This window comes from Psammomys obesus, unplaced genomic scaffold (genome assembly GCF_907164565.1).
Source record: "Psammomys obesus unplaced genomic scaffold, mPsaObe1.curated_primary_1811, whole genome shotgun sequence".
NCBI classification, from domain to species: Eukaryota; Metazoa; Chordata; class Mammalia; order Rodentia; family Muridae; genus Psammomys; species Psammomys obesus.
The window spans coordinates 11132068-11202201 of record NW_026591598.1 but is presented as its reverse complement, the minus strand read 5'-3'; the positions used below and the strand labels follow the sequence as shown (position 1 = coordinate 11202201).

The 70134-nt window shown below is 53.2% G+C and overlaps 2 protein-coding genes across 2 annotated transcripts in view; both read right to left on the bottom strand.

Annotated features, from left to right (window-relative positions):
* Positions 1-25055, bottom strand: part of Ahdc1 (AT-hook DNA binding motif containing 1) — a 69589-nt gene extending 44534 nt beyond the window's left edge. Inside the window, exons 1-2 of the mRNA XM_055610910.1 lie at positions 24864-25055; positions 24533-24627 (exon numbers count right to left, since the gene is read on the bottom strand). The gene's annotated coding sequence lies outside the window, so the exon portion shown is untranslated. The remainder of the gene's footprint in view (positions 1-24532; positions 24628-24863) is intronic.
* An 8608-nt stretch (positions 25056-33663) lies between these two features.
* On the bottom strand, positions 33664-58655 carry Fgr (FGR proto-oncogene, Src family tyrosine kinase). Its single transcript, XM_055611486.1, has 13 exons — positions 58557-58655; positions 49480-49542; positions 47449-47651; positions 46784-46886; positions 45178-45276; positions 39316-39419; positions 39015-39164; positions 37543-37698; positions 37272-37451; positions 36863-36939; positions 36400-36553; positions 35433-35564; positions 33664-35342 (listed from the first exon to the last, which is right to left on the bottom strand). The coding sequence occupies exons 3-13, from the start codon at positions 47636-47638 to the stop codon at positions 35134-35136; spliced, it is 1554 nt and encodes a 517-aa protein (XP_055467461.1). The 5' UTR covers positions 47639-47651; positions 49480-49542; positions 58557-58655; the 3' UTR covers positions 33664-35133.
* Positions 58656-70134: the final 11479 nt, after the last annotated feature.

Here is a 70134-nt window from a genome sequence, read left to right as displayed (position 1 = left end):
ACCAGTGCAAATTGGTTAAGGGTGTAAGCCAGCGCTTCAACCCTATTGATTCCAGACTATTCTGGCTCATGGCTCCTGCATCTACTCCCGAAGAAACGGCTGCCACTTGCCACACGTGGCTTCTGAGTACTGACAATGCTGTTAGTCTGAAGTGCAGAATGGCTCTTACGTGTAAAATACACAGCAGATGCTGAAGTCTTACTATTAAAAAAAAAAAGGGGGGGGTTATCTCAGTAATCTTACAGTGATTATATGCTGAGATGATCCTATCTTTGATAGGCTGGGTTAGATAAGATACGTCTTTCAGTGGATTTTTGCTTCTTTTTTTCTTTGCTAGAAGCCCCAGCCTGGTGACACACGCCTGTTAATTCCAGCATGTGGGAGTCTAAGAAAGGGTCTTGAGTTTGAGATTAGGCAAGCTTGGGCTACATAATGTGTTCCAAGCCCCCTTTGCTACAGAAACACCTTGTCTTAAAAAAAAAAAAAAAAAAGAAGTGAGTATTAGGCTAGGCATGGTGGTGCATGCCATGCCTTTAATCCCAGCACCAGGGAGGCAGAGGCAGGTGGATCTCTGTGAGTTCCAGGCCAGCCAGAGCTGTGCAGTAAGACCCTGTTTCAAAGAAGGAAAACAGTAGGTATTAGAAAAATCTTTAATTACGTGTGTTCCTTCCGTTGAGCTTTGTTACACCATGCTGTTGTAGATCAGATGCCGCGCTGGCTTACAGCCAAAATGCTGCCAGTCCAGATCAATATCTGTGGCTGTCGCTCACCCACTTCCCCATATCCAGACCACAGCCTTACCCATGGGTCTACATCTCAAAGTCCCATACTCCCCCACCCCAGCTTTCTGTGAATTTAGGCAAAGCCAGAGATTTTTAAACTATTTTCAGCCACTCACTAGTTTTTGTTTGTTTGTTTTTATTGCTGTTGCTTTTTGAGACATGACTATATTCTGTAGCCCAGGCTGGTATGGAACTCAATATGTAGCCCAGGCTGACCTTCAAACTCAATGTCTTCCTGCTTCAACTTCCCCAGTGCTGGGATTACAATCAGGTGCTCCCACTTGGTTGTCATCCATTTTACATTCACTGATCCCAAATGGTTAGATCAAAACTTACTTGCTTAGAGATCACGAATATTAGCTTAAAGTCTGCATAGCCTTCAGAAAGACTAAGGCTCTTCACCAAGAGTTTGGCAAATTACAGCCCATGGGTCAAATCCAGCCTGCTGTCTATTTCATAATCGAAGTTTGACTGGAACACAGCCAGATCTTCTATGTATCGTCTAAGACTACTTTCAAGGTATCACGACAGAGAATGAATGACCTACAAGGCCTTAAAACTTTTCCTATCTGACCCTTTACAAAAAGACCTATTCTAGACAACCAAGTCCAACTGCCATAAATTTAGATTCCAGCCTGAGCCAGTGGCCTAGCGGAATCCGTCACTTCTTGCATGCTTCTAGATGGAGCTTAAAGGGAACCCAACATGGATCCCAAGCAGCTTGGGTTCCAGCGTCTCCTGTCTCTTATCAGACGGACCCCAGGCCTCTTCTCTGGAATGGAAAGAGTCTCTCTACTTCGACATTTCCCAGGAGAATTCAAGGCCCACTGGATCTTCTCAGTGGCCTTGGGACAGTTAGGGAGGGTAGATTCCAGAGACTAAACTGAAGGCTGAGTCAAAGGGTCAGGGATAAGGACTTCTCTGCCAGCCAACTGAGCTTAAGCAGGTCATGGAGTTAGAGTAGCCTGCACACCACCCTTGCCCGGCAGACTCCATCTGCTGTGGGATCCTGTAAGGCAGACTGGAAGCCAGGCCAGGGAGCTCTGGGTGAAATCATCATTCTCAACCCTCACCTTGGATCACCTGATGCCTCTCACACCTCAGGGCCTAAAGCTGGCATCAATACTGCCCTTTTCCCTACCTCTGGCTTTGACTTCTCCAAGGCTTTCTGCTCCTACCATTCTTCCCCGCCTTGATCCTAGAATGCTAACCTTAAGTGTCCAGGCAAAAAACTTGGTGTTACCTTCCGGCTGTGACTCTGAGGCCAGTCACTCGGCCTTTCTAGGCCTCCCCAGCTTCCTCATCTGCAAATCATGTGGATGTGCGCAGCATTCGCAGGACTGTGGGGCAGAATGCCTCACCGGCAGCACCTGGCCCAGAACAAGCGCTCAGCGCTAGGGGCTGCTGTTTCTTCCACTGACCCTCCAGCTTAATTTGTGAATGAATTTTGTTAGGTTTATAGGCTCACAAAATGCTAAGCATATATATTTATATATAACATATATATATATATATATATATAATTTATTTTTATTTTATGTGCTGTTGATGTTTTGCCTGTGTGTGTGTCTATGTGAGGGTGTTGGATCCTGGAGTTACAGACAGCTGTGAGCATCTATGTGGGTGCTGGAATTAAACCTAGGTCCTCTGGAAGAGCAGTCATTGCTCTTCACTGCTGAGCCATCTCTCCAGCCCCTAACCAAATTATTCTCATATTTATCTAGAGAGAAGGCCCTAGCTCTGTCATCTTCTCAAAATGGGTTCTAAGCCCCCAAAGTAAAAAAAATCTAAATGAGAAAACAAAGGTACACAGAAGAAGGGATGAGCACTTAGAGGACCCCAGGCCAGTGTCCAAGAGTACGAATCTCAGGTCTCATTCCTTCCTCCAATCTCAAAGTCTCTCTGGCCTGACTTCATCACTCCTCACCTGCTCAGCTGTGGAGGTTCCTCTGTGGACTTCTCACCCCCATCACCTCCAAGGAATCTCCTCGTGACTCTGTGTCTTGGCCTTACAGCTGATGACATCAAGGCCAAGGTCTCTGGCTTGACATTCGGTGGCCCTCACAGCCAGCGTGGGCCCTGTTGGTCACCTCACCCTTCCCTCTCATCTGGTCAGTGGGCTGATTTCTTCCTCTCCACCCATCTGAATACCACCCACAGAGCTACTCAGTTCTGGACAGATGAGATCCATCACCCTGTACCTCAAGCCTAGCTGGTTGCCCCTGCTCTGCCCTTGGGGTTATTCCTTGGTCCAGCTGCTCTCAGCTTACCCTGAACAGAGCAGGTGTACCGACCATACTTCTGGCTCCAGGAAGTAGGCCAGTGCCCTAACTGTCCAGCTTGGCTCCATGTGTGGACAGTGGTTTACTATTCCACCCGTCCTCTGAACTCCACTCTCATTCTATCCCCTTGCCACAGGGACTCTCAGGGAGTCAAGGGCATAGCACTACCCTCAAAGTCCTGACTAAGTCTGTTTCCCTTTGAGCTTCAGTGTCCCCATCTTATAGATGGGAACAGCAATACCCACACCTCACATTATCTTCATGAAGGATAAATTGCTTGAAAACTGTGTGTGTGTGTGGGGGGGGGGGTGCTCTACTAAAATTTGCCTCTGTAAGTTTATTCTGAATTATCCTTACCAAGAGTGGTGCTGTGCACCTGGGCTTCCTGAGACTCAGAAGGCTGAGGCAGCAGAGTGGCCAGGAGTTCCACAGCAGCCTGGCCAACATGGCAAGGTCTTCATTTCAGAAAACAAAAATCCAACTGGGCTGTGGGCCTCATGCCTTTAATCCCAGCACTCGGGGAGGCAGAGGCAGATGTATCTCTGTGAGTTGGAGGTTAGCCTGGTCCTATACTGTTCCAGGTCAGCCAAGGCTATACAGAGAGAAACCCTATCTCCAACAACCTCCCCCCCAAAACTCCTACATCCAGGGCATGCTTGCAATCTCGTCTTCTCCAGGCTCCACACTGCTTCATTTTCTTTCTTGGAACTTCTAATAATCATCTAATAAACTACACACACACAGTCTTGTTTGTTTTGGAGACAGGGTCTCACTATGTAGCTCAGGCTGTCCTTGCCTTATAGCCTTCCAAGGGCTAGGATTTTAGATATATGCCATCATGGGTAGCCATCTAACAAGTCACGAATTCTACCTTGCCTTTGTGCGAAATATTTTACCCTCTGTGAATTCACCAAAGGTAGAGATTTAAAAACAAACAAAAACATCAATTCTGTTCACTGCTTTGTGCCCTAGAAGAGCCTAACCCCAAATACACATTCGTTAGCTGAGGACTGAGAGAGTCACTTCTGGCCTGTGTTCCCAGCACTCTACTGCTCAGGTCGTCTCCTAGGGTCAGGTTTAGCTTAAACACAGTGGGCAGGAAGCAGCTTGGTTTGGGCTACCTCCAGAGCCTACCCTGTTAATGACTGTGCTGTATTTCCTTTCCTGAAGATGAGCTAAGCCTCCTATTGTCGCCCGTCAAATGCCCCTGAGGCCACCAGCCCTTCAGCAGGACATTTCCTCCCATAGCTCAGCCTACACTATTCGTCCTCTCCTTGAGGCTAGTGCTTGGGCCCTGCCTAGAAAGTTCTGGGGCCCCTTCTCTTTCAACTCACCTGTATCTCAAGACCTACCTGTCCCGCCGGGCACATCCCTGCCAGACTCCACTTCCCTTTACTTGAGCTCACATGGGGGGGGGGGGGGAGCCTACCCAGACTCTGTCCCATCCGGCTTCCCAGATTTGAAGGCTTTAAGGCCTTTGGAGTGGTTCAAACTGAAGACTGCACAGCAAGTTCAAAATTAAAGCCAGCCTGGACTATCCAGGTTAGTCTGTCTCTTTCCCTTCTCCCCTCCCTTTTTCTCTTAGATGTTTGAGCATGAGTACACATGCACGCACACACACACATATGCATATGACATATACACACGCACACACACATTCCTCTGTCCCTTCTTTGCTGTTCCTGTGTCTCTCCTGACCAGGGCTTCCTCCTTCCTCTGGTGGATCAGTCTCCACCCAGCCCCCAACTAGTCTGAATCTTTGTGATTAAGAAATGTAGCTCCAGCCAGGCAGCGGTGGTGCACACCCTTTAATGCCAGCAGAGGCAGGCTGCTCTGAGGCCAGCCTGGTCTACAGAAAGAGTTCTAGGATGGCCAGGGCTATGTAGAGAGACTCCCCTGACCCACAGATGGATAGATAGACAGATAGACAGATAGACAGACAGACAGACAGACAGACAGACAGATAGATAGATAGATAGATAGATAGATAGATAGATAGACAGAAAGAAAGAAGAAAGGGAAGGTAGCCCCATAGGTAGCTTTCTCTCTTTCCTTTACTTTTGTCATGTGTATGTGCACGTGTGTGATTTCCTGATTAGCTGTGTTTCTTGGGGATGTCACTGTGCCTCTCGGAACCCACTTCCTACCTGCAGAACGAGGCTGCTCCAAGCTCTGCCTCCTGAGCGCGGTGCCTGGCACCGAGCGCGCAGTGAGCATCAGCCCACATCGTGACATTTCTGGTGTTGCTCATCTCCATCCAAGCCGCAGCCTGCTCAATTCTTCCTTTCTCAACAGCCCCCTACACACACTTCTTTCCAGATTGTGATGGAAAGAAGACAGCTAAAATGTTCAGCCCCTTACTATCTGTAGTGGTTAGAAACTTATCTGGTACCAGGCTCTCTATATTACTTGTTAAATTAATTAATTAACTAAATCCTCAGCATACCCCAAAAAGGTAGAGAGAGCTACTACCATGTTCATCTTACTGATAGTCAAGGCCATGCACCATGAGTAGGACTTAAAGATTCTGTGTGTGTGTGTCCATATGGGTGGATGCCTTCAGAGGCCAGAAGATGGCATTGGATCCTCTGGAGGACTATGAGCTGTGTCCAGTATGGGGAGCAGTAACCGAACCTGGGTCCTCCAGAAGAGCAATAAGTGCTCTTAACCCCTGAGACATCTCTCTAGCCACATGAATATGATTTAAAACCAGGCTCTCTGACCCCAGCACTGGGCCTGCCACAGCCCTCCGTCTGCCCTCGCTGTTCATACCTACTGTGCTCTGGGATTCTCTTTCTTCAAGGTGTTTGATCTGAACATTGGACACTCGCTGGCCTCTGCTTTGGAGCTCAAACACTTCATATTTTACCTCATTGAGCATAATAAAACCCTAAAGCATCCCTCCTATAATCTTCCTCTTGGCAGACCAGGAAACTGAGGCTCAAACAGAAGCAACCGTAGGTAACACAGGATCTAGATCAAAACTCTCAAACTCATCATGACACTTGAGATTTTTTTTTTCTCTCCATCTGACACAACCCTTGAGAACCATTCACACATGTAACTTGATTCTTCCAGTGGGACAACGAACTTTGTGAGGGCAATCCATGCTCTGCTGTCCACTTCCGGTAGTCAACACTACATTGGGGTAACCATGCTCCACAAAGGATTGCCAGCCAGGGACACCTGGTGTTATCTGTACCTGGGTCCTCCTGCCAGGCCTTGATGTGTGGGCTATCTCTGCCCTTTCAAATATTTGAGTTGGTGAAGTCTGCCTTTTAGCCTAGATGGGAGGTTTCCCAAAGACATCTTTTTTCTCTCTTTGAGTTCCATCCCATAGTAAAGCACCGTGTGTTGGGAGGATAGGGAGTGGATAACATGGTGGTTCAAAATAAGGACCTTGATCCCAGCATCCCAAGTTTATGAGTATTGGCTTTGGAGGACTTTGAGCATGTCTTGCAGCTCTTACAAGCCTTGCTTCTGATATAGGAGGTGTTGTCCCTGTCTTGTCCTGTGTCCCGTACCTCCCCCAACTCAGATCTGGGAGATAAGTTAACAAGACTTGCCCAGGTGAATGCCTGAGACTGTGAGCAATACCAACCCTACAGATACTGTGTTTTCAGGTTTAGTTTACAAATTACTGCATCCTAAGAGACTAACAAGAGTATAGCAGAATGCTTACAATGTAGTAACTGTAGCAAAAGTACCTGTAACTTATAAATTGCTTATTTCTAGAATCTTCCAGTTAATAGTTTGGGACTCCAAGTGACCACGGTTGAGTGAAAGAAGTAAAACAGAGGCCGTGGGGGCCAGTATATAAAATGAGAACAACAGAGGCGATGGCTAGGTGAACCTCCACTTGTAAAATGCTAAGTGTTTGCTAAGTAAAGTCAGGGTGTGGGAGCAGCTCAGTGGGTCAGAATGTGCTCAGTGTGCTTGAGGCTCTGGGTTCGATGCTCAGCACCAGAGGGGGAAAAAAAAAGGACTTAATGAAAGTAGGGCTCCACCCTGCCTTGGAAGATGAAAGGCCTCCTGAGCTAGGCCACAGAGCGCTTCAGTCAAGTGAAGACGCTCAGGGAAATGGAGAGGAGGCGGAAACCTTATCCTCGGGGAAGCCACTGTGACGCTGTGACTCCCAAGCCAGTGGTCCTGGCCTCCTGAGTCCAGGCCTTTCGTCTCTTAGCTGTTGGGTGACCTCAGGCAAGTCCCTTGTCCTCTGGGAGGCCTCACTTTCTCCATCCTGTCCCGTATCAGTAACAATTGAGACCATGTCCATGAATGTGTCACACGTGCTTGGTCGGGCTGGTAACCTGACCACTCAATGATCATGTTATCTGAGCACTAGTACAGCAGATAGCTGTCAAAAACTGACATCCTCCTGCCTCAAAACTTCTCCAACGGCCTCGAAGTATTACCCAGAGCAAGCTCCCTCTCACAACCCCATGACACTGAAACCATTTATTGAAGAACAGGCAGGGTTCAAGTTAGGCTTCTCAAGGGCACACCACTCTAGCTGAAGCCCCGAAGCTAACCTGGGAGAGGAAGTGGGGGTAGGAGGAGGACAGGGGCACACTTGGGGAAGAATCAGGGGCCATGGAGAAAACTCTGTGATAGGAAAGGTGAAGTCCTTCTCCCCAGAGGCCTTTTTTTCTCCCTTTTTTCACCTGCCCAGGCCTTTACCCCTCTGAAAGGCAAGAGGAACCAGTGGCAGCAAGTTAGGATGAGAGATTAACTCTGTTAATTAATTAAAATAAACAGCAAATTAAATACAGCAAAATTAAAATAGCCCAGGAAATTAATTCTCCCGGCCCACCTCACAGGTGGGTGCTTTAATGGGCCCCTCACAGCCTGGATCTGGGGCAGCTGAGAAGGGGGTGCCTCACGCTATAACCTCTGGCAATCCTGAAGATCATGCAGAGCACACCTCCCCAAAGACATTCACCTGGCTCTGATACCCCAACTGGCCTCATGGCCCTTCATGAATTATATTCCCGAACCTTGCTCCTCCATCAATGGGAGGAAGGGCACTCACCCAGCCCAGGTCAGAGATTAGACACCATGTCCTGCTGGGCACATGGCCCATAACCACTGCTACACAAGTTAGGGCAGGATGGAGGACAGACAGAGGCCCTCTCTCTTGGGTCCTTTCTAGAAGAACTTTGTCTTCTGTGCTGGGCTCTGTCCTCTCTTCAGGGTGCCTTAAATCCCTCTCTGGAGACCCCTCACTCTCATTCTCACAGTCCACCCATGAAGAAAGCTCTACCAAGGCCCATGATCCAAGCCAAAGATGTTCACTCCAGTTGGCTATCCTAACCCTCACATGATGCCAGAGTTTACTCTCACACAAGACAACAGCTTATTTCACAGATGGGGAAACTGAGGCAAGCATGTGGTGGGCCTGAAACTGAATCTCAAGAGTCACATTTCATGTCACCATCAAACATTTAGAGTTTTGAGTGAAACCTGGCTCCACACTGACCCCTCTCTTCAACCCCAACCTACAACTCCATCGTCTTGTGGCCTACTCAACAGTGGATGAACAGATAATGAATGGCCCTCCCTAAAGCTCCTTCCCCAACCTTGGCCTGCCCAGATTAACCACCAGTTTACCCCAAGCTCCACAGGCCACACAGGATCCTGACACTTGCCTCCTTTAAGCACTCAGGATGCTCCACCTGCTAGGGCACTTTCTCCTGTCTGCCTGATGATGTCATCAAATGGTACTATGAGTCGCACCGCCTGGCATGGTACCCAACACTCAGTAGCTGCTGAGTGGATCCCCTCGGATGTCCTCCCCCATGTCCAACTGATGCCTGACCACAGAGGCCACTGTTTACCGGCTATCTACAAGCCCAGCACCGCCTGCACTGTCCCATTCTCACATGATGGCACTCGCTCATAGAGACCTCACGGCGCTGGGCCCGGAACCACACTGCTCCCCGTCGTGCTGCATGCTTCTTCCAGGTGAGACCAAAGCACCTCCTGCCTGTCCTACTCAAACCTCCCAAATAAGCCACCTGTGTGCCCAGGGAGCTGCAGCAGGACAGCAAGCTTCTGAGCTACACCGTGAATTCCAGGCTAGCCCAAACTACAGGGGGAGACCCTGTGTCAAAACAGGAGGGCCTTTAATCCTAGCACTCCAGAGGCAGAGGTTGGAGGAGGTCTGTGAGTTCCAGACCAGCCAGGACTGTACAGCGAGGCCCTGTCTACAAATCAAACCAACCCAAACTTCTCCAACTACTGGTCTCCATTCTGTCCTAATCCAAATTCTGAGGGTAAAGACTCCCTGTGTCTTCTTGTGGCTCACTGGACCAAATTCCACCCTCCAAGCAGGGCAACCATTCTGTGGCCCCTGGCTTCTGCCCACTTCGGAAGTCTCCTCTGCTCTCTGAGCTCCACCTCATTCTCTCAGCACACCAAGTTTTGATTCCCTTCAGGCTTTGTACATGCTGTTCCCTCTGGCTAGAACACCCTTCCCACAGTTTTCCAGTTAGGACTTCATACATATCCCGCAATAGCCCAAGATCAAGGCTTACCTTCCAATCTAGTAGAAAGAGAGAAGCAACAGATAGCCAGGTTGGTCATAAAACTTGGATTGAGGAGAGAGCCTATGCCTGTCTTTGTTATCAGTCTCCCTGGGACTTCTTCACCCACAAACAATGCTCAAGCAATACGTGTTAAAACGAATGAGTGTTCCGTATACACTTGTTGACTAGACAGAAAAAAAAAAAAAAAAAAAAAAAAGACAAAAGAATACAAGGCCACAATATGCAGGGCCGGAGGTGGAGGAGAGGCTGAGGCTAGGAAGGCCAAGGACATAGTGAAGAGCAGTGACAAATGCCATGAGGGCCTAATCTGAAGCTCAGCTCCACTCCTGGCAGCGGGAGTGTTTGTGAGAGACAGAGGAAGGAAAGTGATGGGAGGCTCAGGAAGCGTGTGTGCGTGCATGCATGCGTGGATGAGAGGTGAGGATACATGTGTGTTGTATTTGTGAATTAACCCGTTGTCTTACATGGCAAGGGGATTGGGGGGGGGGGGGCTGCTCTGTGCAAGAGAGCCATGACAGCTGTGGGCATGCATAGGTGTCTAAGTGAGGAAAACTATGCATGTGTGCATATAACACACACACACACACGCACACACACGATGATGTTATGTACCTGGCTGAAGTTGCACATATCTGCAGAAAGAAGGAGAAAGACTGAGAAAGACAAGGGGAGGGGGCGCAAGACTGAGGGGGAGAAACTACACAGGGGGAGATGGTGTCCTTGTAAGCGTCACCAAGTTATGAGGTGTCAGGGCTGTGTTGAGGGTATAGCTGGTGTGGCCTCTGCCATAGGCTTGGTGCCAGAGGTGGGCGGCCCAGGGCTGGGGGCTCTCATGGAGCAGAGATTCCTCAGAGCCTCTCAGGTGCCAGATCTCTCCGTTCCTAGGCAGGGAGGCTGGGAAAGAGGCCCAGATGTGCATGTGCCTCCACATCTGTCCACAGCAAAACCTCTGGGCATTTTATTTGTCTTTGTCTATGTCCGGGTGTGCACGCCTGTGCTTGTGTGAGCCCTGCCAGCCGTGTGTCTGTGCCTGTCTTTGTCTGTACATATCTAGGGCCTTTGTCTAAGAGTATGGCTGTTGGTCTATGCCTGTCTGGGTGGCAGTGTCTGGTTTTGTGCGTCTAAGTTTATCTGTGTCTATGGGGTACCGTGTGCCCTTGACTGTGCGTGTTTAAGGGGTGGATACAAGAGACCTCTTGGCCTGCTTGTCTGCACCTGCAGATCCGGGTGGCCTTACCCTGAGGACACACTATTTTAAAGCTGTGGGTCTGGGGCTCTGGTGAATCTGAGTGTGTGCCAGTGTGTCTCTGTGTGAGCCATGCTGTGTACCGTATGTAGCACAGCAATGCTATCTGCGTTTGTGACACTGTGGATGTGTGTGTCTCTGTACCTCTGCATGTGTGTGTCTGTGTGTGTGTTGGGTGTGAGGGGTTTGTCACAGACTGGTGAGCAAGTTAATCTCAGACTCCGTGACACGTGGAATAAAATCTCGCTCCCATAATGGGATCATTCGTCTTCCTGTCCAAGGAGAGAACCAACTCTTCACCCTCCACCCTGGGGGAGCCAGTAGGGCCAGGGCTAGCCCCCAGCCCCCACTCAGGCCCCTTCTGGCCCTTGGCACCCTACCCCCACCCCTCCTCTGCTGCAACAGGCTCATTCGGCCTCCAGAGTGCCCTGGTGCCCACTGTGGACTGGGCAAGACTCCAGGACATGTGACTGGGCCTTAGAGGCCTGTCCTGGGCCCCCCAGCCCCACCCACTGCCAAGGAGGGCTCTGCCCCAGATGGGAGAGGGGGGTGCAGGAAGGAATCTTTGGGCCCCTCCTCCTCCCGGAGGGGAGGGATGAGCTGCAGGCCCAGCCGGGATTTTCCATCTCTCAGCAACAAGATTCCTGGTGAGCAGGCTTCGGGGTTTGGCAGGGCGCCTGCTGGAGACCCGCCCTCACCCGCCAGGACGCCTGGGTCCCCAAGGCCCAGCAGCAGTGGGTTCCCTGGGGAGCTGGGAGGGCCCTAGCACTCCAGCCTACAGTTGCCTGGGCCTGTGGGAAAGAAAGCCAGACCCCTGCCTTCCAACCAAAGATGGCTCCCCAGTCCCTACCCCCCCCCCCCCCCCACCCCAGGCAAACCACCACCCTTCCTCTGGCCTCCTTGAAGCCTGCTTTCCCAGGCCAGCTACCAAGCACCGCCTTAGCCTGACCTCAGCACACACCCTGCTTGGGTCCTAAGGCTCACCTCCAGGTCTTAGGGCGTACGGGACAGGGTTGTGTGTGCTTCCCTTCTCCAGCCTGGGGGGAAGGGGTGGAGGGGGGAGTCCTCAGGCCAAGCCTATTTAAGAGTCTTGCATCTGTGAAATCCTCTTGGTGGCAGCTCTCCTTCTGGTCTGAGTTGAGAGGTAGCAGCTGGGGAAACTGAGGAAAATGAAGCCCTCTACTACGCTTACCCGTCACGAGGCATCCAGAGGCCTCTTGGCCTCTTAATTCTGCCCATCGATGGTGCTGCACCTCTGCCTTTCTCACGGCTGCAGGGTCAGAGGGTGCGCCTCCATCAGAGGGAGAAGAGAATGGGCAGGTGGGCTCTCTCAGTTCCCAGCACCATGGGATGAGCAGCTGGAGAGCAGGTCTGGTAAGAGAATATGGTCTAAGAGGAACCAAAGGCTCCAAGATTTATGAGCCTCATTCTTCTCCCTCAAATTCCCCTCCAAGTCCCCCAGTCCCAGCCTGGTCCCTCCAGGGATGTGCTGTGGCCCCAGGCCAATGTCAAGGCCCCAACCCATCCATCAGCTGTTGCCAGGGAGTTTCCAACCCAGTGGGTACCAAAAGGAGGGGCTTAACTGACACTAGGGACTCAGATGGATGGGAGGGGGCATGGCCCTAAAGAGTCAGCCAACAACCCCCTGTACCCTCCCAAGAGCTGGGGGGCTCCAAACCTCTTGGGAAGAAACTAGGCTGCTGGGTGGGGCCCAAGAGGAGGTGCCTCCCGGGCCCATTGCCACTTTAAGCCCCACCCTTTCAACAGCCCCGAAGGCCTGGGATCCTGAGAGGCCCTACCCGCTCACTGGGGTGTGTGACCTTGGGTGGCTTCTATTCCTCTCTGGGCCCCACCACACACTACAGGAAGTGGTTCTGACAGACCAGGTATTCTCCATTCAGCTCAGCCCCTTCAACACTAAGCCCTGCCTGCCCCTCTCCTCCCAGTACAAGGGAGTCAACAGAATCTGGGCCACATGGGGTGAGGTGGCTCAGGCAACTGCTGAAAGAAACCGAAGTCACCCAAGTCAGTGCTAAAAAATCCTATGATTATTTCCCCTCCTATATCCATCCTGTGGATCAATGAAACTGGGACTCCGGGAGGCAGGCAGAGTCCGCTCGCAGAAGGCTTGAATTTTACAGAGTAGTGTGGTTACGAGGACAAGCTCTGGGGACCTGAGTTAAGGCCCCAGCTCTACCACTAACTTGCTGTGTGAACTCCCATACCTTCTCTCAGTCTCAGACTCTGCATCTGTAAAATGGGCTTGCAGAGCCTCCCTCATTGGGCGGCCGAGTCCAGCCGAGTAAATGCAGGCAAACGGCTTGGCACTGTGCCTGACACACTGCGCTCGTGCTGCTCTCCTAACTGTATTTAATACTGTAGTAGCATAAATCCAAGGGGCAGAGGTGAGGGTGAGGAGGGATCCACATGTGGCTGGAGGATGAAACCAACCTTCTCCTTGAGCCAGGTTGGGACCCCCCAGTGTCTCAGCCCAGGAGGGCCAGCCAAATTCCTGGAAGCCCCCCAGCTGTCTCCCCTGTTCGTTAAAGGCCTCTCATTAGTGAGCCCGGGCACCTGCCTCTCCATGCGTAATAAGCCTCATTAGTATCTTAGCCCCAAGCTCTGAGCCCAGAGTCTGTATGTGTGCACACGCATGAGGGTAGGGGCTGCAACAGGCCACCAGCCAGGAGACAGCATCCCCGCCAACCACACCCCCTGCCTGTCATCCACAGGGCCCGTCACCACCCAGCCTGTCACCTGCCTGCCTCACACCCGCACCACCTGTCACCCACCCAGGCTTGTCACCCACCTAGCCCATCACCTGCACCACCTGTCACCCACCCAGCCTGTCACTGAAGCCGCCTGACAGGCATCTGGGTGGGGGACAGGAGATGGGAAGAGAAGCCCACAGAGGTGTAGAGCTGGGGGCCCCAGAGACCCTGTGGGACCCCCACTTCTGCTCGGCATCCTGCAGTATCGCCATGGCAACCTCTCAGCCGCAACCACTTTCCCAAACATCCCCCGCCTAGCCCCCCCCCCCAGGCCCTGCTCTTAGCTGAGCTGAGGCTGAGAAGAGCCTGAGTGACAGCAGAATGGGGCAGGAAGGAGGGGGTTCATCTGCTGGCTGGCCTTGACCATCCTTTCTGCCTTTGGACTCGGTTACTCCATCTGCAAAATGGAGGGGCCAGAAGGTGAGGCCTTTGGAGAGCAGGCCATCCCTTCTCCGGCCTGGATTGGCTGAGCTGACTGCCAGTTAGCCTGTGAAAGCTGGGAGGTGGGACAAAGGGATGGGGGGGAGGGGGGTTCTGGGCTATTCCACACTCCCTTGCCAAGGTCTCAGCCCAGAGTGGCTAGGCCTCTGACTCAGGCTCACACAGCAGGAAAGAAGCAGTCAGGAAGGGAGAGGGGCTCCGCCACAGGACCGCCAGCTAGAGGTACCACACTGTGCGGCCCAAGGTGACTAAGGGGCAGGCTTGGCTCCCACCACTGAGCTGCATTATTTATGGGAGTGGAGCAGCAGCTGTGACACTGGCCCTCTAGGGGCTCATGCCATGGTGGGGTGGTGAGGACAAGGTGCCTCCTCAGGAGAGGACTTGGGAGGCCCTGATTCCCTTCAGGGCTGGCTGGGGCACGGGCTGCAGTGGCAGAGGGGCAATAGCCTGCCCACCCTCCCAACCTCACCTCACCGCCACCCCACCCAACTCCTCTCCACTCCTCCAGGCAGGCGGCGATAGGATTACTTCTGCATGACTGCCCACTCCACAGGGTTCCGAGACCCTCCTGCCTGCAGCAATCTTTAAAATTCCTCCAGCCCAACCTCTCTCCCTTTCTCCCCGCAGTGAATGCTCTGGAGTCTACCGCAGTGTACCTACGGCTGCTGCCGCGCTGCTGCCGCCACCAGCACCACCACCAAGCTGCCGGGGGGGGGGGGGGGGGGCACCCGCCCCCCCCCCCCGGGGCATTCGGGGGGGGGGGGGGGGGGGAGGCCTCGCCTGTGCCCAGGTCCCTTGTGTCCAAAGACCAAGATGGGCCCATCCTCATGGTGCAGCCCCACAGCCCTCCCTCAGCCCCTCCCCGCCTGGTACTGACCCAATCCCACAGACCACAGTTCCTGCTGGGGTCAGGCATGCCAGCTGTACCAAGGTGTATGGGCACTATGTACAGAACACACCTGATGGCACTTGGAGAGCCACAACCTGGCTGCTCCATCTCAGCTACGACTCCCTTTCCTCGCTCACCAGTCCCTGATACCCACAGGGTGGCCAGGTGGCTAGGTCGAGTTAGTGTCTGTGACTCCCAAGGGCACAAAAGCGAGCGGTGGATCCTCTGAAGATTCTAAGGCCCCAATGTAGCCAGCAATCCATGGACTTGTTAACTAAGACCTGGGTGATGTTTTGGGGATCCCTCCCACAGCAATACAGCTGCTTCCTTTTAGGACTTGGGGGTCAGGGAAGTCCTCTATGAGCCTTCTCTCAGCAAGAGCTACCAGGGACCCTCAGGAGAGAAGTGAGTTGGGGGGTGGCTGTAATACTCATACTCGGTCCCCCCACCCCCAGTCTCCCCTTCCCTAAAGCAGGCAGAAGCAGCTCTGGCTCTAAATCACTCCCCTCACGCTGCCCTCTGAGGCGGATTCTGTGCATCTGTAATTAGGGGGTGGAACAGATGGTGGAGATCCCTGTTTAAAATCATGCATCCAGTAAAGTAACCTTCACTGTCGGAACTGACTCCCAGGGAGACCAAGCCCCACAGCCTAGATCTGTGAGGGCTCACCACTCTCCCCATCCCTTTTCCCAAAGCCCTGACCCTCTCAGGTATGGAGGGGAGCCTGGCAGGGTTCAGATTCGGGAGTAACTTCTCCGACCCCCCACCCCCACCCGGACTTGCATGCCAGAGCCCAGGCAAAGCTAGGTACTCAAAGAGTTCTTGGCTGAGAGTCCAGGGTGACCAGGTGCCAAGTGGGCTCTGCCTAGTCCCCAAAGAGGCTCAACACCCCAACGCTTAGGCCAGAGTGTCCACAGCCCAGGACCTGGGGGGCAGCCTCACTGTCCAGGAATGAAAAGGCCTGGGGCAGTGAGGGCTGGAGATGGCTCCCCAAGCAGGGGAGGCTCTGGGAAGTGGAGGAGGCTTAGGGCAGTAGACAGGGAGCAGTGCGTGTGAAAAGGCGAGGCTGTCTGTGGTTAAGGAGCTGAGTGGGGGAGGGCGTGCTGGAATGTGTGGCTGGTGGGAGTGAGGGCTGCAGAAGAAACGAGGCTGAGGTGGGGTGTGTGACAGGGTGTCATGGGGTGCTGGGGAAGCTGAAAAGCTCCATGTGAGCGCGAAGGGGCAAATGGGTCAGGGCGGTGACTAGGCAAGGCTGTGCATGTTGTAGGCAAGCGGAGTGTGTTTGGAGAAGGGTGTAGGAGTGTCCCTGCGCCTTTCCAGGGTTGAGGCTAGAACCAGAGCTGGGCTAAGTCTAGGAGGCTGCCAGGGCAAAAGCAGGCTTGCTTGTGGGAGTGTGAGCCTAGGAGGAGTGTGAATACACGCACACGCACGCTGGGGAGGGGATCAGAAGCTGTGAGGACCTCTGGAGGTCCACAGAGCTGAAGCTTTGTCTGTGAATCTGAGATAAATGTGGACACAAGGAGCCTTGACTGCGTGTGTGCGTTGCGTGTGCTCGTGAAAAGGTGAAGGGGTCCCTGCCTGTCTGTAGGCTGCCAGGCTTTAGCTGGGGGTAAACGTCTGTTTGAGGGGAGATGCTGGCTGTGAAATCTGTGCACGTGTGCAGGTATGCGGGCTATAAGCAGGTCTTGGGTGTAGCTGGTGAGGTGTTGGGCTTAGAGAAGGTTCCGACGCGCTTGAGAGCATGGTAGAGGCTGTGTGTGTTGGGGTGTCTAGGAGTCTTAAGAATTAAGGTTTGGTTGTGTGCTGGAAGTTTACTGTGCTTGGAAAGAAGACACAGCAGTGTCTCTGGACAGGTTGCGGTGAATGGAATGGGAAATGGATGAAGAGGCAGGTGTAGGGGCTAAAGAGGGGCAGTGGGTTGGGGGGTGGTTGTGGCAGGTGCTACTGTATTGGGGTAAGGAAAGTTGTATCTGGGGTGGTGCCAATAGCCTTAGAACTATCTCGGGGAGGGCAAGCACGGGTCCCTGGGATCAGAGGTGCTGGGTCTACAGAGCACCGGAGTGGGAGGGCCCCAGGAGCATCACCAGGCTGGCAGCATTTGGGGAGGTGTTGCAACTTCAAGCGTAGCTGTGTGGTGTCTGTATTGGGGGTGTGCTGGCTGTGGACATGTGAGACATTTGGCTATCAAGGAGGTGTTGGCGTTGAGTGGCTGTGTGTAGTTTTGGGGACGCGTTTGTAGGTATGTTCAGCAGTTATATGGTGCTGTCAGAGCTCTGAGCATACAAGTGGGGCACTTGCATATTTTGGAGGTACTGGGGGCTTCAGTTAGGGGCGCTGTGCTCAGAGAGCTATTTGGGAACTGCATGGTAGGAGGAAGGGAGAGTCCTAGCCTCAGGGGACTGGCCCCCACATCCTCTGCTTTGGGTACCCTTACTGGGACCGCACTGTTGAGCTAGGCAGGTCCATCTGTCTCCACTTCCACCTAGGCTCCAGAGGCACAGCTACCTCCTCCATCCCAGGGGGCCAGCAATGAATCTCAGCCCACCCGTCTGCCTTCAGATAGTCCAAGCAGAAGCCTCCACAAAGCTGCCTGGAGGGCGTCACTCTGTTTGAAGAGGCGCTGGCTGGGGGTGGGGAGAGCCACAAGCTACACAGAAGCAGTCCTTATGGAGGCCTCTTTGAAAACCACTGCCGCCAGGCAAGAGGAAGAAGGAAGCCAGGGGCAGGCATGTCTGTTCCTGGGCTGTCTGTGTGGGTCAGTGCCCAGCTGCAAGCTCCCTGGTGGCTCCTCTCATGTCTTTTATGCTGAGGGTCCCTATCCAGGTAGCACCAAAGGCCTTGAAAACACCCATCCGAGCCAGGAAGGCAGGCACAGCCTGGTACCTGCAGCTATAATCTCACCTATGCACACCCCCAAAGTTCAGACAAACACCCACACAGTTCCACTGCACACTCATACCATGTAGCTCATCCTCAGGCCCCTGAACCTTTACAGATAGGCACACCGCATCGAGCTACTTGACTCCGTAAAACCCAGTCCAGCCACACACCATCTTGGGAAGACAACCTGAAGTCAGGTTATTTCTTCTTCCTCTGGTACTATTATTACCAGAGGAATATTAGAACTGGTACTATTAGAAACTGAACCTGAGGTCTCGTGCATGCCAGGACAATGTCCCACCACAGCCCCAGCCCCTCTTTATACACCCTCCCTCATAAACATGCATCCACATTGATACCTACCAAGCCGTTATCACACACACACACACACACACACACACTCTCTGTCACACCCATACCCCATCATCTCACACGTGCCCAGTCTTTCTCACCTACTCCATGACAGACAGACTCATGCGTGTTCATGTTTGTATACACACACCCCGTTCACCAGGTAGCTCTTTCCCACTCCCCAGTCCTCTAGACCATCTTGGTGTTCAGGCTATCTCCTGCCTTCCCCTTACCAGCCGGGTCAGGGTGGGGGCCCTCTCTGCTCAGGTAGGACTCTCGCCATATGTGTCACGAGTTTGAGTTGTGACAGCACATCCTGAGACCTCACCGTAGGCCTGTGTGTCACCACCTGGAGAGCTAAGGAGGTACAAGTGTGTGACCTGTTACACGGTAAGAAAAAGAATGGCTGTAAGGCTCAAAGCACCAAGTTGCAAAGTATGTCTGTGCGTACAGGTGGCAGTCTAAGGGTACATTTACACACAGGAGACATCCTCCAGTGAGTGACAAGCAGGAAGGGACCTTTCCTGAGAGACAAGAGAGCCATACATTTCTCTGTAGAAGAGGGGCCCTCTTCAGGAGGGGCCTCTCAGCAGTCTCCCTTCCACAGAAGAGCAGAGAGGAAGGGGCTCCACAAGACTTTGCTCTCTCCCTCTCTCCCTGACCTCTTTTAGCAGCTGGAAACTGAGCCGGGGGTGGAAGGAATGGAGACTTGGCTGGCCTGGGGGTTTGGGGAGGGACGAGGCAGAAAACACCCTCCAGATTCTCATCAAATTCCTGTTTGTGGTTTGTAGCCTCCAGTCAGTCTCAGCCTCTCTCTCTCTCTCTCTCTCTCTCTCTCTCTCTCTCTCATTCTCTCCCCCCTCTGGGTTTCCCCCTTTCTTTATCTCTTCCTGTTTCTCAGTCTCTCCCCATCTTTCTCTTCCCTTAACCTGTCTCTCCTCAGCCTTTTCCATTTTTCTGACTCCTCTCTCTTGCCAGCACCTCTGTCTGTCCGTCTCTCCCTGTCCCAGTCCATCTGTCCGTCTCTCTCGGTCTGTCTGTGCGTGGGTGTCTCTGTCCATCTGTTCTGCTACCCATCTGTCTGTTTAGACCTTCTAAAGGTATGTGCTCGCTCTCCCTCTCTCTCTTAAGTCCTCCAGGTCAGCAAAGGCTTCTCCTGGCTCAGAAGGTGGGAAGGGGTATCCTGGCTTCAGTAGCATCTGGGCTAAATGGGGAGCGGAGGCCCCACCAGCTGCAGAAGCAGCTCCTCCCCTGGGCTCCCAGACCACAGACCCCAGAGCAGAAACTAGTGGAAGCAAGGCTGTATTTGCAGCTGAGGCCATACGACCAGGGGTCTCACTTTGCCCTGGCTTCACTATCCTCCCCTAGGTCTACCTCCCTTATGCCCTTGCCAATGGGAGAGACACAAGGATCCTGGGAGAGAGAAAGGCTAGGCCTTAAGGGAAGGAGGGGCTGGGAGCCAGGGCTTCCTGTCAGCTGGGCAGGAGGGGCTCTTTCCCTCCTCCTTTCCAGGCAGTCTCTGGGGACCCCCTCCTTCTCTGGTCCCAGCTCCAGGCACTAGGGGCTATACTGACAGTTCCTGTCAGCTCCATGAGGCCATGTCTATCTCCGATCTACCTGTAGGGATAGGGGTGTGAGGAATCACACCAGTGTCTCCCCAGGAAGAGCAGAGGTTGGTTTGGGCCATGTGTGGCACTGGTCCAGTCTAGGCACTGGCCATCCTGAGGGCACAAAGCAATGTATCCACCGGTGCTAGACCCACACCTACCCCTCCATACATACACACACATACACACACACACACACACACACACACACACACACACACACACACGTTTCCCAGTGCCACTGCCCACTCGAGAGTCCCTACTGCAGTGGCACACCCAGAGACCGGCTGCCTACCTTGCATTCCCAACAGGCTCCAACAGTGCCCCAGCACCCAGCCATCACCATCTTGAGGCCTCCCAACATTCTTCCAGGCTGCTGTGTTCACTCCACCCCCTCTCCAGTAGCTCACAGTTCAAGTCCCACATTGACAGAGAAAAAAAAAAAAAAAAAAACAAGGCGGAAGAGGAAGGCATGGGGAGGACACTATCATCCTCCTGAGACCCTGGGGTCAGATGAGCAATGAGGCTCATCAGAGGAGTTGCAGAAGGGACAGAATATGGCTCCGTCCTGACCCACCTCAGGCAAAGTCCATATTGGCTGCACCCTGCAGTGCCACTGGGCTGGGGCCAGGGGCTGGCTGCCTCCCTCCCCAGCTCTCCTTGCCCCTGGCTGGGCTCTCTCTCTCTCTCTCCCCCTCTCCCCCTTCAGAGCAGCCCTCCCTGCCCTCTCCCTCCGAGCTCTGGCTCTCACATCCTCAGCTCTTGGAAGCCTGACTCACTGTTTCCCCTCCCTCCCCTCCCTCCCCTCCCTCCCCTCCCCCCCTCCCTCTCCTGGCAGCAGTGCCTCCCCCTCCCCTGAGGGGGCTCTGGCCACAAGGGTGCTTGCCTGCTCTTCTCCCCAGGCTCCAGGCCCCCTCTGTGCCCAGAAGGCCCCCTGCAGCTGATCTAGCTCTCTAGCTACAGAGAGGTAGGCTACAAGAGCCTGTGTCCCAGGCTGGCTTTCCCACACTGTGACTCTGGGCTGGTGGCTCCCCTCCTAGATTTGGATTTCTTCTGTTAAGCATGGGGTCTTGGGGGTGGTTCCCAGTGGAAGATGCAGCCATCTTTGGGGTGCTAAAATCCCCCACTTTTATAACATGGGTGTCTCCTAACACAGGGTACCTGCCAACCTGTGGAGCGGTCCACCTAGTCCAGGCCCCGCCCACAGGCCCCAAGAACTCAGCTTAGCTCCCAGACACCTGAGAAGGACGGACAGGGACCACTGCTCTGAGGCTGGAAGCATCAGTCAAGACCCCCAGAATCTCCCCCCAATCCTGTGGGATTCTTCCCTCTTCTCTCTCCCACCTGTCCTCCCTACTTCCCTGAGACAGTTGTATTTATCTTGCCACCAAAAACCAATCCTAGCATGCAATCCTGGCAGCGAGGCCTGCAGTGCAGCCTCGAGTCCAAGCAGTGGGGTGTGCCCAGGCTCTCTGAGGTTCCTGGGGCCCACCACTGAGCCCCCAGATCCTGGCATTCCCTGCCTATTTTCTCTCTCACTCTCTTCAACGGCTTCAGGCTCTGTCTTTCCCTCTCTTCAGCAGCATGTGGCTGTCTGGGCCTCCTCCCCTCCCCACCGCACTCTTTCTCCCTGGGGGGTCGGAGGGATCTGCTGGCATTAGCAACAATATTATCCTCGGTTCATCTAGCTCCACCACACCTCGGCTTTGCCCCTTCTCTCTGTCCCAGGAGATCCCAGCCACCAGAGACAGAGCTTGGCTCCATCCCATAATAGTGCATCTGCTTGACCTCACCCAGCCAGACCAGAAGGGCCAGGGCATCTGGTACACAGGCATGGCACCCCCTACCCCCTGGTCTTGGGAGGCTGGCAGAAGACATGCTGCCCCCCCCCGACACACAAGCACCCCTGGGGGGGGTGGTACAGAGCAAGGAGGGGAAATGACCAAATCCAGGGTTGCTTGGAAGAAAGCCCTGTCCAATGGGGAACAGAAGCATGCTTCAGGCTGGCATCCCTCCGGGGCTCTACCAGTGCCCCCAGCAAACAGTCTTCTGCCGGGAACAGTGTGCCCCAGTCACAATCAGCCAGTTGGACCCCCCACCCCTTAACGCCCTTCAGAATCCAAGTCTAACCTCTTTACCGTACACCTCTATCTAACGCAGCAAACAGGAGACCTCTCCCTGCCAACAGCACCTGGGGGGGGGGCTGCCCCCCCATCACCGAAGGCCCTGTCGATTGGGCTGGGGAACAGTATGAAATCACCCTGGAAGCCTCACACACTGAGAAACTAAACCGTTCACCCGCATTAGCTGGGGGCGCCAGGGGCTTCCTGACCCCGAGACCTTGTTTCAGAGCCCCCCCCCCCAGCCCAACAACCATAATAAACAGCAAACTCTTTCTGTATGACAACAGATCTCTCCAAGCCCAACAGCTTGTTCCGTCACTACCTCAGCCATAGATCACATTAAAAACTCACAGAGGGCAACTTAAACACATCACATTTGTTTCTCTCTATATTATTTCAAAAGTAACGGCATTAAAAATGGATTTTAGTACAGAAAATAAATATCAGCACGTGGGCCTGGAGCCCAGGCGGAGAAGAAAGCCCACCAGGGGGATGTCCCTGAGGGCCTTAGGCACAACTTAGGCACTGGCCAGGGAGGTGGCTGAATGGTCAAACTGCACCCTGGGGACAACTGGGGAGGGGGCACCTGCTCCAATGCCAGACCAGGTGGGGGATGAGTCACCGGGTTGGGTTGATGCCCACGGCCTCCCAAAGCTCATACCCTCGCTAGTCACTGCCACCTCTGAAGGGTGGGCGCTCAGGGGCCAGAAGTTCACCAGTCCCTGGGGTTTACTCCAACTACTGACACAGGGGAAACAAATTCAACTTACTGCCCAGCTTGATTTTCCGTTACAATAAACATAAATATACATCTGCTCAAAGGAAGCAGATAACAAGTGGCCTGCATGCGCTACCTCGAGGGTCCCTCCACAGCTGAACACCACAGCGAGCCAGCCTGCTCCTCCCGTGCTGGGAGGGGGGTGGACACGCTGGTAATCTTTCACTTACAGCCCTGGCTCACACAGCCACACACACCGGGCCACACTGAACAGGGACAAGTCAACAATAGAAACACCCTAAACGCCCCTGGCAGGACTCTGCCCAGGCCTGGGCTCATGCTTCTGCCCTGCCAGCGGCAACAGCAAGAGCCGACAGAATGTGGCCACCCTGACCTGGAGGCAAAGCTTGTCCTCACACCCTGAGCTCAGCCCAGGGAGCCGGGGCCAAGTCCCGCCTGACGCCAACTGGTCCAGCGGGAAACGCCTGCCCGGCCAGACAGGCACAGGCCCCCCAAGGGTCCCTCCTTGTGCTCAGGGACCAGGCTGGTGCAGCCCAGCCCTGCCTCCCAGGGTGACGCCTGGGCCCAAATTCAGCTGGCCCTGCCAGTCAAGCACTGGTGCAGAACCGAGGGCACCAGGCTCAGCCCCTCCCAGCCCAGCCCCAGGGCCCCCAAGCTGGGAGGGAGGGGAGACTCCCCACCCCTCCACATCTGGCCCTGGCCCCTAGGGTCTGCGGTAGAGAATTCCCGCCCCCGCTTCTCTCCCTCCTCCTGCTCTGTGCGATCTGTGCCCGCTGGCCGCCTCAGGGACAGCCCCAGCTCCCGCCTCCGGCCAGCAAGGCCCACATCCTTCCTCCCTCAGCTGGCCCCTTTGCCTGGCAGGAGGCTGGGGGGTCAGGCTGCTGGGGAACCCTCCCCCCAGCTCCCATCAGTCCTGTCCCCAGCCCCCAAACTCTAGGTTGCTGTCCCTTTTCCTGTAGAACAGGAAACAAGGTTATTTCCTAGTCTCAGAGCCAGCCCCCTGCCCCTCTGGCTCTGCCCAGGGACCCAGACCCAACCGGAGAAGGCGCCCTCAGCCAGAAAGCAGAGATTGGGCAGCTCACCCCAGCTCCCGACCTAGGGGGCTGACAGCTGTCACTCAGCACCGCACCCCCTGGGGAAGAGGGGACCCGATTCAATCAGAGCCCTAGAGGAAACGTATTGATAGGCGATTATTTATTTATTTATGCAAAAGTGAGCTGACTTTGTTCGCCAGGTAACCGGGCACGCGGCCCAACCCCTCTGGCCAGGCCGCCCCAAATCCCTCCTCGGCCCCACACCCCCTCCGGGTCATTAGGTCCCCGCCCCTCAACTCCCAGAGCGCCAGCGGAACCTTGGGATTTGGGGGCTGGAGGGGAGGGGCTCCTCCCTCCGCAGTCTCCCCTCTTCCCAGCGCCTATCCTAAAATCCAGCCTTGTTCTCCGCTCCCACGGTCCCCCTACATCCCACCCCCCCACATTCTCAGCAAGCTGGAGAGCAAATTGCAGTTTTAAATCCAAAGGCGGAGGGAGGGGGAAGGAGGAGGGGGTGCGCGGCAGCGCTGGGCGCGCACCTCGCCCCCGAGCCGGGGGAGCCGCGGGGCGGCCAGGAAACCCGAGACCCCCCCCTCCCCGCCCCCCCTCCCCGTCCACCTCCCCCTCCCCCTTCCCGGCGCTGCCTGCCAGGCTTCGAGCCGAGCCCAGCCGAGCCGCGGGCCCCGGTGGAAACAAAGACCGATCGCACCGCGGGCACCGCAGCCACGGGGTCCGGCGGACCGGACTGGGGGCACGGGGGCCCCCCCTCGGTGCGCTGCACAAAAGAGCCTAGCCGGCCGGTCCCCAGCGGCGTCTAGAGCTGGGCAGGAGGCGCTACTTACCGGAGTGCTGGGCTGCCGGCTCCGTGGGTCCGAGCCAGGCGAGGGGTTTCGGGGGGCGTCTATCTTCCGCCGGCGGCAGCGACGCGGGCGCCCGGCTGTTGGGAAGAGGAGTCGTAGGGGAGCCCTGAGCCGCCTGCCGTCGCTGACAGCATGGCTCGCGCCTCGGCTCACATTCTCCGCCGCTAACTCCGCTGGACACGGCCCCCCGCTCCCGCGGCGCCCCCCCCACCACGATCACTCCTTCGCTATCTGCGCCCCACTCGCTTCCCCAGCCGCGCACACACTCTCACAGCCCTGGACACCCCCGCCCCCAACCCCCCCAATTGCAAACCTGGGAGGGAAGGCGCCCCGCGTAGTCCTCCTGCTCCTCCTCCGCCGCCCTCCTCCCTCCCGCTCTGTCTGTCTGTCTGTTTGTCTGCCTGTCTCTATTTCTCGCTCTCTCTGCCTTTCTCTGCTCTCCGAGCTGGGTGGGAAAAGGAAATGAGGACAGAAAGCAGACGCTGGCTTTGGGTGGTGGTAGCTGGATTCCCTCTCTCCCTCCCTCCTCCCTCCTCCCCTCCCTCCTCCTGCCTTCTGCTCTCTCCGCTGCGAGCGGGGCTGAGCGCAGCCTGGCGGGTGGCTCGCTCTGCCCGCCCGCCCGCCTGTCTGTCTGTCTGGTCTGCCTCGCTCGCTCCCTCCCTCCGTCTCTCGCCCTCGCCCTGCCTGCCTGCCTGCCGCTCTCCGTCTCCGCCGCCGCCGCCGCTGCCTCTGCGAGCTCGCCTTACCTTCGCTGCTCACCATCCGGAACCCCAGGGGGGAGCGCGCGCAGAGCACGCCGGGACTTGTAGTCTCCGTTCCACCGCTCCGCGCGCTGTGCGGGCGGGGCCGCTTTCGCTGCTCCGACGGCGCGGCCCGGAGCGGACCCCGCGCCTGAGTCTCCCCGTCCGGGATGAGTCCCGTTTCCTCTAGGACTGCTGATCCTCCTTAAGGGTTAGCCACATTCCCGGCGTTCCGAGGCCCCTACTCGGGGCTCTAGCCGCGCCAAGGTTGCGGGTGGTAGCGCAGGGGCGGGGTCTGAGAATGGAATGAGTGGAATAGGGCATCAGGGGGATGAGCCAAAGGGCTGCGACTTTCTGGGGTGTCCCAAGCACGCTGAGAGGGGCCGTGGGGAGAAGAGTGGACCGACACTCTAAACGTGGGGACGTTCCTCCTTTCGGAAGAGGCTTCTGGCGAGAAAGCCTCCCTGGAAACGCCAAAGCCTCTTCCGCGCTCGGTGACCCTTCGCCTCAAACTCAGCCCTGGACTTAGTTCTTCCAGCGCCTACTTTCTGCTGCCGTCCACGGGCGGCGAGGGCGCAGAAATCCTGGAGAATCCACAAATGCCATGCCTCCTCTCGGATCTGAACGGTTGTTTGTAAGCCGGATTCAACAGTTCCCCAGTTCCTGCTGCGGCGTGGGGGCTGGGCTCGGCACTTTCACCTAGCTCCTCTCCAGGTCACATCTGTTCTCCAGCCCCTGGCTCTGGGCCCCCTGCCTTGCCTATCCCACAGATGGGAATGCGCGTCTCTGAGGAAGGCTTTGTTACCCCGGGGAGGTGGCTGGACAGCCCTGAAAGGAGAATTGCCGCGGCTGCCATTTACTGAGCGCCCGGGCACCACAGCTTGAGTCTCCCACAGACCTTATTGCTATTTTAGATGGAAGAGTTTCTGAAGCCCGGGTGTCCCGATTAGAAAGCGGTGGAGCCGGGACCTGGCTAATTCCAAAGCTCACCCTTGGGCGGTAACAGAAAGTGGCGACCCCCCCCCCCCGAGTCCTCCCACACCCTTTATGGCTGACCTTTCCCTCTGCCTGTGTGTCCTCCCTTAGCACTTCGGGAGTCAAGGGTTAGCTGAGGTTTGCAGGGGAAACAGATGAATGCATGGCCGCTGGCTGCCCTGCTGGTTTCATGGCTACTGGCTGGCCCTGAGCTGACGGCGACTTCATGGCTGCGTCTGACGCTCCTTCGCCCGGTGTCTGCTGGCTTCATCCACCTTGCTCCGTGTGGGAAGCTTCTCTAGCAATGCTTTTACTCCGCCGTCCACAGGTTCCTGGTGCCTTCTTTGGTCTTGCAGGGTAATGGTCAGTCAACATGGGTCAAAAGTAGGTGGTGACATTAGGCTAACTACGGAACGTTCTCAACACCTTCTCCAGACCGCCATTCCTCCCAAACCTCTCCCACAGAACGACTGGAATTTCTCCAGAGAGCGAGTAACAGGAGAGGTGAAAGGATCTAAAAACTATACCCAGTGTTGCGCATGTGTCCACCTGGGGGGTGGGGGGGCTCTACTTAGGGGCAGTTCTCTTGCAGACAAAGTAACCCCCGGAATTGGTTGCGGCTACCGTCAGGTATTAATGAAAGCAGTAGGTACTTTAGAGGCCCTCTGCAGCTTCAAATCCCAACCTTTTTAGTGCCTTGCCAAGGCTGTCTCCCCCAGTGCAGACCGAAGAGACGCTGAGGTCCTCACCCCACCCCACCCCGTGTTTAATTCCTCACTCATCCTGGCCACCCTGAGGCTCCACCACAGGATAGGAAGACCCTTACTGTTTGAATCAAATTTAGGGAGAGGATGGGGTAGGGTAATAAAGGAGGCAGAGAGCCCCAGGGAAGGTGGGACCAGTTGAAGTTCCGTGGTGAAAGGGAAGTTAGGTAGAATTTTTCAACCTCTCTGCAGAGGTAGTGAGTTGCCCCAGAGGGTTGCAGAGTCCTGGGAACAAAGCACAGCAGAGGTTCCTGGAATTTGGGGACAGGTTTTTCTTATGGAGTCTTTCCAAAGTTCGTGGGGGGTTTCCCCCAAAAACACAAGTGCAACGTTTTGTGGGCTGCTGCTGCCATCTAGTGTTCAGTCTTTGTATCTGCATTAGCAACTCGAACTGACTAGACTAGAGTCTCCATCTCTCTGGGCTCAGCTTCCCCACTTTTGTTTCAGTAGAAGCAAAACCTGGGATATGCAGACCCCAGGACATACTGCTGAAATTCCAGATAAAGCTGTGGGTACCTACGGTTTTAGAGGTCCCATGTAAACTGGGACCCAGACACATCTTATCTTGCTTTTTATTTCTTGTGCGTTAACTTGTCAGAGCTTCAGGTTCCCTCGAGTAAAATAGACTCAGGTCGAGATCAACTTAACATACAGAAGTAAAGTGATTTGAAAACTATGCTGGACCTATAATCCCAGCACAGGGGACGTGGAAGCAAGAGGATCAGAAATTCAAGATCAGTTATGCAGGTACACAAGGCCAGCCTGGGCTACATGAGAGCCTCTCTAAAATTAAAAAAAAAAAAAAAAAAAACCTTTGAAAACTGGCAAGGTACGGGAGAGATTATCAAGTCATAAAAAGAATGACAAGTCCCTGGGATTTGTGGAAAGGGAGAGGGGTGCCCCCTCTCTGAATACAGAGGCTCTGGGGCTTCTTGAGGGGAGGTCTGGATTGCTAGAGAGTAATTCAGTCTAGTCCATGCAAGAAGAAACTGAGACTTAACGAGCTCTCCTGAACTTTTCTGAGACTGAGCTGCAGATCCAAGAACAAGAGGCCCATTGGACTGGAGCCATTTAGGTCCCAGCTTCACTCCTCCTTCGGATGGACCAGCTGGAGCTGGGGCCCAGGAGATCAGGGAAGCAGGAAGCCCCCCTCGCAGTGAAGACTCAGGCCCCCGGGCCCCCATTAGCCCTCCTTCTGAGCCCAGCCCCTCTCCCCTCCCCTAGGCAAGCCCTCCCACATTCCTCCAGGCAACAGGAAACCCCAGCTGCAGCCCAGACTTCAAACAGCTCCTCCCTCTGGGGCAGGGGGTGTGGGAGGAGAGGCCAGAGGCCACGGGGCAAAGGTCAGCTTTGTTCTTGCCAGAGGTGGTGAGGGACCTGGAGAAGACTGAGGGGGCAGGGTAGGGCCCTTGACAGGCACACTGCATGTGTGCGAATTCCTGTGCCCACCAGGATGTGCAGGGTCCCAGCTCTCAACCCCCCATCTTGGGGTGAATGTGTGTCGTTGGTTTGCCTTGGGTTATCTCTGACTATAGGTCAGCACTTTGTTGTCTGTCTGTGAGGGCTTAACCTGGGACACCTCGGATGAGTCTGTAGGTGTTATCAAGTGTACTGATGGGCCTGGTTCACAGGCCAGGTCAAGCGATGTGTCCTAGGCCTGTGACCTAGTGTGTTTCTGTCATCCTTCCTCCACGCTGGCCACCAGGGGTTTTCTTCTGAAAAGTCGATTTGGCCTTGTTTACGCCCACACTCAGAATTCTACAGTGGCTGAACGTGGCGGCTCAGGCCTGTAGTCACTCAGGAGGCTGGAGGTGAGTTTGAGGCTAAGGTAGACTGCACGGTTCCAGGCCGGCCTGGAGCAGCCTGACCCTGCCTCAAAAGCAAAACTAAACAGAAGCTGGAGGATAGTCACGGCTCAGGGCTGTTCTTCTGGAGGGCCAGGGTTCAATTCCCAGCATCCACATCAGGCAGCCTGTCACCAAGTGTGACTTTAGCTCCAGGAGCTGGCAGCTTTTGGCATCCACAGGCACTTCATGTATGTGTACGCGCACATACACACACACAAAAACCCCCACAAAACTCTACTTTGTCTTCTGACCCTGTTGCCGAAGGGTTTGAATCTTAGCCAAGCGTATGCCTGCCCAGAACCCTACCTAACTCAGCGTCTTCATTTTTAGGCAATAATCCGCTGGTGAGTTTAGTACACTCATCCCTACCTAATTCTACTTCCCAGCAGTTCCATTTCCTGCCTCTGGGTTCACTTAATTCTGTCTCTCCTTCTCCTTTTTCTTGCTCAGATTTATTTATCATGTATACAGTGTTCTGTCTGCATGTACGCCTGCAGGCCAGAAGAGGGCACCAGATCTCGTGATAGATGGCTGTGAGCCACCATGTGGTTGCTGGGACTTGAAATCAGGACCTCTGGAAGGGCTGCCAGTGCTCTTAACCGCTGAGCCATCTCTCCTGCCCCTTCTTAAATTAAGTGTGGCACTTTGATAGAGAGTTTCAAGTAGCTCAGGCTAGCCTGAAATCACCATGGCGGAGGATGTCCTTGAATTCTTGATTCTCCTGCCTCCACCTCCCGAGTGCTGGAGTCTCAGGCTTGCTGCACCAGGCGCTTCTCCACGCTCCTTTTCTTCCTCTCTCTCTCTCTCTCTCTCTCTTTTTTAAAATATATTTCTCTCCAAATACGGGCCCAGGCTCACCTTGAGTTCGTAAACCTCAGCTGCGCTAGCATGTGTCACCATGCCCAATCCCCTCCTTTTTAATCTGCATAAAAACCTACGTGTGTGGATGTTTTGCACATATGTGTGAGTGCACATACACACACATATACACGCATATGTGTGTGTGTGTGTGTGTGTGTGTGTGTGTACATGCATATCACGTGCTCGCCTGGTAAGCTTAGAAGAGAGCACTGGTTCCCCTGGAGCTAGAATGACATCTGCTTGTAAGCCAGCATGTGGGTGCTGGGATTTGAACCCAGGTCCTCTGGAAGAGCAGCCAGTGCTCTTAACTGCTGAGCCACCTCTCCAGCCCCAGCTGTTTGTCTTGGGTTCTTGTTTTGTTGGTGTTCTTAGACAGTCTTATTGTGTAGCTTATGTAGGCCAAGCTGGCCTGGAACTTAGAATGTAGACCAGGCCGGCCTGGAACTCACAGAGAGCCACCTGCCTCTCTGTCTCCCAGCTTGCTGGCATTAGAGCACTCCACTTGGCTTTTTTGTTTTTGTTTGTGTGTGTGTGTTTCTTGTTTCCTCTGAAAAGTTCCCACCCAAGCCTATTATAGTGGCTTATGCCTTTAATTTCAGCACTTGGGAAGGAGAGGCAGATAGATGTCTGTGAGTTTGAGGCCAGCCTGGTCTACATTGTGAGTTCTGAGACAGTCAGTCCTATAGAGTGAAACCCTGTCTTGAAAAAAAAAAGAAAAAGAAAAATTCTGGCCCAGTAAGTTTGGATCCTCTCCTGTTCTCCAGGACACCCAAGCTGTCATTTTCCCTCTCTGAACCCTGAACCCTGTTACTTTAAACTTTGTGTACCTTGAGAAAGGGGAACTGGGACCTGCCGCCCCACCATCCCACCCAGCAAAGAAAACTTTCCTTTATTTTTGGATGTAGTTCTCCAAATTCCCACTAGGTGGCAGGCGAGCATCACTGCCCGGCCATCCAGGCCATGTGCATGTTAGGGTGGGCAGGCTGGAGGGAGGGAGGCTTCAACTGTGCCAGAAAAACACCCACAGGAGTGGATGGAGAATTCATCCCGCTCAGTTTTGACGCAGCGGGACGCAGGAAAGTCTCTTCTGATGTGTCCTGGACTCCTAGATGATTTCTTTCTGACTCTCAGGGGCCATCACCCTTGGCTTCCTGCTTCTGTCTTCTGACCTCCTGTCCTTATTCCGCCATCTGTATTCTCGGCCACCTCCTATGTAGCTGCCTGCCTTTGCCTAAATGAGCCTCCCTCTGCTACACCTCTGGGCCTTTGCACACGTTATGCTTTCCACCAGGATTACCTCATTCTCCTGCTGTTTCATCAGGCCAATTTATTTCACATTCTCCAAGAAATCTCCCCGGGCTCCTCGACTGGCCCTGACTGTGTTGGGATTGTTTGCTGTCATTGTTTCCCAGACAAGACCAGCCTAACGGAGACAACACTAAACACACGCAAAATAGCCAAACACATGGCAGATGCCTGTAACCCTGGCTCTTGGGAAACAGCAACTGGAGGATTTTGAGTTCAAGGCCAGTCTGGACCACATAGACCAGGTCCGTCTCAAAACAGAAACAACAACAACAAAGAAAAAGAGAGAGCTGAGTCCATCAAAAACTACAAGCAAAACAATGCAAAAGCAGGTGTATATAAAATTAACACGCTATTAGGCTGGGGTTTGTTTATTCTGACCTGTGTGTGTATGTGCCTGCACATGTGAGTGTGGGTGCCTTCAGAGGCCGGAGAGCATGGAATCCCCTGGAACTATAGTTCCAGGCAGCTGTGAGCCTCCGGGGATGGGTGCTGGGACCTGAACCCAGGTCCTCTGCAAGAGCAGGAAGCCCTCTTAAACACTGACCCATCTCTCTGGTCCCAATTCAGTGCAATCGGCAGCATGCGTGGGGATTCTCTGGGCCCGTATCTCCATCCATATCCTCCCACGGTTGGTATTAGATTTTGCCACACAGCGTGACCCAAGGGGCATGACAGTGGAAGGCATGAGTCTTAGAGTTCAAACCCAGACTCCATCATCTCACTGTATGACCTTGGGTGAGGGTCAGAGCCTTCATTTCTTTCTTTCTTTTTTTTGTAAATGGTTCTAACCTCACATTGCCTCGTGGTGAGGATCAAATTAGCCTGTGCAAGTGAAACACCTTGCAATTAGGTGCCCCCCTCCCCCCTCCCACATCAACCTCGAAATAAAATTGCCCTCTGAGTCTTAAGCCAGTAAAATCTACACATCATGGAGGGGAAGAGCCAGGTGGGAGGAGCGAATGGGGCGGGAGGGAGATGGCTCTGAAAACGACTGAAGAGTTCTGTGAGCAGCGGCATCAAGCTGCAATCAAGGTGACCGGCCTGTAATCTCGGGGAGGCAGGCCGAGAGGATGTGATTGAAATGGAGAGAGCTGCGGCTTAATCAATTGCATTGTGCTCTATCTGGAGGGAACAGAAGGCTGGGACTGAAACGGGGGTGCCAGCGAGGTTCATCCAGCTGCTCTGGAGGAAATGATGGGGAAACCTGGAGACACGGGGAATGTTCTGGTGGGCTGAAGAGCAGCAAGGGGCCTGAAGAGCTCCAGATGGTCGGGGCACTGCTGGGCCTTCACGGAAACCACATGGGCTGAGGGCAGCAGGCAGAGCCCCAGGAGGCAGACGAGAATATCCCGGTTCCAGGAAAGGGCTGTGGAGGCTGAATGCTAAATCCGGGGCCAGAGACTGTCCCAGCACCCCAGATCCGATCCAGCCCTTACTGTGCTGGCCACCTTCAAAACCCTGACTTAGGCTGGCCACGGTGGTACATGCCTATGATCCCAGTATTGGGGGAACCAGAGCAGCATAGAGAGAGCCTATCTCAAAATGAGGGAGAGGTATGATTTTCCTCACGGTGCCTCAGTTTATCAGAACAGCGGCCTGTTTTCCTAGGTTATGTGAGGTTGAAACGGCAGCTTGCCCTTAGCAGGACACTGGGCATAGAGTCAACATCCTGTAAAGATGACAGTGACAGACAGCTGATGTGTGTTAAACATTTAGTGCTACTTCACAGATGAGCGAACTGGAGCCTGACGAAATTAAAACCGCGCATAGGCCAGCAGAGCCGGCGAGTGGTAGAGGCAGGGTCTACGGCCCAGAGCTCGTGAGCCGAACTATTCACTCCCCGGCAGGAAGGAAGAAACGCTGCCTTCTGGCTTGAACATCAGGCTCTCGTGGATTTGGTTGTCAGGAAACCGGTGGCCTCAGAGCCTTGGTGTCTGAGAGTTTGTCTGTAGAGCTAAGGCCACCGACGGTCCTGTGACACCTGGAGTCTTGCCATCTCTTGATTCCATTCAACAGATTCCAGCACAGACCTGGTTACGGGGAATGCTCACCTTGCCTCCTTTCCTTTAAACCCCTCAGTTTGGTTGGGGGGGGGCTCCAGGGAACCCTTCTGCCAATAAGTAGAAACACACACACATGTGCACACACAGGCACTCACACACACACACACACACACACACACACACACACACACACACACACCACAGCACACACCCTAGCCCAGAGGCAGTGAAGCCTAGCGAAGAGACCCTGGGCTTTGTGTAGGATAGGCTCTGCCACGCGCATCGGGGTGAACCGGGCCTATCATGTAACCCCTGGGCCTCGCTTTTCTTATCCAGTGGAACTAATCAGAGAAAACGGTCTCAGCATTAGATTACACGGGAGGAGAGGAGGGAAACGCCCAACGTTCAGCAGCATGCTTGCTTCTCACTGTTATCCCTCGCCGTCCTGGGGCTCGCTTCATAGACTAGGCTGGCCTCAAACACACAGCCGTGAGCTTGCCTCTGCCTCCGTAGTGACTAAAGGTGTGGGCAACCATGCCCCAGCCAGGTTAGCAGATTAAACTGGGCATGGTGGTACACATCTGTAATCCTGATTTTTTTAAAAGGTATGTATTTATTTATTATTTATTATCTCTTCACCCAAGGGAACTCTTCCAGGACAGGAATAATCTTGCTCATTTTTACCAGGGTCCTGCTCAGCAAAGGGCCCATCAGAGTAGATTCTTAGTAATTGCCTAGGGCACCAGCGACTCCCAACTCCCAGGCTCTCCTCCTCCCCCATCAATAAGTCAGAGGGCCAATCAGTGTTTCCTGAGAGCAGAGACAGGAATCCATACTTCCCACTCTCCTGGTTTCCAAATCGAGGCCTGCCAGCTCCCAGCTTCTCTGAGGAGGACCCAGCTAGTAGGTCTGCCAGACACCGTAATAAGTAAAGATACTTCCAAAGTCCCCAAGAGCCCACTGGGGTAGAGGGGACCTCCCGTGGTGAGGTCCCGTGAGCTAGGCCTCTTCCCTTCCTCCTCCCCCTGCCCTGTTCTGGGGAACCCGACAGCAGCAGAGGGTCTGTTGCATTCTTCTCCGTGCCTCTGTGGGAGGCCTAAGACTGTCCCAGGGTGAGTGGAAAATTAGCTGAACTCAGGTGCGGAATTAGCTGTCCGCAGGTTCAAAGCTCTATTCGTCTGTTTCCGATGGCCTGTTCTGTGTCTCTCAACTGGTGGTGAACTGACTTGTGGACTTAGGAGCCTTCTGAAGCTCCACACACTGGGTACCTTGTGGTTAGTAGGCAAGAGGGAACTGCTCACTGCCCTGTCCTGCCCTCCCCCCAATAGCCAAAGCTGTCCTGTTCACCTCCTGAGGCCTCCCCAAGGATGGCGCAGGGAATTTCCATGGCTCGGTGTTCACATCTCGTTGTTCTTCCTCACATAATGAATAGACAGGTACACGTTACCCAGAGAGGTGCTGAGCCTTCCACAGCTCTTTCCCTCAGACCTGGGCCCGGACCACAGCGTCCCGACTGCAGGAAAGGGTATCAAGCAAAGATGTTCCCTGTCCTCGAAACTTAGAGAAACCCAAGAGAACCGAGAGCAGTAATTGAATTCTTAGGGCCAGGGCTGGAGCAGGCTGACAAGGGGTGGGAAATCACCAGGAAAAGGGAAGGGAAGGAAGCGACATAGAATTTCATAAATAACTGGACAGAGTAGTAGCAGTAATTTTAGGAGATGGAAGAGAGGGACCAACAGTATGCAGGAGCCTAGTGGGACAGGAAAAATGGTGCTTGGGGTCAGAGTGTGTGAGAGAGGAGCTCTGAGCACCCATTGACTTCATCTGTAGAATGAGCAAGGTGCAACAGATATTTGGATGGGGCATGGGGGGAAGGGAAGAAAGAGTGCTTGGGTCAGAGAAGGTAAGAGATGAGTTCCTGGCCTCCGTTCGCCCCATCTATAAAATGGGTTCAGAGCCTCTGGCCTTCTTCTGATGTGCGAGGATTCCACAGGGCTCCAAGTCCGGGAGCACTGGGACCAGAGAGCCCTGGAGGTTGGCAAGGGCAGGTAGATACTCCCAGAGGGTTGTCGGCACCCAGCCAGGCTACGTCTGGTCTCCTGGCTGGTACTGTGGTTCTGTGGAGGTGAAATAGTCTTCCAGGAAAGACTGCAGGTACTCAAAGGTGGGCCTCTCCTCGGCATCCAGGCGCCAGGTCTGCTCCATGACGTCATACAGGGACTCGGGGCAGCCCGGGGGGCACGGCATGTGGTAGCCGTGCTCCACCTGCTCCAGCACTTCCCGGTTGTTCATGCCTGAGGGGTGGAGCTCTGTCAGCCAGTGCAAGGAGAGGGGTAGAGAAGGCCCTCCCTCCCCCGTGACCACACCCCCAGCCCCCAGCTCACCTGGGTAAGGAACTCTGCCCTTGGTGATCAGCTCAGTGAGCAGAACCCCAAAAGACCACACGTCCGACTTGACACTGAATCTGCCGAAGAGGGCAGCCTCTGGGGCTGTCCACTTGATGGGGAATTTGGTCCCTGGAGATGTTGGGGGGGAAGGTCTGGTTAATGATGGGGGAGGGTCCTGGAAACTGCTAGATCACGAGAATGAGGACTTCAGGGGTGGGCATCTCGGGGACCCTGAGCATAGACGCCTCTGTGCTTGGCAGGAAAGACCCGCTGTCTGTAGTCAGCACCTATGTGTCTGGTACCATGCCGGGCTCTTTTCACGTGTGGTTGTGCCTCTTGTGACAAGATATTAGAGCGGCTCTAGCTGTCACTAAACGCTGGTCACAGTTTCATTTGTCTTGGTTTGGGTTTAAGGGGCTGAGGGCAGAGTCGGTTCCCCCTCCACTAAGCAAGCATTCTCCCCCGAGTCATATCCCTCAGGCCCGGGTAGCGCGTTCGGTGCTGTTAACACCTGCACTGTTAACACACTGAGCCCGGACCGTCTCTGGCCTCATCTCACTAGTGAGGAGAAGATGCTGGGTAAGTTCTTCGCCCAGCTAGCACAACCAGCAAGCGGCTGGGATCCGCACGAGGCCTTCCGGCTACAGCCCCGGCCACGGTGCCTTAATGCTCTGCTGTCTGTTTGAGGAGACTGAGCCATGCCTGGTAAACGCGTACTGGCCGACCGTGGTCTAGCTATTTTCAATGTATACGTCAGCAATGGCAACTCACGGAAGTCAGGTAACTCAAGACCTGTGGGTAGCCACTGTCTGAGGGGGGACTTGAACCCAGAACCGCGTTTGATCCACATCAGGATGGGGGCGTCTGGGGTCAGCAGGGTTGGGGAAGGGTTTCTGACTGAGGGGGGTGCCTGGCAGCCCCTTAGAGCTTTTGGATTCTAGCGGGGCGGGGCGGGGCCTGTCACCTTGGCGGGGGTTGTACTCGTTATCCTCTATGAGGCGTGCCAGCCCGAAGTCGGCGACCTTGCACACCAGCTGTTCCCCCACAAGGATGTTGGCTGCTCGCAGGTCCCGGTGGATGTAGTTCATGCGTTCCATGTAGGCCATGCCTTCAGCCACCTAGGAGGCGGAGAGGGAGCGATGGGGGTGGGGGCGTGGGGGCAGGGGTCAACGTGGACTTCCGGTAGCGTAACTCCACCTGAGGGGGGTGGGCGTCACCTGAAAACCCCACCGTCCCGCGGACACCCCCTCTCCTCCCAGCACCGCAGCCCAGTGCGCATGCGGAGACTCCACAGCGTCTTCCCGCCCCGGGTCTCAGAGCTCGTGAGGTGGGCTGGGCTGCAGTTCTAGGTGTATTGAAGGCACAAGGGTTCATGAGAGGATAATAGGAGGGAGGTCCGGGAGGGGCAGCCTGCTGGCCCAGCCTACCTGGGCGGCCATGTCTACTAGATGGGGCAGCCTTAAGTTCTGGCCCTCTCGACCCTTTAGGAAATCCAGCAAGCTACCTAGGGAGAAGCAGCCAGAAGATCAGCAGCAAGCCCCTACTCTCCCAGTTCTTCTCTGTATTGGCCTTGCACCTGCCGGGCTAATCTAGCCTCGCTCGCCTCCGTCCCAGCTCTCTCACCAAGATCAACCTTCCTGTTCCGTCTCCACCCGTGAACCCCTGGACACGCCCCACCTAGACTCCTCCCTGGGTCCCGTCTCAGCCGGGACCCTGCTCTGGTTTGCTCAAATGGGTCCACTGGTCGGCTAACTAACCACCTTCCCGCCAGAGGAGGCCCAGCAACCTGGGATGGCCCCGCCTCCTAGCCTGGCCCCGCCCGCCCCGCCCCCTCACCGTAGCACATGAACTCCGTCACGATATAGATGGGTTCATCCGACACCACCGCGTACAGCTGCACCAGCTTGTCATGCCTCAGCAGCTTCATGATCTGCGCCTCCTCCAGGAAGGCCTTCGGGGACATGGTGCCCGGTTTCAGCGTCTTCACCGCCACCTTCGTGCTGTAGTTCCAAGTGCCTGCTCGGTGGCCGCGTACTCGTCAAGACCCTCTCCCCAGACCCCAGCACTCCCTTCCCCAACCCCCATCTGGCTCCTGACATCTTCGTACCCAGCCACACGTCTCCAAAGCAGCCGGTGCCCAGCCTGCGTTCAAGCGTTATGGAGCTCCGGTTGATCTCCCAGGCATCCTTGGCCAGGCCTAGCGTTTGGGGCTTCATGGTGGCACAGGGCGCCGTGAGCAAGTAGCACAGACCGTCGTTCATTTCTGGAGGATGGACGGAAAGGGGGGAGGTCACAAATGAAAGCTATGAGACTCTGAAATTTTACCACAGCCTGGCATCAGAGCTAAAGCTTAGCTGCCATAGACAAAGTGTCTCAAAAAGTAGCTAGTTCATATTTGAGGTCACAGCCAGAAAAGAAAGGGAGATGATCCCTGTGGGAACATTACGGAGGTGGCCTCCCGCCAGGCTTTTAAGGAGAAGGACCGGTTGCAACAGGTGAAAAGGAAGATACGTTTCTGAGGCAAAACTGTGGAGTTGGGCCCGTTCCTGCTATGGGCCTCATCCTAGGCAATGCTGTTGCCTGGGTTCCACACTTGGGTTTTGGTCCTAGATGGATCACTGTGGTTTAAACCCCACAACCAGGCCTCCGTTGGTCAGGTCTATGCCGCCTTCTGCTGAGCTTCAGAATCACTAGCTTCTGCTTGCTTGCGGTCGCTGATTCTGCCTGGCCACTATTACTGCCTGGGCAGTGGCCGCAGCTGCCCAAGCAACTTCTCCTTCCTCCATGTTCCTGCCATCCAACTAGCACAGCCAGAGAGTCTTCTCAGAGTTCAGACTGGCTTCTGCAGCCTGCCGCTGAGAGCATCAGTTCCATAACAGATATTTACATTATGATTCCAAACAACAGCAAAATTACCGTTAGGAGGTAGCAACAAAACTAATTCTATGGTTGGGGGAGGGGCGTCCCAACGTGAGGAACTAGATTAAAGGGTCGCGGCATTGGGAAGGGTGAAGACCACTGGCTTAGAGCCTAGGATGGTGACTGTGTCTCAGAAGTACCATACACACACACACACACACACACACAACAACAACAACAACAAAGGCCCCACAAAGTTTCCATAGACCGGAGCCGGCAAAATGGCTCAGCAGGCAAGCGTGTCCGCCGTCAACCCTGATGACATGAGTGTCATTCCCAGGACCCCCTTGGTTGAAGGAGAGAGTCAATTTTCACGGATTGTCCTCTGACTTGCACACCCATAGTCTGGCACACATGAGTCCCTCCCCCTCCCAGATAAATAAAATGTGTGTGTGTGTTTTTTTTTTAAAGTTTGCACAGGCTTAGGTCTGGAAGCAAGAAACTCTCCAATTCCCTATTCAAACATTAGGAGGCATTGCTTTGTCATGGCCGCTTTGGGCCTCAGTTTCCTTAGAATCCAACACAGAACAGGATCCTGGCCACTACTTCTCTGGGAGAACATTTCGTTGTCCAGGTTGGCCCCGAACTCTTAGTGCTGGGATTACAGGCGTGTGCTGCCGAGCCAGCCTGGCTAACTTATGGTCCCTCTGAGCCGCTCACCCATGTAGTGCTGGACCAGGTTCTGCACAGATTCGAACTGGGCCCTTGTGGTGATATAGTAGCCCCCCGTGTCCAGCTTCCGGATCTTGTAATGCTTCACGTGATCGCCTCTGTTCTGGTCCCAGTCACGGATGGATAGGGAGTAGGCACCTGTGTGGGAAGGGTCCCTTAATCCATCTCTCCAAGAGCAGGCCCCAAAGGCAATGCCCAGACTCCATCTTAGCTCTGCCCCTCCGCTTGGCCCTCACCCAAGCACTCCCCCGCTGACCTTAACGGCTGGTGGTATGGCATGCTAACCCACCTTTGGTGGTCTCACTTTCCCGAATGAGAAAGGCCCCCTGAGGGTTGCCAGCCGAGAGAAGCTGCCTCTCTGCATCCTTCCTGCTGATCTTCCCAAAGTACCACCTGTTAGGAAAAGCAGACAGAGTCAGGCACATTCTCTGCAAACCCCAGTTCATCTTCCCAGGAAGTCACCTCACAAGCCAAGCCTCAGTTTCCTCACCTGAGAAATGGGCTGTTCTAATCGGCTTCATGGCCTGAGTAAAAGGATCACAGAGAAGGGAAACGGAAAAGTGCCAGGCACACAGAATAGATGTGTAAGAAAGACCAGGCTTCTTTCTACCCACTACCTCTTAAAATTGTTAGAATCTGCCAGGAGTCATGGCGCATGCATGCCTTTAATCCCAGTGCTCAGGGAGGCAGAGGCAGGCAGACCGCCGTGAGTTCAAGGCCAGCCTGGTCTACAGAGCCAGTCCAGGACAGCCAATGGAATACAGAGAAACCCGGTCTCAAAAAAAAAAAAAAAAAAAAAAAAACAGACCAAAACAAAACCCCAAATGGTTAGAATCTTCCTGGTGTGGTAGTGTAGTCCCAGCAATCAGGACGTAGAGGCAGGGACAGCTCTTAGTTTGAGGCCACCCTGGTCTACGTAGCAAGTTCTAAGGCCAGCCAGGGCTACATGGTGAGACCCTACCTTAAAAAAAATACAAAAAACAAAAAAGAGCCGGGCAGTGGTGGTGCATGGCTTTAATCCCAGCACAGGCAGGCAGATGTCCCAAACCAGTCCAGGCTACCTAGTAAGACCTTGTCTCCAACGAACAACAAACAAAAAGCGGTAGACCCGAGTCATTGACGACCTTTTCAGGTACCACAGGGCCCTCAACTCATCTCACGAGGACTTTCCACGACCCGTTCTGAACTCAGGGATCAGAGGAGAACTGACTGGCCCACCGGGCTAGCTGACGTGGACAGCCTAAAGCCCTCCCTCGCCCTAGCTCTTTCTCACCACCCCAGGCGATCATCCAGACCTCTACCGCACCCTAACCCCAAATTCTTTCCCCTCTTGATGCTCTCTGAGAAACCTGTAGCCTCAAGCTAACTGTGCCTGTAAGGGGGGCGGGGCTGAAATGACCACGGAGGCTGTGAAGAGCCCGCTGCTGCTGCCTTATCTGATCGGTAGAGTGACCCTGCCACCTGAGCTCAACAGAAAGAAACACTGTCTTCAAATCAAGGGAGATGAGCCAGGGACAGAGGCGCACACCTGTGATCCCAGCACTCAGGGAGGCAGAGGCAGGTGGATCTCAGTGATTGAAGGCCAGTCCGGTCTACAGAGCTAGTTCTAGGACAGCCAGGGCTACACAGAGGAAACCCTGTCTCAAAAAAAGCTACCCTCCCCTCCCCCTCTAAAAAGGAGAAATGACTGAAGGCCTTTGTACCACTGTCAAAATTTGTCAAAGCCCTCCTCCTCCCACAGCCAGGACATTAGTGACGTCCCTAAGGATCAACAAGTAACTCAGCTCTGAGGAGCATGAGACCCCAAGTGTGAGACAGCCTACGCTACAGAGCAAGGCCTCGCTTCCAAATAAAAACCACGCCTTAACAGGCTGGGCACTTCCTTTGTGGTCAACGCCAGCCCTGAACCTAAATGTACCCGCTAATAGTGTTCAGAGGGAGGTGTCGCGCTTAAACTTGCAAGACAGATGAGGAAACTGAACCAGCTACCTCGTGGTTAAGCAACTTCCCTGAGGCCCTACCTCGACGCCAAAACGGGAACCCAAGTTGTCTACTCTCAGGCCTGTGGCCTTAACCAGGCCTCAGCATCAGGCACTTTAGACATCACCATGCTGACGATCTAGGCATCGCCATGCTGCCCCGGCTGTGGACACACATGAGCCCCAACCGCCTGGTGTTCTGGCATCACCCCCCTCCTCCATCCTTCACACTTCCTTCCGCTCTCCACAATCTGGCCTCACTCCACTTATGCTCTGGACTTGCCCATGACCCTCTGCTCAAGGAACCCCATCTCACCCCACGAACAGCCCCTGAAACTGTCCATGCATCAACCTCTAAACACACACCTTCTTCCTTCCTGGAGGGGAATTCTGAGTCCTACAACTGCTATACTTTAAAAGGTTTTGTTGTTGTTGTTGTTTTGTTTTGTTTTACTGCACACACACATGCACGTGAGTGCAAGGGTCTATGGAGGCCAGAAGAGAGCATCAGAGTCCCTGAAACTGGAGTTAGCGAGGGTTATGAGTCACCACGTGGGTGCTGGGAATCGAAACAGAAAATTTAAACAGAAAATCATTGCACTTTGTGTGTTTATTTTGTGCGTGCATTTCTGCTATGACAAAGGAGCGAAAGTCAGCAGATAACCTGTGCATGTTGGCCTTCACTGCTTTCACTGTGTGGGTTCTGGAGATTAAAAGATCATCAGGCTTGATAGCCAGGGCCTTTCCCTGCTAAGCCATCGCTGCATGCTTGGCCCTGGGCTTCTCACCTTGCCTTCACTTCGACGCACATTTTTCTCTCTTGGGTCAATACTTCCTCCCCTTTCACTATCTCCCTTCTTCCTGGACTCTGCTGTCCTGCCCGGTTTTTACTGCCCATGCAACAAAGGTGCCTTATGAAGATCACCCCATTGCCAGAGACAAAGGGAGCCTCAGACACCCCCTCTCCTGTCTTCAGAAATTTCTCCTCCAGCCCTGGTTATTCCATATTGGCCTGGCCCTGACTTCTCCCGGGTCTCCTTCTCCAAGATCAACCTCAGAGTCAGGTCCTAGGACCACTCTGTGTCTCACTCTCTTCCTCCTTCTTCCTACTGGGCAGCTTTGATTGTCCTCTCCACTCAGACGGAGTCTCCGTTCCCGCCAGCACCGGTGTGCCATCTGCCAGGGCTACACAGAACAAATGGCAGTGCCTCCGTGACAACTAGGAACAGGTGCCCCTTCCTCTGCGATAATGGAGTGACACGGCCAGCCACCTCTCATGCACAGCACAGCCTGGTCTAGCTTCTGGCAGCTTCCCTCACCTGTAGAAAGCGTTCCTCTCCACAGACCTCAAAGCAATCCCTCCAGAACCATGTGCCTCCACCTGCTCCCGTGTCCCCCGTTTTAGTGATCGGCACCACACCTAACTTGCTTCTTCAAAAGAGACTGGCTCAGCCTTAATTCCTCTCGCCTCCCATAGCCCAACAACAAACCAGACTCCAAGTCCCGAGGATTCTCATTCTGGTTTTGGATTGTGTTTGGGGAGATAGAGTCGCATGTAGCCCAGGCTATCCTCAAGTTCACTACAGATGCTGGGATTACAGGCACGTGATTACAAAACTGCTGAATGTGCTGGTTTTGTGTCAACTCGACACAAGCTAGAGAGGAAGGAATCTCAGTTGAGGAAATGCCTCCATGAGATCCAGCCGTTACGAATTTTCTCAGCAAGTGATCAGTGGGGGAGGGCCAGCCCACTGTGGCTGGTGCCATCCTTGGATTGACGGTTCCAGGTTCTATGAGAAAGCAAGCTGAGGAAGCCAGAGGAAGCCAGAGGGAGCAAGCCAGTGAGCAGCACCCCCTACGGCCTCTGCATCACTCCTGCCTCTGCGTTCCTGCCCTGCTGAGTTCCTGTCCTGACTTCCTGTGGTGATGAACCCAATGTGGAAGTGTGAGTTGAATAAACCCTCTCCTCCCCAGCTTGCTTTGAGGTCATGGTATTCCATTGCAGCAATAGAAACCCTAAGACACATGCCCAGTCCAGTTCTTCCATTTTGGGGAGGAGGGTGTGAAGATGAATGAAATCTAGGGCCTCGAACAGGCTAAGATACACTCCAGCCTCTCTGCCTGCCTAATAAAATTCACTTTAAATATTATCCCCTTGCAAGCCGTTCTCATATGAAACATGCACCCTCGGTGTCATTAGCTTATTTTTAGATTTAATTTAATTTTATTCATATGAGTGTTTGGCTTGCATGTATGTCCACACACCACACGCATGGCTGGTGCCTGCAGAGGCCAAAAGAGGGCGTCAGATCCCCTGGGACTGGAGTTACTGGTATGAACCACCACTCTGGCTCTGGAGACTGAATCTGGGTCCGGCGGTCTTGCCATCTCTACGACCCTGCTTTGCTTTGTTTTCGTGGGATATTTGTTTTGTTTTGCTTTGTTTGAGACGGGATCTCATCTTTTGGCAGGCTGGCCTAAAACTCACTACGTCACATTGAACCCACATTCTGGGATCATAGACAAGGGCCACCATGGTTGATTTTGTTTGGTGCTGGGGAATCAGACCCAAGGCCTCGTGCCTCCTCCACACTCAACCCTACCATGTGAGGCACACCCCGGTGCCTTTAAAAAAAGATGAGATATCTTTCTTAAAACAGATTTGTTTATGTTGATGAGTATTATGTCTGTACACCTGTGCCCCAGAAAAGGGGGTCAGATCCTATCTTAAAGGTAGCTGTGAGTCATCAGATGGTTGCTGGGAATGGAACTCAGGACCTCTGGAAAAGAAACCAATGCTCTTAAGAGCTGAGACATCTTCCCAGCCCAACACTTTTTAGGTTTTAAAAAATTTATATGGCTGGACAGTAGAGGCGCACACCTTTAAACTCAGCACTCGGGAGGCGGAGGCAGGTGGATCTCTGTGAGTTGGAGGCCAGCCTGGTCTACAGAGTGAGTTCCAGGATAGCCAGGGCTGCACAGAGAAACTGTCTCAAAAACAAAACAAACAAAAAGGTTTATTATTATTATACTATTTATGTGTGTATGTCTGTGTGAGTGTTTGCTGTGTGTGTGTGTGTGTGTGTGTGTGTTTCCGAGCACATGCCTGCAGAAGCCGGAAGAGGGCATCAGTTCCCTTACAGCTGGAGTTACAGATGGTTGTGGCTACCTTGGGTGCTGGGAACCAAACTCCACGCCTTGGAAGGGCAGCAAGCACTGCAGACCGCTGGGCTCCTCTCCAGCTCCCATCCACTACATATTTGAAACAAGCTCGTGGGCAGCACTCCCTGGGCACCCCTCCCGCTCTCCGGAGTCTTCTCACCTTTTCCCTATAAATCTACATTCTCTCTGCTGAGATAGATACATAGCCACATGGACAGATAGATACGTAGATGCATGCATACACACACACAGACATAGGTAACACATAGATAGGTTTTGTCCTAATGTTAATGTTAATACAGACAGGCAATGTATATGCCGGCCAGCACATGATGTGTGTCTAGCTGAATTCACACACCAGCTTTACACACTACTAACTAGGAGAACTTGGGCAGAATATTCACCGTTTCTGTGCTTCAGCTTCCTCATTTGTTTCTATTTATTTATTTACTTGTTTGTTTGTTTGTTTGTTTATAGGCAGCCCTTTCTGTGCAGCCCTTTCTGTCCTGGACCTCACTCTGTAGACCAGGCCGGCCTTGAAATCACAAAGATCTGCCTGCCTCCTGCTGGGATTAAAGGCATTCACTGCCACCACCCAGCTTGGCTCTTTTTTTTTTTTTTTTTTTCAGACAATGGTTCCAGCTGGCCTGGAACTCACTATGTAGACTAGGCTAACCTCAAGCTCAGAGAGAGCCACCTGCCTCTCCCTAGCAAGTGCTAGGATTAAAGATGTGCACCTCCACTGTTGACCAGCTTCCTCATTTGTAAAACAGAAGGGTAGAGTTTCTAGCTCGACCACACAGAAGCTGCTCACTTACAGACCACAGCACCGCTGTAAGGCGCTCTGTGCTGTTACTGCCACCATGGCCATCTTCTTTTGGCTCTGCAGCAACCTTATAACATTGCAGATGCGGAGGCAGGCTCAGAGCGAGGCAGTCATTTCCCAAGAGATGGCCTTGGGAATTAGACACTAGGAATTTCTCCACAGGGCCAGCCCCAACCCCACTCACTCTTCAGCCTGGATGGAATCCGCAGGAGCCACGTAGTTGCTGGGAACATAGCCAGTGTGTCCAGAGCTCAGGGACCGAGCCTGCCACCAGTCACTTTCCCTGTGGACACAGAACACAGGGGTGTCAGCAGCACTCAGGGCCCAGGCAGGGCCACATTAGCTGCAGAGTAACTCTGCCAAACCTCACCCTCAATCCCTCCCCACTCCAAGAGCTTTGATCTGCCTGTCTCCCGTCTACTGCAGCTGCCTTAACTGATGTCACCTGAAAAGGGAGTGTGTTTGGGGATTCCTTCTTCCTCTTGTTCTTCCACTGAACAGGTAGATGCTGGCTAGGTTCCCTCCCCACTGGAAGCTCCCAGTGGCTACAGGTTTCCTTCTGGATAAAATTCAGGCTTGACAACACAGCTTTAAAAGCCTATGGATACTAACCTGCCTACATCTCCAACTTCTGCTTTCTATTCCTTTTTTTTTTTTTTTTTTCTTCCAAGACAGGGTTTCCCTGGGTATCCCTGGCTGTCCTGGCACTCACTTTGTAGACCAGGCTGGCCTCAAACTCACAGAGATCCGCCTGCCTCTGCCTCCTGAGTGTTGGGCCTAAAGGTGTGCGCCACCATGCCTGGCCCAATTTTTAGTTTTAATATTTTTGTTTTTGTTTTTTTTGTAGGATGTGTGTAGTTATGTGTGCAGGGGTCAAAAGACAAGGTGCAGGAGCCAGTTTTCTCCTTTCCACCATGTGGGGGTCTAGGGGTCAGACTCATACGGCTAGGCTTGGTGATTGGCCCTCTACCCACCGGGCCCTCTTCCCAGCCCTGCCCCTCATTCATGTGATTTATCTACATGCAACCACACGGAGCTTTCTAGAACTCCTTGTTTTGTCTTGCTCTCTCCTTTCTCACCTCCTCCTTCATTGTCTACTTATTTTTCTAGTCTTAGTTTTAAAATCTCCAGGAAGCTGGAAAGTGGCCACACACACCTTTAGTCTCAGTACCTGGGAGGCAGAGGCAGGCAGATCTCTGTGAGTTCAAGGCCAGCCTGGTCTACAGAGTGAGTCCAGGGCAGGCAAGGCTACACAGGGAAACCCTGTCTCGAAAAAACAAAACCAAAAAAGTGTCTTCTCTAGGAAGCATTTCTCGATCACAGCCACCTAAGTACCCAGCTTAGTATTCTGCTGGTGTCCCAAGTCCTTCACCTACCCTCTCCCTGTGGCGGGAAGCATCCACTTAGGGCTTCCTCTTAATGACATTTTAAAAAAAGTTTATTTATCTGTTATGTATACAGTATTCTGCCTGCATGTACACCTGCATGCCAGAAGAGAGCACCAGATCCCATTATAGATGGTTGAGCCTCCATGTGGTTAACTGGGAATTGGACTCAGGACCTCTAGAAGAACAGTTAGGGCTCTTAATCTCTGAGCCATCTCTCCAGCCCTCACTAGTGCCGTTTGTTTTCAATGCTTTAGATGAAACCCTGAGTCATACCCCCAGTCCTCACCCATGCCTTTTATTGGCACATATATGTATACTTTCTAGACAGGGATCCGTTTTGTCCCCTTAGGGGCTTGCTCCTGGCCCAGGCCACGCCCTCAGCTAGGTAGACCACTCACTTACGTGTTGTTCAGGATGTGGAACTTCTCGCCTTTGGTGAAGGTGAGGTCATCCTCCGTCCTGGCCTCATAGTCATACAGGGCAACGAATGTGGTAACTCCGGTCCCTGCAGAGTCAGAGGCGCTCAGTAGAGTGGGAACCAAGGAGACTGCATCCCTGGGTACCAGTGCCCTCCCCAGAGCTGGGCGCTGTGCCTGTCCATCATTACAATGCCTACGTTCCTGAAGGAGTTCAGGGACCAGCGGGGCTTTTGAAACCATTTGAGTTTCACAGCTTGCCCCGCTAGGTCCAGGACAAACAGCCTCAAGCTCCTCTTACCCTGGAAAGTCCCCAAGTTGCTTTCCCACCAAGAAGTCTCACCTTTTAAAGTGACACTTAAGAGGATAGAAGTATGTGTTTGTATGTGTGTGTGTAGGTGAGAGAAATTCATCAAGCTCCTGCCTCATTCTTCCAACTTGCTACTTGCAGTTGTTACTGGGGTCTCTGGACAGAAAAAGACCCAAACCAGACTCTCGAGTAGACTTACATACACTGACCTAGCTGTTGTGAGCTAGAGCATGGAGCTGTGTCTCCCGTATCATTCCAGAGACTTCTAGAGACAAGCCTGCGTCTCCCGGTCCTGTTTCCCCAGAGCCCAGGCAGCAGCTCTCTTAGCCCTAGCGACCCACCTGAGATGCTTCTGGTATTGCCAGAATTAAGGAAAGTAGGGCTGGCGGGCTGGGGAGAGAAGGACGCGGACCGGCCTTGAGTGGGGTCAGGGTAGTAGCGTTCTTCCAGCTCTGGGCTCCTGAAGCCCCCTTCCAGGCCACCATCCTCCTTGGATGCAGGCTCAAGCTTCTTGCAGAACGAACAGCCCATTCCAGGTACCCTGCTGCAGAAGGGGGACAGGCCTCACTCAGGGTCCCTGCCTGGCGCAGCACCCTGCGCACACGGGTCTGTGTGCACACTCTCGCACAGGCATGGAGCTTCTACTCTACTGAGCCAGCTGGGGGTCTTCCTAAGTAAGTGCCACCTATGGCCTGCCTCGGAGCTGCATCCCTGTGCTTGGAGAGAGTGTGTGGCTTCTCCGTGCTTTTCTTCTCATTTCTGCTGGGTCAACAGCTCAGGTGTTTTTTTCGCATCAGGAAGTTGCTGTGTTTGGCTTCTTATTCTTTTTTTTTTAATATTTATTTATTTACGTATATAAGAGCTTTATCTGCATGTGCATGACATGACAGAACAGAGCATCAGATCCCATTACAGATGGTTGTGAGCCACCATGTGGTTGCTGGGAAATGAACTCAGGTCCTCTGAAAGAACAGCCAGTGCGCTTAACTGCTGAGCCACCTCTCCAGCCCCTGGTTTTGTATTCTTTGTTGGTGGTGAGCTACAGGGTCTGTAATTCAGGCTGGCTTCAAACTTACTCTGTGGCCAAGAATGACCTTGAACTCCTGATCATCCTGCTTACACCTCCTAAAGGCTTATATGCTTTTCTTTTTCCAGACAGGGTCTCATTGCATATGCCTGGCTAGTCTCGAACTCACTATGTAGACCAGGCCAGCCTCGAACTCACAGAGATCTACCTGCCTCTGCCTCCCGAGTGCTGGGTTTAAAGGTGTGTGCCACCACTGCCTGGCTGCTGATTTATTTTTAATTATTTTATTTGATGTGTATTGGGTGTTTTGCCTGCAGGTACGTCTGTGTTCCATGTATATGCCTGGTGCCAGGGAGGCCAGAAGAGAGCTTTGGATCCCCTGGAACTGGAATCACGTACAGTCGTGAGCTGCCATGTGGGTCCCAGGAAGAGCGGTCAGGGCTCTCAACCCCTGAGCCATCTCTCCAGTCTCAGACTCAAGTTTGTGCACTTCTGATGCCCGTCACTCTGATGTGTTTCTGTGATTCCTTTACGGGGTTTCTTTTCCCCTCTGTGTATTTCTGTGTCTCTAGACATATGCTTGTTGTGTGTGTGTTATGCCGTCTTGGGGAATGTCTTTGTGTGTAGATGAATGTGCTGATCTTGGGACATAGCTCAGTTGCTAGAGTGCTTGCCTAGCATGCATGAAGCCTTAGGTTCGATACCCAGTACTGCATGAACTCAGCCTGGTGGTGTGGTCCTGCAAATCCCAGCATTTAGGAGAAGGAAGCAGGGAAATGAGAAACTCAAGGCCAGTCTTAGCTACCTATCAAGTTTCAGGCGAGCCTAAGATACATAAGACCTCATCTCAAACACGGAAATGCGTTCCTGTCTTTAAATGTATTTGGGCTGTGTGTACCCTTGTCTATATGACTATGGTGGATCAAGTGATTGTGCGTGGGTCTGCCTCTGTGTGTCGGGTGTGTGTGTGTGTGTGTGCACGTGTGTGCATGCAGGCCTGTGTGACCACGATTGCACACCGCCCCACGTGGACGTGCATGTACCTGTCTCTTCGCGCATGTGTGTGTTTCATAACACACCTCTGCAGATCGGCGCATTGGTGAACAGTGAGGGCAGTGTGCCCGCACCTGGAGATTCCCCGCAGAGGGGGATCAAGGCCATTTCCTGTCATGAGTCCAGCCTCCAGCCTCTCAAGCTGCCTCATTCTGGCTCCTCTATCCGTTTCCTAGCAACAGGGCCCTTGTAGGAGGAGGGGGCAGCGAGGCAGGCATTGTGGGGCCCAGCAAGGCGACCCTACCCAGTCTCCTGAGCCTAAAAGCCTCCGTGTACTTCCCACCCTACTCACCCCGAAGGCCCCTACTCCTGGGTCAGTAGGACCGGTGCATAGTCCCCGGAAGGCACAGGAGACCTGCGGGGGAGACAGAACGGCGTGCAAGATGAAGAAGGCCTCGCCAGTATCCCTGCCAGCCAGCTGCCCAGATCCTACCCTCTCCAGAAAGCCAGGAGGCCTGAGCTCTGTCCCACCGTGACTTCTACCTTCGTTTTCTCTCCCACCACTCTTGGAATACTTACAGATTCATCCCCACACAGGGCACATACCCCCGTGCCAACTCTTGCACATTCAGTCCCACCTGAGACAGGGCAGGAAGACACACACCAGCACAGCCCTGCAGCCTCCCAGCACATGCTGGAGTGAGTGCCCTTGCCAACATGGCCGCACGCCATCACAGCTCTTGGATGAGCTCTGGTGCTGTGCCTACACATATATGTACATGCGCATTTGGATGCTCCTCAGGTGAGCACACTCACACACTCCTACGTTGTGCTCAGGCTCATCTTTCAAACTGGAGCGCTATCAAGCTGTGCTAAGCTCACCGGACCTCAACTCAGTCGGCGCATCCTGAAAATGAACCTTATCAGTCGGGCAGCGGTGGCGCACGCCTTTAATCCCAGTGCTCGGGAGGCAGAGGCAGGTGGACCTCTGTGAGCTCGAGGCCAGCCTGGTCCACACAGAGAAACCCCGTCTTGAAAAACGAAACAAATAAAAACGAGTCTTGTCCTAGAACCCTGCCTCTGTCCTCCTCCTGGGCAAATCCCAGCAGCCTGATGCTCACCTCTGGTGCCAGGAGGAAAGTGACAGTTTTCTTGAGACCAGAATTAGGGAGAGGCCCAAGTCAGAAGCAGGGGCCAGCACAGGCTCTTGAAGAGCTGTCTGAACTAGCCAAACATCCCCAGCAGCCAAGTCCTTGGAGCAACTCCACAAGAAGGTTATTGAGCAAGGGGTCCTCACCCCTCCCCATCCCCCGCCCCGCCCCTTGCTGAAAAACTCCACCATTGCAACACTCAGAGAGGAACTGCTAGGGAAGAAGGCTGGTTTGCAAAGATGGGGCATAGCACTGTGGGGGTGGGGCTAGCCCATGGACAGCTAGGGTCCCCCCTAGGGGCCTGAAGATCAAAGCTCCCATGCGGTCCTCCCTCTGGCTGTCTCTCACCGGCATACTCACCCGCTCCCAGGAAGCCTGTCTCCCAGCATCTAATAGGTCTAGTGGCCATATGGTTCTGTTACCTCAGAGTCCTAAACTAACATCCATCTCCCCTCACGCTTCACCAAAACCATTCTCCTAGGTGTGTTGAGGTGAAGAAATAACACAAGTGAGGGGACGAGCTGTGAGGTAGGTTGTGGCGAGAGGCCAGTCCGAAAACAGCCTCTATTCACTCAGCCTTAAAGAGCCCTTCCCTTCACTTCAGGACGCGCCCACAATAGAGTGAGGGGCCAGTATGTCTGAAAGGGCCCAGCATTCCAGGCTGATCAGGTAGGGGAGGTAGATCAGGTAGGTGGTGAGATAGCGTGTTCCCCAGGGCCTAGCTGAAGGGGTTTCAGAGGAGAGGAGACCAGAGGTGGGGTGACATGAAAGCAAAGGCCAAGCCCGTCTCACAAAACCACAGACACGCTTGGCAAACCCTGTGCCGAGCTACACAGATCTTGTGTGGACAGCCTCAGACATAGGCATTTTCTGTGCAGCACACAGACCATAAAGGCCCTAAATTCATCCGTACTGATCTCCAGACACCTGCATCCGTGACTGTAGCACACTCACGAACACCAACCTACAGCCCTCATCCACACGCACTACATGTCTACACACACATACAAAAAAAAGTAAGTTAAAAATTATAGCCCTAGCTGGGTGCAGTGACACACGCCTGGAATCCCAGCACTCTGGGAGGCAGAGGCAGGCACTTTACTTCAAGTTCGAGGCCAGCCTGGTCTACAAAGTGAGCCCAGGAGAGCGAAGGCTACACAGAGAAACCCTGTCTCAGAAAACAAACAAAAAAATTATAGCCCTTACTGGTGTGTCTGCTGCTTCAAACACTTTGCCTGTACCACCTCATCTGACCCTCACCACAAACCCAGTTTTAAATATTATTATTTTTGAGGAAGCAACTGAAGCATGTTTAGATATTTGCCTAAGGTCACACACATGCTGAATCCCATCATTTGGGACTAGAATCTGAGCCATTTCCCTGCATTGCTTGTCACAGAGAAAGAGCTGTAGCCATTCCTGAAATCGTATGCAAATGCAATGCTTGGGTAGGACTGGCTGGGGTGTACACAGCTCTCTCCTGGAGAGCCAGCCCTACCCAGAGGCTCCTCTATGGGATTCGAACTTAAACAGCCCAGGGGACCTCCGTAGGCACAAATGTTGATATTGCTGGGTCATACCCCCCACAAGGGAGCTCCCATATTCTGCCAGCCCATAGGGAGGGAGGTTCAAATAGAAGCCCTAGGGGCTGAGCAGGAGTCCTGGCAGGGTTGACAGTGTAACCACCGGGCAGAATTAGCCCTCAGAGCAATGTCACCCACAGACTCGGAGGGCACAGTGGTCTCATGTGGACCTGGCTTTCTGGTGAGTATCCTGAAGGACTCGGGCACGGTTACACAGGGTGTATTTGAGGCCCAGTGCAGGGAGGAGCCACACTGAATGTGACTGCAGGCACCAGTGGAAGGATGGGGAGAAAGAGAGGCAGAGACTGAGAGATCGGGAGAGACAGTGATGAAGCAAAACAAAAACAAAAACAAAACAAACAAACAAAAAACAACAGCGTGGTATCCTCACAAACTGATTTTCAAGGGGGATAAAAAAAAAAAAAAGGTAAAACAGCAACAAAACCCCCACGTCCTGATTTGTAGCATGTGCTAATTTCCATGGTGTAAATATTCCCTCTGTGGCTGATTTAGAGCTACTGGAGCAACTTCCCGAGGGCTGGGCCCTGGAAGAGAATGAGTTCCCCTGAGTCCCTGTCAGTGAGCCAACACATGGCTGCCAGAGAGAAGCCCGGCCAGAGGCAAAGAGACACAAATTCCAGATAAAGACTGACTACCGGAAGACCGTAGCAGTGCGCCTCCATAATCCCAGCATTCAAGTGGACGGGCAGGAGGATAGCAAGTTTGAGGCTGCTGTGGGAACATGGCAAGACTTTGCGCTGCAGAATCAAGGGCTTTGGGACTGGGGAGATAAGAGAGATGGCTCAGTTAGGCAAGGGATTGCCACCAAGCGCTGGGGGCTGGGGTTCTAGCCTTAGCACCCATGTGAAAAAAGCTGGTGCTGTGAACCTTAAGTGAGGTACACGGTGAGGGTAAGTGAGACAGGGTGGCTCCTGGGGTTCCCTGGCCTGTTGGTATACTGCTAGGTTCACAGGAAATCCTGTCTCCAAACAGGAGCGGCTGGAGAGATGGTCTGTCTGCTCCTCCAGAGGACCTGGGTTCGATTCTCAGCACCGCATGGTGACTCACAATATCTGTGAATCCAGCTCTGGGACATCCAACATCTTCTGGTTTGTAGGCACCGGGACACCAGGCACATACGTACAAACACATTCTATAATTTTTGTTTGTTTGTTTGTTTGTTTGTTTGTTTGTTTGTTTGTTTTGAGGCAGGGTTTTTCTGTGCAGACCTAGCTGTCCTGGAACTTGTTTTGTAGACCAGGCTGGCCTCTGCCTCCTGAGTCCTGGGATTAAAGGTGTGGGCCACCACCAACTGGTACATACTATGACTTTTCCTTTACCATTTTTAAAAAACGATTTCTTTATTTACTTATCTTTTACTGTGCATGGGTGTTTTGCCTGAATGTATGTCTGCGTGAGGGTGTCAGGTCACCTGGAACAGGGGTTACAGACAGTTGTGAGCTGCCGAATGGGTGCTGGGAATGGAACCCGAGTCCTCTGGAAAAGCAGCCAATGCTCTTAACTGCCGAGCCATCTCCCCAGCCCCACACACTATAAACTTTTTTTTTTATTATTAAAATTTTTTACATAAAAGGAGAGCAATTTAAGAAGATGTCTGCATTGCCCCTCGGGCTCCACACGCATGTAGAGTCACGCTCATATCCACACATACACACATACACACATCAAAAACCAGAGAGAGAGAGACAGAGACAGGCAGAGATGAAGAAAGTCAGAGACGGGTAGAGGGAGCCGGATATGTTCAAACACCTGCCTGGAAAGAGCCAGAGGCCTCTCCCCTCTTCCTCTGAGCCCCGCCATCAAGCACTGACTCTCTTGGGAGTCTTTGCACTCTGCAGAAGTCTGGGTGGCGGTAACTATTAGCGAAAATGTGCTAATTTATTAAACATTTACACAGTGACTGGCATCTCGCCAAGAAATGTCTACACACGATCTCTTTAGTGACCTCCTGAGGCAAGTTTTATTCTCAACCCTGACCGGATGAGGACACGGAGGTACAGGGACGTTAAGCAACTTGGGAAGTGAAACAATCCAGCAGTTTGGGCAGCCTGCGTACTCTTCGACTTTGCAATCTCCGCAGACGCGTGACTGCGAACCTCTTTGAGGGCCCGCTGTGTGCCGGCCCTGCCACAATGTGTCTAGAGCCTAGTTAAGGCACAGAGCGAAAGCGGCCTCTCCTCTCTCCCTTTTCCTCTTGTTTCTATATTGGTGTGTGTATTTGTATATGTATGTGTGCATATGTACACATGTGTATGTATACGTATGTGTGTATGTATGTGTCTATGTGTACATGTATGTTTGTGTGTGTGTGTGTGTGTGTGTGTGTGTGTGTAGGTCAGAGAACAACCTGTGGGAGCGGATTCTCTCTTTCCACCACATGTGCCCCAGGGATCAAACTCAGGTTGTCAGACTTGGCATTAGCTGCTGAGCCATCTTGGATGAGAGACAGCACATCTCGAGGCCCTCCTGTTTTTTCTCTCCTAGCTGGCAGTGAACTTCAGCTTCCTGTAACATCAGAAAGGGAGCGACGCAAGACACAAGACGTGGTCGCCAGAGTTCAGGGCAACTCGGATGCTTAGGTTTGTTTATGAATAGGGTAGACTTGCACGCTACACTCTCCGCTCTCCAATGAGAGCGGAGGGATGAGTCTGAGGGACAGGAATCAATTCAACCGAGGGGTGGGGATGCACACCTTTAATCCCAGCACTCGGGAGGAGGAGACAGAAGAAAGTGGATCCCTGAATTTGAGGCCAGCCAGGTCTGCAGAGTGAGTTCTGGGATAGCCAGGGACTACGCAGGGAAACCCTATCTCAAAACAAACGAAAAGGAAATAAAGAAAAAAGAAAGGAATTGATTCAGGAGCCCCTATCAAGGTTGAAATCAGATGTCACAGCTAAGGTCTAACCCTGGACCACAATGCTGCCCGCTTCAGTATCTGCCCCTGTGTGGTAAGCATGCTCTCTCTCCCTCTCTCTCTCTTCCTCATCCTCTCTCTCTTGTCTTGTCCTTTTCCCCTCCCTCCCTCTCTCCTTCCTTCCCGGTAACCCTCCCCTTGAACTTGTGATCTCTGTGCCACAGGGATTGAATGCTCAACTTCCCTACCCCCCACCCCTGTTCTCAGGGAGGCTGTAGCCTTGGATGAAGGACAAGGCACATGAGCTTCTGGTTTCTCACCTGCACCCTCTGGGCAGAGCAGCTGTAAGGATTTCATGAAAAAGAGGCTCTAGCTCAGCGTGCAGTGGCCAAGCAGGCTGAGAACAGCAGCTGCAAAGAGCCCCCCCCCCCCCCCCAGGGCACCTGGTTCACCCGCCTCTAAAATATACCAGAAAAGCAGCTTCCCTGAAGTCACACAGGCCGACGGGCGATTCAGATGAGTGTGAAATCCAGTCCACAGTTTTCTGTTCCTGGCATGGTGACCGGGTTCTCCAAAGCCTGGGCAGGGTTATGCTGTCCCTGACTGGTAAATGTCATTCTTCCCACATGGCCAATGGCCAACTAAATCTGTTTTATGGCAGCTGAACAGCCGGCAGGGAGCCTGCCTCCCACATACCTGTGTTCCTGGACACAAGAGCCCCAACCTTCTCATCCTTTCCCAAGGGCCATTTTTCCCCAAATCACGTCAAAGTGATGATGTAAGACTCGGCCTGTTCTGCCTTCTCCAGCCTGACCTCCAAGTATGAGGGAGAACCAGGGTCAGGGTGAGGTCCAAAGTCTGTCTGTGTGACGACTGGGTGGGTACCAGTGAGCTTTCCTTTCCTTCTCTCTTTGCAAAGGTCTCTCTGAGGATGGGGGAGGTGGGCAGAGGTGCGGGGCTGAGCAGGGCAGAGAAGAAAGAGAAGTTCCCAGACAAGGTGGGAGGCAAGCCCAGTAAACCCCGAGGACTTCACTGAAAAGGAACTAGGAGTTCCGGCAGCGGCAGGAAACCACATCCTGCAAGAGTTCCGGTTTCTCAGAACTTGGGGCAGGGGCGGACCTGGGCTGGAGGGGCAACTAGGAGTCTGAGGTGTGAAGGCACTGCCATCCCTCGCCACACTTGGAGCCCTGACGGAGCGCTGCCATGCTGTCCCACAGTCCTCTCGCTGAGCACGGATACTCTCCTCAGGACCAGGCCACTACCTCCCTCGCAGAGGCCCTCACTTCTCACTGATTCCCTATCATTTCAAACCGCCTTTTTCTGACACTACCCGGTCCAGTCCTGACACCTTCTTGCACGATCCTAGCTCATCCTTCCACCTGGTCCTTTAGGTATCAACTGAGGTTTCCCTACTTGTTACTGGTAAAAGTGGTTCTAGCTGACTCACATAGCTGTATGAACAATTCCCCCCACCCCCCCGGACACACACCATATGAACCTTTAATGCCAGCATTCAGGAGGCAGAGGTAGGTGGATCTCTGTGGGTTCGAGGCAGCCTGGTCTACAGAATGAGTTCCAGGACAGCCAGGCTACACAGAGAAACCCTGTCTCAGATAATTTGAGAGAGAGAACTGATGGTGGCCCAAGCCTTTAATCTCAGCACTCAGGAGGCTAAGGCTGAGGAGAGCCTCTGTGAGCTCAAGACCACATAGTGAGACCCTGTTTCAAAAAAAAAAGAAAGAAAAAGAAAAAAGAAAAAGCGATTCCATGCGCCTTAGGAAATTTCCCATCAGCCTCTACAGCAAGAATCTTTGGGTTACCTAGCCTGGGACTTGGGCTTCCCGCCAGGAGTAGGCGTTGAGGCACTAAGAGTATAGATTCCACATTGTGATCTCCCAGTCTTTCGGGAGTGGAATGGGGCATCCTGCCTTGTTCCAGCGTGGACCAGCCCAGTGTGCTGTGTGGAAGCAACGTGGCTCCTCCTTCCTTCTTCAGCTCCGTAGCCCCTCACCCAGCCTGCCCAGGTTGGTCACCTCCCTTGTCACTTCATCCTCAGGGTGAAGAGCAGAGCAGATGGGGAGTACCCACAACCACACAAAAGCACCCGGGCTTGACAGTATTCACTGCAAGGCCACAGAGGGAGCAGGAGCTGGCAGTGCAGCCAGGAGCCTCACCCTACCCCGCCCCACCCCCACATCCCCCACTCCAGGTCCACACAAGCTTGACTAGGGATGGTAGGCTCAGGCTCTCAGCTTGGCTACCTCCTTTGTCATGTCTAGATGCTCTGGACTCTGCCCCCTCCTGCTAAGCTAACCCATCCTCCTTCCCACCACCGATGGAAGGATAGAGGGAGGATGCTCACAGCTCTCGACTCCAGCGTGGTCATAGCGTGACCAGCTGGTGAATGGGCCCTCCGAGACATTTAGGAGGCTCGGGCGGTGTTCTGGTCCCCAAAGGCCCTGTCTGTGAAGCTGTGAGAAGACCTCACTGTGTAGAGCAGGCTGGCCTGATCTCAGAGAGTCACCTACCTGCCTCTGCCTCTGCCTCCAGCCTCTCCTCTCCCCTCCCCTGCCCCTGTTCTGTCTCTGTCCCCCAGTCCCACCCTGCCTGTGCCTTTCTTCTGCTCACGTAGCTCAAGCTGGCCTCAAACTAGTGACAATCTTCCTACCCCGGTTTTCTGAGTGCCGGGATTATTATAGGCATGTGCCACTGGGCATAGCTTTGGCATCATCAGGAAGGGCTAGTTTCTCCCCAGAGTTCCAATGAGGAAAGCCAGGATCCAGAGAAGCCTAACTCTCCTGCGGTCTACATAGCAATTAAGGGCCCGTTCTTGTCAAGAGCCCAGGAGGTCTCTGAGCCAGCCGATTCCTGAACACCAAACCACACCATCTCCCTCCGCGTTGCACAATAGACTCGGACCAAGGACCAAAAATGGGGATGAAGGCGGGGACCGTGGCTTCCAGCCACAGAGCCCGCAGCAGCCCAGAACCAACTGGCCTCCCTGCCCTGTGTTGCCATGGAAACAGCCCCTGCGGGCATTCGCGGTCAAAAGCAGGATTTCCGTCGGGGCTGCCAGCAATTCCCGGATCCCGACGGGGACGCGGACCCAGACCGCCACCGCGAGTAGGGAGAGGCACCCAGGGAGGTCTGTCGGTGCCCGGGGCGCGGACTTCCCCAGGAAACCAGGATCCAGGCCCCCAGCGCCTGGAAGCAATCCCCAGAGCGTCCCGAACCGCTGCCCAGGGATGCAGCAAGAGGGCCTGGGGCTGCAGGCGCCCCCCCTTGCCCTGAGCCGGAGAGCGGGCCTCTGAGACCCCAGAACTGCAGTCCGGACTCCGCATTCTGCAGAAATCACTCTCCTTGACTCTCTTCTCAGCGACTCCAACCCCGAATGACCTCAGCACCCCCTCTTGATCCTTGCAGCTTCCCCACCTACAACTATCTACCCCTCTCCCAGGCCCCTCAGCTGCTCCCCATATTCTCCCTCTCAAACCCCCTCAGCGCTCTCCCCAGTCCCTTCGAGGGGAGCCCACCGCTCCTTCCTGCGACCCTTTCAACCCTCCTCCCAAATTCCATCAGTTTCCCCCGTGAGGCTCTCGGGGGAAACTTTCGGCCTGCCTTCGCCACAGTCCCTCAGCCTTCTCCCCAGGTTTTAATCAGTCTTTTCCAGGTTTCCATAGTTTTCTTCCTTCATTCCCTTTCTAGCTGGGGTCCCCGCTCTCGCTCAGCTTGCTCAGCTCTCAGCGTTCAAGTTCAGCCCTCCAGGGCGGAGGCGAGGCAACACCTGCCCCGCCAGCCCCCACCTGGTTTGGCCGCCTACCTGGTCCCAGGGGAGCCAGCTGCCGACGACCCGTTCTGGGGCGAGCCAGCCCTAGCTTTCAGCAGCCCGCAGAGGCGATGTGGGGGAGCAGTGGGGTGCTGCCCGCCTCTGTCCCTATCACCTACTCTGGGTAGGGAGGAGGAAGCCGCCTCGGACTTCTCTTATTTTGGTGGCTGCGGAGGAGGAGGCGGCAGGAGAATTTGCAGTCACGCCTCAGCCCCAAGCCAGCTGCCCAAAGCCCGGAGGGAGCCCCAGATTCCAGGTCCGACGGCTCCCACTTCCCGCCTTTCAAGGTTACCTCGGATGGGCTTTCCCAGCGCTGTCCCTGCACCCCAGCTCCTTCCCAGAGGTCCCCTCTGAAGGGACCCGCCCCTTTAGTCACTAGAATGGGATACAGAGGGATTTTGGCCGTCACTGCGCGCCCCCCCCGCCGCCGCCGCCATCTCCCAGGTGGGAAACCCAGAGCCAGGTCAGGAGAGTCTGGTCCAAGTTCAAGTTCACATAGTCTGTTGCCCTTCCACTGCGGTCACCAGATTTGCAGGTAACTTGTCTCCTGTCTGTAATCTCTGCCACCCCATCCTGTGGACTAGTCACAGGTGGTAGCTATAAGGACCTTGCCTTTGAGTAATTCTTTTCAGAACAATCAGCTCGAATCAGGCCACAGCCACACACACACATTTTAAAGAAGCTGAGTAAAGTCCTTAACCACAGCGTCTCTTAGGGATCCTCCCTAAACCCTCCCCAATCTGAGGTGCCTCACCCCCCCCCATTACCTTCAAAACCAAGGTCCTGGGAAACCCCTCTGTCTGGGGAGGGAGAGATATGCGGGGGAGGGTTGGGAGTCTATGTGGGGAGGGTGAAGCGTGGGGCAGGGTGTGCTCAGAAGGATGTGGGGGCTATGTTGATTATAGGCAATGACACCATGACCAGTTTTAGAATGACAACTAGGACACAGTATGCGGTTGGGTGTGGTTATGTATCGTATTGGCAGGGGCTGGGGTGGGGGGTGGGGCTGTGTGGAGCCAAAGTGGCAGATGCAGAGAAGAAGCTTCTCTTCTTGGTGCCATTAATCCCAGTAGGCAGAAGCAGAGGGATCTCTGTGAGTTCCAGACCAGCCAGGGCTACACAGAGTAAAACCCTGTCTTGAAAAACAACAAAACAAAACTGCTTTTCTCTTAGGCAAATGGGAAGTGGGGGTGAGGAGGAAGAAAGGGAGGGGGTAGGGGAGGCTCAGGGGCTTTGGGAGGGTGGCTTCATCCTGCTACTGATGATAGCTTTTCCACCAGTACAGAGCACCCTCTAAGCTGGCCTGGGCCACTGGTCCGTGTGTTCAATTAACCAACAAAATGTTTATCGTGGTCCATGGGATCCCAGCCATAGGGAGACTGGATACAAAAGGGACTCTCACACCAGATGCACCAGCTACTCAAGAGGATTGCTTGAGCCCTGTGGCCTGGAGGTCAGTCAGAGCAAAGCACTGACTCTCTACCTCAAGAGAAGGGAGAGCAGGAGGAGGGAGAGACAGAGAAGGAGGGGGAGGCAGAGGTGGGCAGGGGTCACAGGAGAAGGCAGAGGGTAGGTGACACAGGGGAAGAGAAGACAGGAGAGGAGAGGTGAGAGGAGACAGAAGACGGGAAAGGGAAACAAGAAAAGGGGAGAGAGGAGAGGGAAAGATAGGAGGGAGAGGAGACAGAAAGAGAGAGGATATAAGGGAGAGAGACAGGAAGAGACACACACTGATCTTGGGGGGAATCTTTCAACTCTCAAGATTATTCTGTAATTCTTCCAAATCTGGCTCCTGGGTTTCTCCTTAGGGGCCTTCCTTGATGCTCACCCTCTCCCCAGCAGATGCTCACAACTCTTGCCTAGAGCACTCCTCCTTCTGCTGGTCTGGAACTGGTTCCTTCTGGTTGGTTATGCTCTATGGCTCCCTCCTCAGAGAAGCCTTCCTGACCTCAGACTTCCGGCCCACAGCCCACGGCCCACATTACCTGGTGCAAACAGACTCTCCCTAGTTCCGTTTCCCTTGGACAAGTTACTATGCCTGCTTTCTGCAACTCACTTTTTCATCCATACAACGAAGGCTGCAGTAGACCTCAATTGACAGAAGCCTTGGGAGAAAGGGCCGGTAGCTGTCTCACCAAGTGCCTGCCACATGGTAAATGCTATGTGTTTGCTGTCATTCATTCACTTGTTCCTTCAATCAAACTTCAAAATTTTGAGTCACCGTCAGTGCTGGACTGGATGCCGGGGCTCTGGTAGGAATTCTATCACAGCCTTTTAGCGCAGAACAGATCACAGGGCCAAAAGCCACAGGATGACTCTGGCCTCTTCCCTCCCCAAGTTTGGTTCCCTCACTGCCCCGTGTTCCTCTTCCTTTAAGACAATTCCAAGGGCTGGGAGCACAACTCAAAAGCCAGCCTGCTCACCTCACGTCCTCCATCTCCCATGGCCTTTTCAGTCAGCTTGGGTCCTCCTGCCATTGGCCCTCTAGTCCTCCTCCCTGGCTTGCCTTGAAGCCCCGCCTGCAAAAATCCAAACAGCTGCACCTTCCCGAGGATCAGGAGGAGAAGGGGGAGGGGGAAGGAGAGGAGAAGAAGGAGGGGGAGCCACAGACTATGCGGCCAGGGCCAGGGCTGCAGTGCTTCAGGAGGAAGCCATCAGGGCCCGGCTAGCCAGACACTGTAAACATGACTGCCTCCTCGCTCTCAGCCTTCGAGGGACTGATACCTTCTGCGATCTCTTCTCTAGCACCAACCATTTCTCCCTGTCACAGACTTAACCTCTCTGCCTAGAAACATGTTCTAGAATCTGCTTCAAAAGAGAAACCCAAAAAAAAAAAAAAAAGAGAAACCCAAAGGCATACTTATTTTTTTATTGTTTGTTTTTCTTTTTCTTTTCTGTTTTTGTTTTGTTTTGTTTTGTTTTTTTGAGACAGGGTGTCTTTGTGTAGACTTGGCTGTCCTAGACTTGCTTTGTAGACCAGGCTGGCCTCAAACTCACAGCGACCCTCCTGCCTCTGCCTCCCAGAGCCACTTTTTTATTACATTATATATATATATATATTTGCACAAATGTGTATATGTATGTGTGGCGGTCTGAGGCCAACTTTAAAGAGTCATCTCTTTCCTTCCATGGTGTGGGTCCCAGGGACTGGACTTGGGTTGCCAGGCTTGGCTCAAATGCCTTTATCCGCTGCATCACTTCTTGGGCCCCTGCTTGTTTATTTGCAGCAGGGGAGGGTGTGTGAGTATGGAGATCAGAGGGCACTTATTATTATTTTGGGTTTTTTTTTTAAATATAGAGTTTCTCTGTGTAGCCCTGGCTGTCCTGGAACTCCTCTGTAGACCAGGCTGGCCCGGAACACATAGAGATCCACCTGCCTCTGCTTCCTGAGTGCTGGAAGGAATTAAAGGCATATATCACCACCACCCAAGCCAGAGAGCAACTTTCTTTTTTCTTTTTTTTTTCTTAACTTTTAATTGATTCTTTGTGAATTTCCATGCACCTGAATTCCACTCGTCTCCCTGTCCACTCATCTCCCTGTCCACTCATTTCCACCCTCTGCCCTTGCAACCACCCCTCCCCGAAAGAAAATAAAAGTAAAAAGAATAAAAACAAACAAAAAACCTCGTCATGGAAGCTGCGGTGTATCAGTGTGTCACACAGTATTCTCTCATCCCACACCTTTGCTTGCAACTGTTCGTTGTGATGCGTCATTGGTCTGCTTGGAAGACTCTGGTTTCTACACTATCAACACTGGATCCTCACCAGGACTCTTCTCCGATGTCCTGTTGTTGCCCTGGGTCGTGGAGATCCTGCAGCTTTGGATCTGCAGGGCCAGCAGAGGGCCTTTGAAGAGTCATTTTTCTTCTTCTAGCAAGTGGGTCCCTGAGATGGAATGATTGTGAGTCTATGTGAGTCCCTTCTCAAAAAATAACAACAGCAGCAAAACAAAACAGAAAAACCCGGACCGTTGAGATGCTCAGTGGATACAGGTGCCTGTCACCAAGTCTGATGACTTAAGTTCGATCCCCGGAATACCCACAGAGGAAGGAGAGACCTGATTACCACAGTTTGTACACATACATACACACAAGTAGGCACACACACATGCACAACAAATACAAACTTTAAAAATATATATAGCAAAAAATCCGGGCTGTTGGTGGCGCATGCCTTTAATCCCAGCACTTGGGAGGCAGAGGCAGGCAGATCCCCATGAGTTCGAGGCCAGCCTGGACAGTGCCAGGGCTACACAGAAAGACCCTGTCTCAAAAAACAAAAACAACAACAAAAAAAAAACTCCAAACAAACAAAAGCAGAGAACAAAGAAACATACAGAAAGAATTGCCAATGAAGCTGTCTTAGTCATTTTGGACAGCAGCAGAACAACACAGACTACATAGTTTAAACAATACAAATGTACTTTTTTACAGTTCTGGAGTCTCCAAGTCCCAGATCAGGACTCAGCAGGGGTAGTTTCTGGTGAGGGCACTCGGCCTGAATTGCACGTAGCTGCTCTCTCCCTTGACCTCAGGCGCCCTCTGAGATCTCACCTGGTAAATACCCTAGTCCTAAATCCTTTAGGTTAAGGCCTAAAGGATTTAGGCCTTCATTTAAACATATGACTTCATTTAAACATAAATTGTGCCTGGGAAGGTTCCCTTCTGTAACATTGTCATGTGGAGGAGAGAGGAAGTCTTCAGCAAATGAATGGGGGAGGGTGCTAAAACCACCAGTGTGGGTGGCACCAAGTTTAAAGAGCAGCCTGTTCACAGAGGATGCCCCCCCACCTGGCACTGGCCAAGAGTGATGCCCTCTTCCCACTGTGGATCTGGCCAACCACGGTGCTGAACTGGCGGCCAGCACTTCCTCTTGGGGTTACTGTAAAGGACATACGTCACTGGGAAGCATCCTTCCACAGATGCTTGACAAAAAATCTAGTCCAGTAAGCCAAATATGGCCCTCTGCCTGGTTCTGGGTAGCCAGAGAGCTAAGAGAAATAAGTTAAGAAACAAGTTATTGCTACGAGGCTCATGCTGGCTTCAAATTTCTGGGTTCAAAAAATTCTCCTGCCCGGCGTGGTGGTGCACGCCTGTGATCCCAGCACTCGGGGAGGCAGAGGCAGGTGGATCTCTGCGAGTTCCAGGCCAGCCTGGTCTACAAATTGAGTCCAGGACAGCCAAGGCTACACAAAAGAAACCCTGTCTCAAAAACGAAACAATTCTCCTGTGTCGGCTCCCTGAAGAGCTGGAAGTTCAGGGAACAGCCCACCACTCCTAGCTGAAACAATATATTAAAAGTTTGCATTATATCAGTTAATTTATTTGTTGGAGGGGTGGGTGTGGCCAGAGGATAGCTGGAGGGGTCAGTTCCCCTTTTGCCATGCTAGTCCAAGGCATGGAACTTGGGTCCTAAAGTCATGTATCTTTAGACCTGCTGAGCCATCTCAAAGGCCCCTTAACGATTGTTTTTCACGTTTTCAAGTGATTTAAAAAATGACAAAAGAAGTAAGAGTAGTATTTCAGGGGCTAAGAAAATTAAGTTAAAACCAAATTGCAATGTGCATAAACAACGTTGGGAACACAGCCAGGCTCCATTTATGTGTTGCGCACGGCAGCTTTCATGTTACCATGACAGAGCTGAGTAGCTGCAACCGAGACCGGAGGGGCAGCGAAACCAAACATATTTATATTCTGATCCTTTACAGAAACTGTTTGCCACTCTCTGCTCCACACCAGCTTCCAGTTCCAAAAGAGGAAGAGGAATAACCATCATTGTGAGAAAGCTTCCAGACCTGTCTCGTGTGTGTGTGTGTGTGTGTGTGTGTGTGTGTGTGTGTGTGTGTGTGTCGAGGGGGGAGGGGGCTGGCCAGATCACGCTGAAAAATAGTTGTCAATCTCTGGCTACATATCGAGTCTAATTATGCTAGCCTGGGCTATATAAGATCTTGTCTCAAAAACAAAAGAAAGTGGTGGACCCTGGGGAGACAATTCGGTAGGTAAAGTGCTTACGGCACAAACGTGAAGACCCAAGTTCAAGTCCCCAGAATCCACATAGATCCAGGGGCAGAAGTGCTCTTGGCTGTAATCCCAGAATTCCTGTGGTGAGATGGAGGATGGACACAGGACTCCCTAGAAACCTGAGAGAGACAGCCAGCCTTGGACATGGTAAGGGACAGCAAGAGACTCTTTTTTTTTTTTTTCCTGGTTTTTCGAGACAGGGTTTCTCTGTGTAGACTTGGCTGTCCTGGATTCGCTTTGTAGACCAGGCTGGCCTCAAACTCACAGCGATTCTCCTGCCTCTGCCTCCCTGAGGCTTGGGAATACGGGCATGCGCCACCGTGCCCAGCTGGGAGACTATCTTACAACGTGGACGGTAAGGCTATCACCTGAGGTGACAATCCCAGACAATCCTCTGACCGCTACATGTGCACTGTAACATGTCTGCAACATAGCACACACATGTGAAGGTGAGCTCACACTCAACACACACACAGGTTTAAAAATAGAAGAAATGAACAGTTGTTGTCAAAAAATGAAGCAGGCGAGGGCGACGGTTTTCAAGTGTAAGGAGGCATCACCATCACACATGACATATGAACCTTGGAAAACAGAGCCAGGAAGGCCAGGTGTGGCGGTGAACATGCATAGTCCCAGCCCGGGAAAAACAGGCAGGAGGATCTCTGTGTGTTCACGACCAGACTGAGCTACACAATGAGTTCCAGGTCAGCTACAACTACATAGTGGGGGGGAAACATTAAAAAACAAAACAGGGGGAGGGGGCTGGAGAGATGGCTCATCGGCTAAGAGCACTGTCAGCTCTTCCAGAGGACCTGGGTTCAATTCCCACACCCACATGGTGCCTCACAACCATCTATAATGAGATCTAGTGCCCTCTTCTGGCGTGAAGGCAGAACACTGTATACAGAGTAAATAAAATTTAAAAACAAACAAACAAACAACAAACAAAAAGGGCTGGTGGGTTAGCTCAGCGGTTAAGAGCACTGGCTACTCTACCAGTGAACCGGGTTCAATTCCCAGCACCCACATGGCAGCTCATACACTCTGTAAGCAGGGGATTGGACATCCTCACACAGACATACATGCAGGCAGAACACCAATGCACATAAGGTTAAAAATATAGATAAATACATCATTTTAGTTGGGCATGGTGGCACAGGCCTGTAATCCCAGCACTCAGGGAGGCAGAGGCAGGTGGATTGCTGTGAGTTCGAGGCCAGCCAGGTCTACAAAGCGAGTCCAAGGACCAGCCAAGGCTACACAGAGAAACCCTGTCTCTAAAACCCAAACCAAACCAACAAACAAAACCAAATCAAAACAACAACTCAAGAAACAAGTTAAAAAAACCTAGCGCTGGCAGAGGCAGTCTGGTCTCTGTGGGTCTGAAGCCAGTTTAGTCTACATAGCTAATTCCAGGCCAGCTACATAGTGAGATCCGGTCTCAAACAAAACCCAACCAAAGCTCAGCAGCAACAGCAACAACACACACACATACACACGTGACAAATATACATACGTATACCCGTATGCAATACAACACGCGCGCACACATGTGCTCACAACATATATACATACATACACATATGCACCACAACACAGGCACACACACATTCTCTATCACTGAGTTGTATGTATCCTCAGGCTCCTTTGCTGGGATTTCCCCTTTCCTTCCTCCGCTCTAAGCTCCCCTTTTAATTCTAAGAGTCTGACACACACTAGAATGCTGGCTAAAAAACGGGGATGAAGAAGGAACACATTTTGGTGGGCTGGGGCGGGGCCTGCCTTCCCAGCAGAGGCCCCTCTCCGTTGATTCCTTCTGCTGTAGCTCCACGGGCTGGAGATCACACCCAGAGCCTCGGCATGCTCTCCCTGGGCTTTGCCCTCAGCTGCTCCTAGGTGGCCGCTGAAGGACGCAGAGCCTGCGGCCCACAGGGTGCTACTTCTCTCGTGGGCTCTAATGCTAGGGATGACACTCATTTGGGGAGCTCCTGACCGCAGAGCTCTGACCAGATGCAGCCACTTGAAAGGGCCAGCTTTCATCTTGGGAGCAAATCCACCCTCATCAGCACAGCTTAGCAGCAGGGTGTCAGAAGGAGACAGGGTGAGGCGGCTCAGGGGCTGCCCCCACAGATGGGCAGATGATGGGTCGCCATGGTGATTCTACCATCAAGCCTTTACCCGCCTGCTGGGCTCTGTCCTTTTGTGCCCAGGCTCAGCAATTCTAGGCAGGTAGTATTTTCTCCCTTTTCTAAACCTTTTTTTTTTTTAATTTTCTGAGGCAGGAGCTTGTTATGCAGTTCATGCTGGCCTTATGTCCTCTCCAGTGCTAGGGTTACAGGCTGAACCACCAGACCCAGCTCCTGTGACCACTGCTTGCCTTCATCAATAGGAGTACATTGGCTCTCTGGAGAGTTTTGTTTATTTCTTTTTTGAGGTTTTTGTTTTTTGAGACAGGGTCTCACTATATAGCTCTGACTGTCTTGCAACTCACTATGTAGACCGGGTTGGCTTTGAACTTACAGATCCTCCCTAGTACTGGGATTAAAGGCATGTACCACTATCCCCAGTTATTTATTTGTTTGTTTGTTTGTTTGTTTTTGAAGACAGGGTTTGATCGGTGGATTGGTGGTGGTGCACGCCTTTGATCCCAGCACTCGGGAGGCAGAGGCAGGCGGATCTCTATGAGTTCAAGGCCAGCTTAGTCTACAGAGCAAGTTCCAGGCCAGCCAGGGCTATACAAAGAAACCCTGTCTCAAAAAACAAAACAAAACAAACAAACAAACAAACAAAAAAGGAAAGGGAAAAAAGGATCTTACTCTGCAGCCTAGGCTAGCCTAGCATTGTGTAACCCAGGTTTTCCCCAAACTCGTGACTTTCCTATGGCCTCAGCCACCAGAGTTCTAGGATTGCTAGCCTGAGGGAGCACACCAGGCTTCTAGCTACCTTCTGCTTTTCTTTCTTTTTTTTTTTTTTCTTCTTTGTTTGTTTGTTTGTTTTCGAGACAGAGTTTTTCTCTTTTAGCCCTGGCTGTCCTGGTACTTTCTCAGTAGATCAGGCTGGCCTCGAACTCACAGAGATCTGACGGCCTCTGCCGTCCACCACCTTCTAGCAATAGACTTATGCTGTTTCAGAGCCACACAGTAGGGACTCTCTTGAGATGGTCTTTAGGCAGCTGACCTAGTTCATGGAGCTCCTGACATGCTGTCCTGGCAGGTCAAAAGCAGGCAGCCCCTATGTTCGGTACCGGCTAGCATGTTTCTGGTCCCTGGAGCCTTTGGTGTGGGGACAGAGGCTCTCTGGGGCTGCAGTGTTGTTAGGAAGCCTGTGTGGCCTCTGCCCAGACTCCTCCCAGCAGGATGTTTATTCTCTCAGTGCCTTATGCAGGAGGCCAGGAGATCTGGTGAATTCCAGCAGGAACCAGACTAATAACTATCAGGGCACACTCCCATGAGGCTAGAGTTTAACGGGGGGGGGGGGGGGGGGGGGGGGGGGGGGGGGGCGGAGGACATCAAAGATGGCTGAAGCATTGCATAGCTGGGGCTAAAGAATTTCTCTGGGATGGCTTTCAGCAGGTAACAAGGCGCTTGCAAAGAGAACCTTACAACCTGAGCTCCAGCCGCAAATAGTGGAGGAGAGAGCCTATTCCTGAAAGTTGCTCCCCAACCTCTGTGACAAGCAGGCACGCACTCGCCCATACCCTCACACAATCAATAAGAATAATGTGTCTCAGACATAGAATTCCATCAAGACTGTGTTATCTCAGAATAGTCGGGGATTCACAAAAGGACCCAAGAGTATTTTGGAGGGAGGCTAGAATACTGTAAGGAAGGCAGGATCTGAGTCGGGCGGGCAGTGGTGGCGCATGCCTGTGATCCCAGCACTCAGGAGGCAGAGGCAGGCGGATCTCTGTGAGTTCCAGGCCAGCCTGGTCTTCAGGGTGAGTTCCAGAACAGCCAAGGCTACACAGAGAAACCCTGTCTCAAAAAATCAACAAAAGAAGGTTGGACCCTCCCAGGGGGATCTGAACTACTTCAAAGGGAAGATGATCTTTGGGTGGGGGTTAGAGTCTTCGATAGGGAGCCTTGAGGTGTGAGAATGGGAGTGGGCATTGTGTATGGCATGAGAAGCTGCTGCAAAAGGGTTCCCCTGTCAACTCTGAGCTTGTCAAGATTTGGGGATTCAGGAAGTCTTTGGGAGGCTGATAGTGCGTTTTCTCTTGTCCCCCAGGATAGATCAGGACCCGTCCAGACGTAGCAGTCCTTCAGCATAGGCAATAGAGATGTGCTGTGACCTTGGCCTGAGGGCCCAACAGCTGCTGTTGTCTTCAAGTCCCAGGGTGTGTCCTCTCTGAGGTCTGGGGCTTTTAGGTCAACCTGTCCAGCCCTTTGTGTTGACAGAAATCTCTTTCCCCAGAAGCCCTTTTCCAGAAATGGGACTCCTACAGAAGCAGAGAGCCTTCCTGGGGTTCCCTGGTAGTCTGTGCAGTCTTTCTATGCTTGAGAGAGAACCGTACCAGCTGGAGAAATGGCTCAGAGGTTAAGAGCACTGGCTGCTCTTCCAGAGGTCCTGAGTTCAATTCCTAGCAACCACATGGTGGCTCACAACCATCTATAATGAAATCTGGTGCCCTCTCTGGTGTGCAGGTGTATATGTGGACAGATCATTGTATACATAATAAAGAAAGAAAGAGAAAGCACCATGCTGTATATCTTAGGCTCTTCTCAAACTGGCAATTCTCCTGCCTCAGCCTCTGAGGTGCTGGGATTACCACACTCAGCTAGTCCCTCCTGTTAATGGAATTATTGAGGTTCTTGGCAGAGTTAGCGACCTCCAGGACTCTTTCCCACTGAGAGCCTGTAGAAATGTGCCAACTCCTGCAGCTGCTGTTCTTCACTGGACTTCGCCCTTCCCCGGTGGCTGGGACTCCAGCCCAGCCCACCTCCCCGCCAGAGTGCCCATGCTTTTGCTCACCCACCCCGGCTACACAGGATGCGATGGCCCAGGGTTATGGTGCCCCAGTATCAGGAGTAAAACATCTCCCTCTTGACAAGGCTGTGTCTACACCCACCTAGAAACCGGTCCTTTATTCCCCAGAGATGACGGCTCCCTGACAGTCAAGAAACCCGGCTGCATGGGAAGTAGAGGGGACCTTCTGCAGTCCCCTTGTTTTTATCCGCACGGGAGGAGAAGACATGGTGCTGTCCCTCAGAGGCAGCCAGGTGGCTTGGCTTGGCTTATGTCCAGGCTTGGAGGCCCTATGAGGAGGAAAAGAAGGGAGGAAAGAGGGACAATCCTTAAGTGAGCACCTACCGTGTACCAGCTCTAGATGGCATAGGTATACAGTCTCTCAAAGAGAAGGAATCACTCTTCTTGCTCTAGAGAACCAGACACTGAGGTTGCAGAGCAAGGTCAGAGGCAGCAGCTTCATGAGACACGAGGGTGCGGCTGTGCCTCAGCCAACACTGCTTATCTTTCATACCCCTGAAGTGAGCCTCGGACACGTCCCCGTTCTTCCTTCTGTCAGTGTGACCTTGGACAAGTCACAGGAAGTC

Bases quoted from the DNA above. Each gene is read 5' to 3' on its own strand.
- Fgr (XM_055611486.1), bottom strand. From the start codon at position 47,638: ATGGGCTGTTCGTTCTGCAAGAAGCTTGAGCCTGCATCCAAGGAGGAT. The intron at 45,277-46,783 runs GTAAGTGAGTGG...CTGTGTCCACAG, and splicing joins TTCCACATCCTGAACAACAC to GGAAAGTGACTGGTGGCAGG. The intron at 35,343-35,432 runs GTGAGCTGGGGG...TCCACCCCTCAG, and splicing joins GGGCAGAGTTCCTTACCCAG to GCATGAACAACCGGGAAGTG.